This window comes from Hyla sarda, chromosome 3, assembly GCF_029499605.1.
Source record: "Hyla sarda isolate aHylSar1 chromosome 3, aHylSar1.hap1, whole genome shotgun sequence".
Classification (NCBI taxonomy): Eukaryota; Metazoa; Chordata; class Amphibia; order Anura; family Hylidae; genus Hyla; species Hyla sarda.
The window spans coordinates 42,912,525-42,984,613 of NC_079191.1; positions in this window are offsets into that span (position 1 = coordinate 42,912,525).

Below are 72,089 nucleotides of genomic sequence, written 5' to 3' on the forward strand. Positions count from 1 at the left end.
ATCACACACCTTTTTACAACTTCTTGATTCACTCTTCCGTTCCCCAGATATGAGGGTTTATAGTTTTTCTGAAAATTCAGGGAATCATTTAGTGTGCCTCCGGGAGGTGCAAACCAACAACTTCAAGCATGTAGTTTTGCAACACCCTGAGGCACACTACAAAGGAAGAGAATGTCCAGCACCAGGAGTACAATAAACATGATTCCTTTATTGGATCAGAAAAAGAATGCTTTAACCACAGAAGTAAAGCTGACGCGTTTTGAATCACGTAAGATCCTTAGTCATGTCATGACTAAGAATCTTACATGATCTGAAAAGTGTTGACATTACTTTTGATCTTTTTTTATAAAAAAAAAAGATTTTGGGATATGATGTGACCAAAAATCTGCGATTTTGGCATTCTAAATTTTTAGCATTTATGCCCCTAATTGTGCAGGATCAGGAATGTAATAATTTAATGGTCCAGACAATTATGCATGCAGTGATATTTTTTTTTTTATCGTGCTTACATATATATATATATATATATATATATATATACATATATATATATATTTATATATTTATATATATATATATATATATATATATAGAGAGAGAGAGAGAGAGAGAGAGAGAGAGAGAGAGAGACAGAGAGAGACAGAGACAGAGACAGAGAGAGAGAGAGAGAGAGAAATAGTGGATAAGCAGCACAACCAAAATGCAGTAGAATTGGGTGCAAGCGTCCAGTTGGTACCGAACCCCAAAGTGTAGAAAAGAAAGATGGTCACAGCACTCCAGGTAAGCGAAAAAAAATATGGTGGCTTTATTCCATGCAAAAACAGCAGCAACTTTGCTGCTGTTTTTGCATGGAATAAAGCCACCATATTTTTATCACTTACCTGGAGTGTTGCAACCATCTTTCTTTTCTATATGTATATATATATATATATATATATATATATATATATATATATATATATAATTTTTTTATACCTTTTTTAACACATCTGTTGGCCCCAATAGGGGCCTATTGTGAACCATTGCTCTATGCTATGGGTGCTTGATTGCTAAAGCTTGCCTAAGGCAGGCTTTAACAATTGCAGATCCATGGAAGATGTGGGACCACTAGACACCAAGGATTACCAGTTTAAAATGTTTAAATACTGTGATCAATATAGATTGTGGCATTTATCCATTTAAATGACGGACATTGGAGCAATCTCCGATGACCTCCATTACTAGCAGATGTCAGCTGCCGGTCACTCGACCCATGACATACTGTTGATGTGGCACTGGCAGGATGGTGGTCGGGTCATGTAATAGGCTCCCGAAACAAGGGCCAATCTAAGAGAGAGGGCCCATTGACCATCTAACAGAGCTCTAACACCTCTGGTGACATCTAATGACAGAGCCAGCCAGCAGGGGGAGCTGTAAGAAAATGAAGGGTCGAAATAGAGTTAAAGGGGTACTCCGGTAAAAACCTTTTTTCTTTTAAATCAACTGGTGGCAGAAAGTTAAACATATTTGTAAATTACTTCTATTAAAAAATCTTAATCCTTCCAGTCCTTTTTACCTGCTGAATGCTACAGAGGAAATTCCTTTCTTTTTGGAACACTGATGACATCACGAGCACAGTGCTCTCTGCTGACATCTCTGTCCATTTTAGCAACCATGCATAGCAGATGTATGCTAAGGGCAGCATGGTGGCTCAGTGGTTAGCACTGCTGCCTTGCAGTGCTGGGGACTTGTGTTCTAATCCCAGTAAGGACAACAATAAATAAAGTATTATTATAATAACGTCAGCAGAGAGAACTGTGCTCGTGATGTCATCAGAGAGCATTCCAAAAAGAAAAGAATTTCCTCTGTAGCATTCAGCAGCTAATAAGTACAGGAAGGATTACGATTTTTTAATAGAAGTAATTTACAAATATGTTTAACTTTCTGCCACCAGTTGATTTAAAAGAAAAAAGGTTTTCACTGGAGTACCCCTTTAAGATGTCTGGACGACATGTCAAATTTTTTTTTTTGGCAAATGATAGTAATAATTTAAAAACCTATAAAAATACCATGAACATTGGCATAATTTGGCTGTGAAAAAATGAAGAAGAATATTAAGAATTGAAATTCTAAGTATGCCGCTTCTCTACTGGAATCACCAGGACATGAAATCAATAAGAAAATAAACATATAAATAAATAAGTATAGTGTTCCCTTAGCTGGCAGGACATTGGAGCAATTTCCACATAGCACAATAAGCATCCTGCAGACTTAAAATGTTGACACATTGATCTGCAGCACCCCATTGGTGAGATATATTTGCTCAGATTAGAGACCCTGCGGATTTGTAAATTTGAAACACAAGAGTCATAGAATCCTAACACCGCTATTGATCTAGGTTCATTTTAAAATCACCGAATAACAAAACCTCAATTCCTATTAGTAACGGGCTAAAACGTAACCTTTATTATGTAAAAAAAAGAAAAAGAAAATGGCAGCAGCAGACTTGGTCAACAAAATGGAGTCTCTTAGAACACTTTTTGATCAAAACGTGTCCCCCCATCCACCACACGGAGGTGACCTCACTTAGGATGGGACCCTAACATTCACTCACCTCAGGCTGGGCGACATGCTGGATCCACTAACAACCTAAAAACCACCTCCTGTGAAATATTATGTAAGGTAAAATAATAATACAAAAATTACAAAATATCACTTCCAAAAAACTGTGCGCACACTACCATAACCACGATAAATGATAAAAGACATGCGCCACTAGGTGACGAGAAAGGGACATTTGTAAATGATGGTGGTAGTAGTGATTGTTTGCTGGGAGGGGAAATGCTGATAGAGATGTAACTGTAGAGCTGATAACACCCCTGAGATGTTGTTGCTTCAAAGATTGACAAATGTATGGAAGCAGTAATAAATGGGGGAAAGTGCACTCTAGTACTAAGCCTCCCTTCCCAGCTGTCTCTGCCTTTTGAGGGACCCACCTCCTTAACAGGGTGGCCTCAACCACGAAGATGTTCCCTCTCCTGATATAAAGTGAGGGGAGAAAACAAACAAAAAGGGTTGAGATAAATAGAGATCTTATAGATAATGTTGCTTAGTCCCATCACAATGGTGGCACAGTGTCACAACGTCAGAGCATCTAGTTGTGTGCTCTGTTTTTTATGGTCAAATATTTTGGTCACACGGTCCAACACTTTTCCCCGGTCCAATCAATCGCAGGTTCATCAGGGAACCAACAGACCAATAAATGCAAAATCATGTCTTATGTACGTGACCGTACAAAACTGATAAACATAATCAAAATGATGTTAAAAAATGTTAAAACATAGGGCTAAACTTCCCAAATGGTGTTGCGCCAAGATACCAATAGAGATGAATACCAAAAATGAAAGATGAAAAGTAATGGTATCTCTTGTACCCAGTGCATATGATAATACCCAGATCAGTCAGAACTGTATAAGTAGCACTAATGCTATAATACAATGACAGCCAGTATCTCAAAAGCCATATCTCAAAGCAAAGGATATAATGAAATTCAAATACGCAGATAAGTGTATGTAGTTTACATATGTATGATGGCACTAATGTTATGACAAAACCAACCCCAAGTACCACAACTGTGCATAGAACAGAACGATATAGTAAATGCACACAGATAAATGGTAGACTACGGAGAGCAGCGCTGACTAGGTTCTTTTTATCATGAAGTATTTGATCTTCCCTGAAAGTTTGTGTGGGTTTATTTTTTTATTTTTTTAAATACAAAATCCATTACGGACCTCTCTATTAAGATAAATCATGTTGTCATCATTATATGTCATCGTTTTTATGTATTTAATGACTTGCATAAACATCATTACCAGAGAAAATATTTTAGATAAGGACTATTGACCTACACAAGAACATAACACATTAAAGGCACCAATCTGCTCAATGGACCGAGAACATAAGGGTCACCGGCCATGAATAGAACTCAAACAGGGAAGGATAGGAAACAGGCTAGACAAAATGGAAGGGAATGTAGAAACCTCTGGTGTATTCCATGATATATTGGTCCTTGTGTAGGCAGAGCATATTCCATCATTTCTTAGCTTTTGTCTATGGGATGATCTAAAAATCCAAATTTTGTGATGCACATGGCGCCCCATTTTATGCTTGGGGATCCTAGGCAAGGGAATCCCATGCTCTGACGTAATAGTGTACATACATACAGTACACACACACACACATATATAATATTACCATATTTTTCGCCCGATAGGACGCACCGGCATATAGGACGCACCCAATTTTAAAGGTGCAAAATCTAGAAAAAAAGATTCTGCACCCAACAGTGATCTTCAACCTGTGGACCTACAGATGTTGCAATACTACAACTCCCAGCATGCCCGGACAGCCAACGGCTGTCCGGGCATGCTGGGAGTTGTAGTTTTGCAACATCTGGAGGTCGGCAGGTTGAAGACCACTGGATAGGAGGTAATACTCACGTGTCCCCGCCGCTCCGGACCTGTCACCGCTGACCTGAATGTCGCTCCATCGCTGTCGCCGCGTCCCCGGGGTGTCCCCGACGCTCCGGACGTCTTCTTCCCCGGGATCCACGCTCTCCGTCGCCACCATCACGTTGCCGTCATCACGTCGCTACGCACGCCGCTCCTATTGGATGACGGGACGACATGCGTGATGACGTTGAAAGAGAGCGCCGCCATGCAGGGGATCCCCACACGGAGCAGACACCGAGGAGGCAGGTAAGGGCCCACCCGGTGTCCTGTAAGCTGTTCGGGACACCACGATTTCACCGCGGTGGTTACTGTCACTTTCGCTTCAGACGCTTTGATCGCCGCTGATTTCAGTCAGCTTTGATCGCCGTGTCTGAAGGGTTAATACAGGCATCACCGTGATCGGTGATGTCCTGTATTAGCCGCGGTTCCCGGCCGTTGATCGCAGCAGGGACCGACCTGATAGGTGTGTATTCGCCGTATAAGACGCACCGACTTTTCCCCCCCAGTTTTGGGGAAGAAAAAGTGTGTCTTATACGGCGAAAAATACGGTATATTACATTATTACAGGACCATGTGTGTATTGTATGAAGTTAATTACAAGGGGCGATGATCAGCCAAACAGACAGATCTCACCCTATGTATTAAGGCATAGCAATCAGCCATTGGTTGACCACATTATTTTGATATGTCAAAAAAATCTTTGTTCTTCGACTGCACAATGCCCCATATGGAATGAGCTGGCAACGAATTCTGAAATCAAAAGGCCGCAACAATGACCCAGTGATTATTGATTAGGGCCTGGCAGGATGATGATCGGGTCATGTAATGGGCTCCCTAAACAAGCGCCAATCTAAGAGAGTGCCCATCGACCATCTAAAAGAGCACTAACACCTCTGGTGATATTGAATGACAGAGGCAGCCAGTAGGGGGAGGTGTAAGAAAAATAAAGCGCTGCAAAGCAATTACCAGAATATTTATTGTGACTCTGTTGCTTGCTGTGACTGTGACTTCATTTGTTAGCCTCAGTTTACTATCTAACCCTACTTTACTGTTGTCTCTGTATCTTCCCCCTGTCTCCAAAGCAACTTGTAGATAACGGTTCACACCACGATTTTACTATACGGTTTCGGCTTACGGCTTCATAAAAAAAAAAACGTATTCAACCGTACATAAAACCGTGCCCATAGACTTCCCATTCAAAACCATAATGTATACGGTTGTCTCCGTTTTTCAAACCATACGGTTTTTTACTTTTTTTTTTCCGGGCAGAAAACCGTGGCCTACCATGGTTTTTGGTCCGAGTGAAAAACTGTATTAAACCGTATAGGTTGTTTTTTTTAACACGGGAGTCAATGGGAACCATACAGAACTGTATGTGCGTACAGTTTCATACGGTTTTTGGCTTCTCTCAGTTTTTTTTCTTGGAATTTCAAACAAGTAAAACGTTATTGATAATGGAGTGAAAAGTAAAAAATGTATCCGTTTTTTTCTTAAAAAACGGATGCAACCGGACATAATTTTTCAAACGGTATACAGATAAAAAATTTGTACACACGTTTTGATACAGTTTAATCAGGTTTTGAGGAATCCGTTTTTTTTAAATCAAAAACCTGATACAAAACTGTATTGCAAAAACGTGGTGTGACCCCACCCTTACAGATGTCAGCCCAGTTTTCCAAGGGCCAAAACATCTTTTTCCACACTATTTATCTGCCCAAACTCATGTCACCTCTCTGGTGTAACATGTAGTATAGATTATATTTTGCTACATATTTCACCTAATGTCCATGCCGTAAACCTGTTCTCTAAAGTCATTTTAAAGGGTTTGTCTGCGATTAACTATGTTTTTGTAAAGGGAATGTCAGCAGAATCCAACACACTAATCTTTTTATACATGGTAATAGTGAGGGTGATGCCGAATTTAATACACTTTACCTTGTTTAGGTAACTAGCAGTGGATTTTCCGCTGCGGTAAATCCGCTTCGAGTTACGCTACCATTCATTTGAATGGGTCCGCGGACAGTCTGCAAATCTGACACTATTGCTGACTGTCTGTGGACTCATTTTAATCAATGGTAGCGTAACTCTCAGCGGATTTCCCACAGCGAAAAATCCGCTGCTAGTTACTAGCGTGTGAACGCACCCTCAAATATTGTTCCCAAGGAACATAGATAAATCCAAACATGCAAATGTTGGTCTTGGTGCATGGGGTGGGGGGTGTCCCAACCCTTTGGTGTACCATTCTGCCCACCTGTCTGGTCCCTGTAATCAAGCCCCTTCCTTAATATTTATTTTCTACTCTCCAGCACAGCACCATTACATTACAGTGCTCTCTGCTTCCACCTCTGTCCGTGTCAGGAACTGTCCAGAGTGGGAGCAAATCCCCATAGCAAACCTCTCCTGCTCTGGACAGTTCCTGACATGGGCAGAGGTGGCAGCAGAAAGCACTGTGGTCAGACTAGAAAGAACTACTCAACTTCCTCTGGAGCATACAGCAGCTGATAAGAAATGGAAGGATTAGCTTTCTGGCTCCAGTTGATTTGAAAAAATATTTTTTTTCCTCTGGAGTACTCCTTCAAAGAAACCTGAAAATACAAGGCATAAACATGTATATATATATATATATATATATATATATATATATATATATATATATATATTACACTGCTCAAAAAAAAAAGGTGATCACTGAGATAACACATCCTAGATCTGAGTGAATGAACTATTCGTATGAAATACTTTCGTCTTTACATAGTTGAATGTGCTGACAACAAAATCACACAAAAATTATCAATGGAAATCAAATTCATCAACCCATGGAGGTCTGGATATGGAGTCACACTCAAAATCAAAGTGGAAAACCACACTACAGGCTGATCCAACTTTGATGTAATGTTCTTCAAACAAGTCAAAATGAGGCTCAGTAGTGTTTGTGGCCTCCACGTGCCCGTATGACCTCCCTATAATGCCTGGGCATGCTCCTGATGAGGTGGTGGATGATCTCCTGAGGGATGCCCTACCAGACCTGGACTAAAGCATCCGCCAACTCCTGGACAGTCTGTGGTGGATGGAGCAAGACATGATGTCCCAGATGTGCTCAATCCGATTCAGGTCTGGGGAACAGGTGGGCCAGTCCATAGCATCAATGCCTTCCTCTTGCAGGAACTGCTGACACACTCCAGCCACAGGAGGTCTAGCATTGTCTTGCATTAGGAGGAACCCAGGGCCAACCGCACCAGCATATGGTCTCACAAGGGGTCTGAGGTTCTCATCTCGGTACCTAATGGCTGTGCGGCTCCCCAAAGAAATGCCACCCCACACCATTACTGACCCACCGCCAAACCGGTCATGCTGAAGGATGTTGCAGGCTGCAGAACGTTCTCCACGGAGTCTCCAGGGACTCTGTCACGTCTGTCACATGTGCTCAGTATGAACCTGCTTTCATCTGTGAAGAGCACAGGGCGCCAGTGGCAAATTTGCAAATCATGGTGTTCTCTGGCAAATGCCAAACGTCCTGCACGGTGTTGGGCTGTGAGCACTACCCCCAACTGTGGATGTCGGGCCCTCATACCACCCTCATGGAGTCTGTTTCTGACTGTTTGAGTGGACACATGCACATTTGTGGCCTACTGGAGGTCATTTTGCAGGGCTCTGGCAGTGCTCCTCCTTCTCCTCCTTGCACAAAGGCAGAGGTAGCTGTCCTGCTGCTGTTTTGGTGCCCTCCTACGGCCTCCTCCATGCCTCCTGATTTACTTGCTTGTCTCCTGGTAGCCCCTCCATTCTCTGGACACTACGCTAACAGACACAGCAAACCTTCTTGCCACAGCTCGCATTGATGTGCCATCCTGTATGAGCTGCACTACCTGAGCCGCTTGTGTTGGTTGTAGACTCCATCTCATGCTACCACTAGAGTGAAAGCAACGCCAGCATTCAAAAGTGACCAAAACATTAGTCAGGAAGCATAAGAACTGAGAAATGGTCCGAGGTCACCACCTGCAGAACCACTCCTTTATTGGGGGTGTCTTGCCTATAATTTCCACCTGTTGTCTGTTCCATTTGCACAACAGCATGTGAAATTGATTGGAGATATACATTGTGTTGTTTAAAGGGGTACTCCGCACCCCTAGACATCTTATCCCCTATCCAAAGGATAGGGGATAGGATGTCAGATCGCAAGGGTCCCTCTGCTGGGGACCCCCGGGATCTCGGCAGCAGCATCCACCTGTACGGCTTCCACCTCACACCGGCAACGCTGGAGGCTTCGGATCCCGACCACAATGGCGGACCCGACTCAGGTAATTGTGCCACCGGGGATGGGGGGAGGCAACGGGTGCCGCTGCCCCTTCTCTCCTCCTGGCTGTCGGCGCCGCTTCTCTCCCCCTGGCTATCGGCGCCGGCACCGATAGTCAGGGGGACAGAACGGGCAGCGCCGCCGATAACCAGGGGGTGAAAAGGGCCGACAGCAGCGCTCTAGACCCCAGGAAAGGCAGGGGGAGAGAAGCGGGCAGCGACGGCCTCTCTCCCCCTGCCTTTCCTGGGGGGGTATCGGCGTATAACACGCACACAGACTTTAGGCTAAAAATTTTAGCCTAAAAAGTGCGTGTTATACGCCGATAAATACGGTATATATATATATATATATATTTTTTTTTAATTAAAATAAAAAAAAGAAAAGATTATACAAAACAGTCTCTACATTTAGTTGCATGATTCAACCACTATCCATCTAGCAGCCCCTGTAAGGAGAGCCCAGACTTTCCAGGCATTGCATTTTTTAATATGGAAGATCAGGTGTGGAAGGCCATACACCAATACAAATGGCATTTCCACTGCTGGAGGCCCATCTTGATACTGCTGTAAAATGACCCTCAACCTGTCTCCCTCTTTCTGAATATCCACCAGGCATTCACTGTTGGTTGAGACCTAAGAACAGATTTGGGAACTAGTGATCTTAATTTGTCATAGCCCCGGGGCAACTCAAGTGGAAGCCTCCCGGGCCATTAATCACAGGGTGTCAGCCGGCGGAGCAATCACTTTGATTAATTGTGGATGTTCAGGAATCATGGGGATGTTATGGGCCCTCCGGGCCCGGAGTTGTGTCGTCTTGGCTCTTACTGGTAAATATAGCTGTGAGTAATGTAAATGCGCATTCAGCTAATCAGATCTGATACTGACTGTCAATGCCATGTCACACGCCCTGCATCAGAGTGCAAATTCTTCTTCCCTTCGCTCTAATGATATAGATGACAGTCAAAACATTGCTTGATCTCGATGAATGTCTTTTATCTTAAATCTGCTTAATCTTCATCTTTTAGGACAGTGTTTCCAAACCAGTGTGCCTCCAGCTGTTGCATAACGACAACTTCCAGCATGCCTGGACAGCCGAAGGCCAAAGGCTGTCCGGGCATGCTGGGAGTTGTCGTTTTGCAACAGCTGGAGGCTCTCTGGTTGGGAAACACAGTACTAGGAGCTAAAACGGAAGTTTTAATTTACCAAAAAGTTTGTTAATTTTTACTATGACATATAATTATATTCATAACAAAATGTAAAACTATAAAAAGTGTAGATTGTAAAAAAAAATTGAAAATAAATTAGCAATAACTTTTTTAAGATTGTTTCAGATTTGATTTAATTTAATGTATTATGATTTTAAATAATAATAATTACGATTATTAATAACCATGACAATAATAATAACAATAATATTTATAACAGTAGTAAAAATAATAACAATAATAATAATAATTATTATTATTTTTATTACTTTTAATATTAATTTATTCTTTTTATATTATTTATTTTATTTAGCGGATTATGGAAAAACGTAATTTCTTTTCTTTTTTGTGCCCCATTTTTTTAAAGTTATCAGCGTAAAGCCTTACAAAAAAATAAAATAAAAATAAATTATATATATATATATATATATATATATATATATATATATATATATATAAAACACCAAGGATGCAGCACTCCAAAAAAAATGTAAAGTGGTTTATTTTCTCATCTTCAGTGAAGCAACGTTTCTGCTCCTATGGAGCCATTTTCAAGCTTAGTGATACACACATATTATGGGGTATGTATACCCAGGTAAATGAAATTACAAACAATTGTGGTAGCCTTCGGGGGGTGTATGGTAGTTGGGATGTTGTGGTAGATAAGGGGTTAATGTTAACCCTATAGTTCGTGACGCCAGGCTGAGGGCTAGTATGCTGAGGTAATCCTCCGGCCTATCGCCGCCCTTCCCAGAAACGACAGGTGCATCTAATGAAATGACTGAAGGTCCACAATGTACTTGAACTTGGGTAACTTTACTTAAGTGCTTGCGGTACATCCAATGAACAATGACAGTCTCCGGAATACAGTCTTTATATAGGTCAATGACTGACAATTGTTGCGGACCTTGAAATAAATTAAAGTCTCTGAATTTAGGGTAATTATTGCAGATCCGTCCGGATTTAGGGGATAGATAAGGTCCGGTGATCTTGCAGAGTGCGTGGGGATTGATACACTCAGAATTTAGAAGTTATCGGCCGTCGCCGCAAGGTTCAGGCCTAGACTCACAGATCTCAGCAGCGCAGATGCTTCTTGCTTGCTTGCACAGGAACAAGAGAGATCCTTACTGCTTGGCTGTGCAGGAACAAGAGAGCGAGAACATGGCCGCCGCTCCCTTATATGGGCAGGGGGTGGGGCTAATCTGATTGGTCCGAACATCCGTCATTCACTGTTACAATGAGTGATGGGATTGACTACGTCACAAGGACATCCAAAGGTCCTCACCTAACCACGTGACCCGCAGGTCCTGTTACGCTATGGGACAGGTAATTAACTATTTATAGAGCTTTTATATAATATTTACATGCTTCCTAAGTAAGTTATTGGTGCAATAACCATCTGGATGAGAGGTGACTAGGGGTGGACAGGACAACAGGAACCCCAACGTCCTAGGGACTCTGGCTATGGGGACCAACAATAAAAAGGTACCGGATAGGATACGGTACCGGGACACCACACAATCAAATCACATATCTAATTAAACATCCAATTAAAAAATAGTGCTATAAATATTACATTGTACGGTGTAATACTTTAATAAATATCAGTGACCAATTTCATAATTAAGTTCTGATCAAGTGCCAAAAATATTAAAAGCAATGCTTGAAACATAACTCGCATATTATCCAGTAAACAGTTAATATCCAATTAATACATCACACATGTAATACATAAAAAATCATTAAAACCGCTGCCGCTCTCGCGATAACCCTGCTGGGGAACAGGAGAGCCCCGGCCACGTGACTCAACCCCGAGCCACATGATCCGGTAACCAAGCAACCACTGACGCTCATCACCACTGCAAAAGATTAGCATTGGTTGAGCCATTCACCCCATTACAGGACTGTAAAAAGGGTCTAGACTGGTGATCGGGGGGGGGGGGGGGGGGAGAGATTGTGACTAAGAAAGCAAAAAACGCAACCCCTCTACTATTCAAGAGTCTATGTGAAAACAAGTGTATAATGTTTATATAAAAGTAAATAATTGTTAGTTGTGTAGTGGCAAAAAAAAATTTGGGGGAAAAGAAGAAAAATTAGAAAGAAAAGAAAAAATAAATAAAGAAATATGAAAAAATTGCATCACGCTAGTGGCGCCATGTTTGAATATACAGAGCAGGTAATCGATGTTCTCCTCCGATTTGTATATGTTATTAATGATTTTTTATGTATTACATGTGTGATGTATTAATTGGATATTAACTGTTTACTGGGTAATATGCGAGTTATGTTTCAAGCATTGCTTTTAATATTTTTGGCACTTTATCAGCACTTTATTATGAAATCGGTCACTGATATTTATTAAAGTATGACACTGTACAATGTAATATTTATAGCACTATTTTTTAATTGGATGTTTAATTAGACATGTGATTTGATTGTTTGTAATTTCACTTACCTGGGTATATATACCCCTTGAAAATGGCTCCATAGGAGCAGAAACATTGCTTCACTGAAGATGAGAAAATAAATCACTTTATATTTTTTTGGAGTGCTGCATCCTTGGCGTTTTTTCTATCTGAATGGACTTTAATCAGGTTTGGGTGCTGGCACCACAGACAATATTTTTAAGAGTGCTGCTATTATTTTCTATTTTGTATTATATAAATTTCATTAAAAATTTGTTTATGGTGTGTGACTGAACATACGCCTACAATAATAGGGAATATTTATGCATCCAGTGTGCCAGTTTTCAGGAACAACTACATGGGAAAGAATGATGGGCACCATATTTATTAAATGTACCGTAGTCTATCAGCTTATTTTTGCATGTTACACTATGGGCAGTGTTGGACAGCTGATGCCAACTGCATTTTAAACATAGCCTTGCTGATGTCGTTCATATACTGTTACTGTAGATGGGGTTTGGCTCACTCTTAAAATCAAGTTTTATTTATGGCTGCAAGTGTCCTGGAGGCGTGGCCAAGCCACTCAAGTGCTGCGGTCTTACTGGCCTGATCCCATAACTACCTACAGCAACAAGGCTGTGTTTAAAATGCATGTGCCAGCATTGATCCAACACAGCCTGTACTTTAACATGAACTTTAACATGCAAAAACTAAAGCCTCCATTTAAAGGGGTACTATGCCGGAAAACATCTTATCCCCCATCCAAAGAATAGGGGGATAAGAAATTGCGGGGGTCCACAGCTGCGGCACCCCAGTCATCCGGTGAACTCCGCTCCGTGCTGGATGACTGGTGACTACTAGTTGTCACGCCCACTCCCATAGACATGAATGGAGGGGGTGTGACGTTACGAACACAGAAGCTCCAGGCTTCCATGTTCCAGACGCCTCTGCTGCCGGCCTGGAGATCGCGGGGGGTCCCCAGCGGCAGGACCCCCATGATCAGACATCTTATCCCCTATCCAAAGGATAGAATGTTTTCTGGTGGAGTACCCCTGTAAGCCCTGAACTCTTTTTCCAACATTTACATTGTGCATGTAAAAGGGTAATGGCTTACAGTTGCAGTGGGCAGCTAGGGCTAAGGGTATACAAAGTCGCCACTTCCAGCTTTTTTTGTACAGATAATTTTTTTTTTACATTGCACTTTGTCTTAAGTCTCCCAAGACTGCATGACTCTGAATGCTAGGGTCCCACCATGTCACAATACGTCATGCAGAACATGTCACCAGCACAAAGGGTGTTGGAAACCTGCTGGGGTGACCTGGTGGGGATTTCCCTTTCCAGGTCGACTATTATGAAGTGCAGAGTCATCTGTAAATAAGCTTAACATTTATTTTAAAATCAAGCCCACTTTCTTTTAAACCAGTGTCTGCCATTTCAACAGACGATAAATGTAACATGTTGGAGGATTTGGGTACTTGGGTTTGGAACAAATAATCCCACAGACAAGCATTGAGCCAAATATAGAAAAAAGAACAGGAGAGAAGGCATTTTCTAGTGCTGTAACCCTTAAACCAGAAGGAAATGAGAGAACATGTAAAGAATAAGTTGCTCCCCTTATTGTTTTGCTCTACAGGAAAAACACTGCTAATCGCATGTAGATAGACAAGATATTTTTCTTTAAAGGGGTACTGCAGTACTTATCAGCTGCTGTATGCTCCACAGGAAGTTCTTTTCTTTTTGAATTTATTTTCTGTCTGACCACAGTGCTCTCTGCTGACACCGCTGTCCATGTCAGGAACTGTCCAGAGAGATTTGCTATGGGGATTTGCTCTTACTGTGGACAGTTCCTGATGTGGACAGATGTGTCAGCAGAGAGCACTGTGGTCTGACAGGAAAATAAATTTAAAAAGACTTCCTCTGGAGCACACAGCAGCTGATAAGTACTGGAAGGATTCAGATTTTTAAATAGAAGTCATTTACTGTTTAACTTTCTGAAGCCAGTTGATATGAAAAAATAGTTTTTCACCAGAGTACCCCTTTAGGCCAGGAGCAGCCTGTATCTGATACTGGATCCGTGGTACAGAAGAAGACAAGACTGGAAGTTCTGAAGAACCATTAATCTGTCCATTTTAGGAACTGTCCAGAGTAGGAGCAAATCCCCATAGCAAACCTCTCTCTTATTAAAAATGTACAATGCATTTCCAGGCCATTTTGGCCCCTTTGTTGGGTGCCCTATAGAAGGGGCCAAAACTTCTTGGATACAGGTTGTGTATTTTTAATAAATTTTCATGAATCACATCGGACCATGGCAGTACCCATTATTCTCAGATTGAGGAGGTCTTTGGTAGATTGCTCTTTTGCCACCCTTTTGCGGTGAGATGGTAAAAACGTTTTGGCAAAATGATGTGCTAAGAACTTCTATTTTTTTTTCAGATTAAAATATTTCATATTATACATATAGTTTAGCACTAGCTGTCTATTGTCATTTTTTGATTTTTTGTTGGTGCATTTTCTATTTCTTATAACATTTATAATAGTTGTGTTTGGCTGTGTTGACCAATTTTATTTTTAGAATTTTTGACATGTTACAACTTACATAAAATTGTTTATTCAGGACAGGTTTCTATCTATCTACAAATTGATAAACCTTACTACAGCACAGAGGAAACACTTACAAAAGCAGAACACCTAACACATTACTGACTCCTCCCAAAATCTGGATATAATTAATGAAAATGTATTAAAAATGTACAACGCGTTTCTGGGCTGTTCTGACCCCTTTCTCAGATACCCTGAATAAGGGACTGGAACTGCCCAAAAACACATCATACAGTTATTACATTTTTACTTTTCATATCGGTCTTTGGGAGATTGTTCTTTTGCCACCTTATCACCGTGGGATGGTACATTTTATTTGGCCAGATGGTATGCTAAGACCCTCTCTCTTTTTTCAGTTAAAATTTTTTCATATTACACATAAATTTTAGCGCTAGCAGTGTGCTGCTGTCATTTTTTTGGTTGCATTTTATTTACTTATAACATTTATAATAATTGTGTTTGGATGTGCTAACCACTTTTTGGTTTGGGAATTCTTGACTTGTCGCACCTTACGTTAAATTGTTCAATCTCCATACCATCTGATAAGCCTTACTACCACATCATGGAAACACTTACAGTAAGGCCAAAACGAAGCGGGTGACTGTTGCCATCCATTTTAACTTTTCTCTGGCCAGTAGGCATTTTAATGGTCAAATAAAAGTCACGTTTTAAAGTACAGGTGAGTGCTCATGATGATTTTTTCTCTTTTTGGTTTGTTGATTTTTGTAGCTTGACTAAGCTTTATTTCATGATGCACCCCTATGCGCTACTTCATAGGTTCTGAGCAGGTCCAGTAAATTTTGCACATTTCTTGTATAACTGCAGTGGTGCCGCCTGTTATTCTTCTTGGCCTGTAGTACTTACAGAAATGCGTTACTCAAGTCCCCCAAAAATCTGGATATGGATAATTGCCCGTCATACATTTTTTATACATTTTATTAAAATTTCCTTATCCATATCGGACTGTGTCAGCACCCATTATTCCCAAACTGAGGTGGTCTTTGGAAGATTGCATTTTTTGTCGCACCTTACAATCTGATAAGCCCTACTACCATACTGTGGAAGCACTTACAAAAACAGAACACCTTAAACGTTACCAAGACCTCCCAAAATCTGTTGTGTGTTGTCACTGCTCAAAATGTGATGACCGATTTTTGGTTTCAAATTTTTTACACATCACACCTTCCAAAAAATTCTATCTACAGTACTTACAATCTGTTACGCCTTACTACCGTACTATTGAAACACTTACAAAAACAGAACACCTTAAACATTAAAGGGGTACTCTGGTGGAAAACTTTTTTTTTAAATGAACTGGTGCCAGAAAGTTAAACAGATTTGTAAATTACTTCTATTTAAAAATCTTAATCCTTTCAGTACTTATTAGCAGCTGTATGCTACAGAGGAAATGATTTTCTTTTTGAATTTCTTTTTTGTCTTGTCCACAGTGCTCTTTGCTGACACCTCTGTCCGTGTCAGGAACTGTCCAGAGCAGCATAGGTTTGCTATGGGGACTTTCTCCTGCTCTGGACAATTCCTGATACGGGCATCAGATGTCAGCAGAGAGCACTGTGGACAAGACAAAAAATAAATTAAAAAAGAAAAGAATTTCCTCTGTAGCATACAGCTACTAATAAATACTGGAAGGGTAATACATTTATTAATAGAAGTAATTTACAAATCTGATTAACTTTCTGGCACCAGTTGATTTAAAAAAATAAAATAAAATCCACCGGAGTACCCCTTTAAGCAAGTCCTCCCGAAATGCCCAAAATGTGATGACCAATTTTTGGTTTCGAATTTTTGCCACCTCACACCTTCCGAAAAATTCTATCTACTTACAATCTGATAAGCCTTACTACCGTACCATGGAAACACACACACAAAAAAAAAACGCCTAACACCTTACGCAAGTCCTCCCGAAATCTGTGGTGTGTTGTCACTGCTCAAAATCATTCATGTAGGTTGTAATTCTTGCTGGTATGAGATAGGGACGCCGTGTGATTTAGGTTGTAATGTCAATGACTGTATCTGCATTCTCAGCCTCTGTTCAATGTGCCATGACAACTAGGTGAGACAGCAGAGGTTATCAGAACAGCTGCTTCCTAAGCTGAAAATTCCAGGCATTGAGAACCATCTGTCTATACGTTGGCGAATGTATATAAGGTCAATCTATCAGGCTGCGGCACCACAGCTGCCAGTCCATCAGGCATGCTTTCTTTCTCCACTCGGAACAAAAAGAGCCAGCTCTTCACTTTGTGTCAGACAGAATGGCTGATTTGATTAAGTCCCCAACTCTCATTATGCTAGGTAGGGGTGTAGAATTTCAATGATAATCCATAATGCATGACCAGTTTCTCACCATAGCAACATAAATTCAAGGTTACCGGCTCAGACACATAATTGGGTGTGCACAGAGAGCTGGATAAAGGCTGTTAAAATTCTTGTCATAGGGAGAAAAAAAAAGTAGCATCCATCATTCTGTCTGGAGGGAACCAAAACTAGTAATCAGCCTCGGCAAAGAAAAAAAAAAAAAGACTGAAAGGAAATATTAGTACAGTGCACCCCGTAGTCTCACAACCTCGCCGCGCAGTAGCGGAAGGCAGAATATTGTGTTTTCTTCCTGTAAAAGTAGATTTTATGGTAGGGAACTACAGGGTACAGTAAAGGAGAAGTAGACTGTAGGTTGGGGCAAAGTCAACAGCAGTTGTCCTGTACTCTTCCCGGAGACCTGTGGTCTCCAAACTGTGGACCTCCAGATGTGGCAAAACGAAAATTCCCGGGAGTTGTCGTTTTGCCACATCTGGAGGTCCACAGTTTAGAGAACACTATCATAGACAGTGCAATATTAAGGTGGCCATGATTTTTTATCATACCATTGGTCTTCCAGTAGCAGTGATGCAGCATGGCCCTGATTCTTTTGTATCCCAGAAACTGTTCTACTAGATTGGGGCAAGGACAACAGCAGTCCAGTAGACCCGTACCCTTTCCAGATTGCAGTGGACTGTGGACCTCCAGGTGTGGCAAAACGACAACGACTGTCCGGGCATGCAGGGAGTTGTCGTTTTGCCATATCTGGAGGTCCACAGTCTCCAGACCACTTCCATAGACTGTATCATAAATGGATGTCTGACCAAGCATGCTGGGAGTTGTCGTTTTACAACATCTGAAGGTGTTTCTTTCTTTTTTTCTTTTTTTTTTTTTCTTTTGGTCTTCCAGTAGCAGAGATGCTATTCTTTTTCTTGTACATATATATCTCAATTGTATAGGTCGCAAATAATCAATATGATGCTGATGAAACATAACAATAATAAATATGACTTTCCATACCTTGACAAATGACATTGAAATCCAACCCACCTAAATGTAAATGATCAGTGTTTGATCATGACTTGTCTCTGTGTGTGTGAGTGTGAGTGTGAGTGTGTGTGTGAGTGTATGTCTGTGTGTTTCTTTGCGTATATCTGTGTATGTATCTATTTATTCTACTGTGAGCATTTTACCTGTGTGAGTTTGTTTGTCTGCATGTTTGTGCACATGTGTATGACTGTAGGTATACATGTGTGGTGGCCCAGTAGGGAGTTGTTACCCCATACCCTTGCAGGCAGCCTCCCTGCAGTGTCCCCTGGGCCCCCCTGCATCTGTCCTAATGTAATTGTATATTATCCCCTATGTTATGTATATAAGAATGTTTTATCTTTAAGAAAGATTAATATGTGATCACCAGTTGTCATGTGAGTTGTCATGTGATTGTTACCCAGGAGGTATCAGTGACCAGGTGACTTAAGGGTGACCAATGGGACCCACCAGAGTCTCCCATAAAAGCCCTGGGAGGAGTCTCTCCTCTCTCTTAGTCCCTGAGTCTTTGCTGAGGTGCAGTCGAGTCTACAAGTAAGATAAAGTCACAGCTTAGTCTGTCTCCAGTCAAGTCAAGTCAGTCACTGTCATCTATTGTCAAGTCACCTTCACTAAATTGTTCAAAAACCACTGCAAGTCCCAGCAAGCCCTTAAGGTATGTGAAGTCACTGGTCACCTCCGTGGGGCTGGCTACACTGTATAGACTGTACCATCTGTCACTCAGTTAAGCTACCGTTGTATGTAACTTGGTGTCAGAGTCAGTGTGTGAGACTGCCGGACGGAAATTTGCATATGCGAAAAGTAGCATATGCTAATTTTCGCATATGCGAATTTTCGCGTATGCTAATTTTGTATATGCTAATTTTCGCATATGTTAATTTTCGCATACGCGAATGTTCGCATATGCGGAAATAAAACGAGAATATTCCGAATATGCGAATATTCGCAAATATATGACGAATATTCGTCCATATATTCGCGAATATTCGCGAATTCGAATATGGCCTATGCCGCTCAACACTAGTGTGTTTGTGTCTGTGTGAGTATGTATGTGTGCGTCTGTGTGTACTTGTTTGTAGATGTATATGTGATACATGACTTGTGTTATGTGTGTGTTTATATGTGTGTGCGTATATTTGTGTATCTTTGTATGTGTGAGTGCGAGTGCATGTACTGTATGTGTAGGTGTGCCTGTGGTCATGTGTATGTTTTGTTATATGTGTATGCATGTGTTTATGTATATGTGTGTATTTATGTGTGTGTGTACTATATGTGTTTCAGTGTTATACAATGAGTGGAAATGTGTCTGTGTAGATTTGACTGTGTGTGACTGTTTCTGTTTATTTATGTTAGTACATGTTTATGTGATGCATGACATGCTATATATATATATATATATATATATATATATATATATATATATGCGCTTGTGAATGTGTGTGTGTATTTGTGTGTGAGTAACAGTGCATGTATGAATATGATGATGTATGACTGTGGGTGTTTGTGTCTCTGTATGTGTATTTATGTGAATGAATGTATATGTGACACATGTCTTAGTGGATATGTGTGTGTTGTGGTGTGTGTGTGTGTGTATGTGCTTGTGTCTATTTGTGTATGTATATGATGTGCTAATTCATTTGAGTGTATGTATACAGTATGATAACAGTGAAGAAATTGAAGGTCCAGCGCAGGATGACGTGCAAATAACATGAAGATTTATTTCAATTCAAGCCATAGGACAGCAGGACACAAAGTGTTACTTCGTGTCCTGCTGTCCTATGGCTTGCAGTAAAATAAATCTTCATTTTATTTGCACGTCATCCTGCGCTGGACCTTCAATTTCTTCACTGCTATCTTGGTGCTGGTTCACACGGTGCCGTGCGTCAGGCGTCTGGCTAAGAAGGTGAGCTGGATATCCTCCCTTTCTCCTATACAGTATGATGTATGGCTGAGTATGTTCTGTTGTGTGTATTTATGTGTTTGTGTCTATGAGGGACATTTATCAATGTTGGTGTGAGCTAATGGAGATTTTACCCATGTTTGCTTGGTGTATTTTTTGCGCAGCTGCTCAAAATTTACCAAAATGGCGCACGGGACATGATACATTTTGCACAATTATAAAAACCAGTGAACTACAGAACAAGGTTCAACCCCTTCACGACGAGCGACGTACATGTACGGCGCCGCAAAGTGTCACTTGGCGTGCGGTGACATACATGTACGTCGCGGGGTTCCGGGAGCGCCGCGTCACCGGTAGCGGTGATCGGGCCGGAATGACTGCTGTTATCTAATGAGACCCCCCCATGACCGCGATGCGCGCAAATCGCAGGTCAATTCAGACCTGCGATCTGCGCAATTCCGGGTCATACGGGTCACTGGTGACCCGGTGACTCGGAAAATAAGAGGGATCGGGGGTGTCGGAGACACCCTCGATCCCCCTGAAGGGATAGGAGTTTGGTGGCAGGGGTGCCACCCCTCCTATCCCTGCTATTGGTCGGCCGAGCGACCAACCGATAGCAGACCGGGGGAGGGGGGGTTAAAGTTCGTTTCCCCCGCTTTGCCCACCTATCGGTGTCCGGGCAAAACGGGGGAACCGTCAGGGTAAGGTCGGCGCCGAAGGTCCCTTACCTGGATCCCGGATCCCCGAGCGCGATCCTCCCCCCACGTGCGGCGGCGGCGGCATCAGCAATACTTCCGGGTCCTGCTAGGTGAGTTGTTGCCTAGCAACATCCGAGGGCCACAGTTTACAGTGGTCTCTAAACCGTGGCCCTCCAGATGTTGCAAAACTACAACTCCCAGCATGCCCAGACAGCTGTTTGCTGTGTGGGCATGCTGGGACTTGTAGTTTTGCAATATTTAGAGGGGTTCAGGTTGTAGATCACTAAGTGGTCTCAAACTGTAGCCCTCCAGATGTTGCAAAACTACAACTCTCAGCATGCCCAGACAGCAGTTTGCTGTCTGGGCATGCTGCGAGTTGCAGTTTTGCAACATCAGGAGGGCCACAGTCTGAGACCACTGGACAGTGATTTACAACCAGAACCCCTCTAAATCTTGCAAAGCTTCAACTCCCCGCTTTCAGAAACAGCATAAGGCTGTCTTGGCATGCTAGGAGTTGTACTTGCGTGCCTCCAGCAATTGCATAACTACATCTCCCAGCATGCCCTTCCGCAATCAGTACATGCTGGGAGTTGTAGTTTTGCAACAGCTGGAGGCACACTGGTTGGAAAATACTGAGTTAGGTCATAGAACCTAACTCAAGGTTTTTCAGCCAGTGTGCCTCCAGCTGTTGCAAAACTACAACTCCCAGCATGCATGGTCTGTCAGTGCATGCTGGGAGTTGTAGTTTTGACCCCCCTCCCATGTGAATGTACAGGCTACATTCACACTGGCGGCAGATTACAGTGAGTTCCCCACTACAAATTTGAGCTGCGGCAAATTTTCCGCCGCAGCTCAAACTCCTAGCGGGAGACTCAGTGTAATCTGCCGCCAGTGTGACTGTAACCTAAAAACACTACGCTACACCAACATAAAATAAAGAGTAAAACACTACATATACACACGTACACTGCCAAATAGGACTCCTTCTCTTCTGAGCATTGTAGTTCGCCCATAATGCACTTAAGGTCCACTTATGGGGTACCTCCATACTCAGAAGAGATGGGGTTACACATTTTGGGGGGTCTTTTCTGCTATTAACCCTTGCAAAAATTTTAAATTTGGGGGGAAACCCACATTTTAGTGAAAAAATATATATATTTTTTTACATATGCAAAATTTGTGAAACACCTGTGGGGTATCAAGACTCACTTTATCCCTTGTTACGTTCCTCAAGGGGTCTAGTTTCCAAAATGGTATGCCATGTGTTTTTTTTTTTTGCTGTCCTGGCACCATAGGGGCTTCCTAAATGCAACATGCCCCCCGAGCAAAATTTGCTCTCAAAAAGCCAAATATGACTCCTTCTCTTCTGAGCATTGTAGTTCGTCCGCAGTGAACTTCATGTCCACTTATGGGGTACCTCCATACTCAGAAGAGATGGGGTTACAAATTTTGGGGGGTCTTTTCTGCTATTAACCCTTTAAAAAATGTGAAATTTGGGGGAAAACCAACATTTTTGTGAAAAAAAATAAAACATTTTTTACATATGCAAAAGTCGTGAAACACCTGTGGGGTATTAAGGCTCACTTTATTCCTTGTTATGTTCCTCAAGGGGTCTAGTTTCCAAAATGGTATGCCATGTGTTTTTTTTTTTTGCTGTTCTGGCACCATAGGGGCTTCCTAAATGCGACATGCCCACAAAAACCATTTCAGAAAAACGTACTCTCTAAAATCCCCTTGTCGCTCCTTTGCTTCTGAGCCCTCTACTGCGCCCGCCAAACTATTTACATAGACATATGAGGTATGTGCTTACTCGAGAGAAATTGGGCCACAAATATAAGTATACATTTTCTCCTTTTACCCCTTGTAAAAATTCAAAAATTGGGTCTACAAGAACATGCGAGTGTAAAAAATGAAGATTTTGAATTTTCTCCTTCACTTTGCTGCTTTTCCTGTGAAACACCTAAAGGGTTAAAACATTTACTGAATGTCATTTTGAATACTTTGGGGGTGCAGTTTTTATAATGGGGTCATTTATGGGGTATTTCTAATATGAAGACCCTTCAAATCCACTTCAAACCTGAATTGGTCCATGAAAAATTGTGAGTTTGAAAATTTTGTGAAAAATTGGAAAATTGCTGCTGAACTTTGAAGCCCTCTGGTGTCTTTCAAAAGTAAAAACACATCAATTTTATGATGCAAACATAAAGTAGACATATTGCATATGTGAATCCAAAAAAAAAAATATTTGGAATATCCATTTTCCTTACAAGCAGAGAGCTTCAAAGTTAGAAAAATGCTAAATTTTTTCATCAAATTTGGGGATTTTTCACAAAGAAAGGATGCAAGTTACCACAAAAATGGACCACTATGTTAAAGTAGATTATGTCACGAAAAAACAATCTCAGAATCAGAATGATAAGTAAAAGCATTCCAGAGTTATTAATGTTTAAAGTGACAGTGGTGAGATTTGCAAAAAAGGGCTTCGTCCTAGAGGTGAAAATGGGCTCCTTCCTTAAACCCTCAAGGACGCAGGACGTAAATGTACGTCCTGGTGAGGCTGTACTTAACGCACCAGGATGTACATTTACGTCCTGTGCATAACCGCGGGCATTGGAGCGATGCCCGTGTCATGCGCGGCTGATCCCGGCTGCTGATCGCAGCCAGGGACCCGCCGGCAATGGCCGAAGCCCGCGATCTCGCGGGCATCCGCCATTAACCCCTCAGGTGCCGGGATCAATACATATCCCGGCATCTGCAGCAGTGCGCGATTTCAATGAATGATCGGATCGCCCGCAGCGCTGCTGCGGGGATCCGATCATTCAGAACGCCGCACGGAGGTCCCCTCTCCTTCCTCCGTCCGGCTCCCGGCGTCTCCTGCTCTGGTCTGTGATCGAGCAGACCAGAGCAGAAGATCGCCGATAACACTGATCTGTTCTATGTCCTATACATAGAACAGATCAGTATTAGCAATAATGGTATTGCTAGGAATAGTCCCCTATGGGGACTATTCAAGTGTAAAAAAAAATGTTAAAAAATGTAAAAGTAAAAAAAAAAGTGAAAAATCCCCTCCCCCAATAAAAAAGTAAAACGTCCGTTTTTGCCTATTTTACCCCCAAAAAGCGTAAAAATATATTTAATAGACATATTTGGTATCACAGCGTGCGTAAATGTCCGAACTATTAAAATAAAATGTTAATGATCCCTTACGGTGAACGGTGTGAACGAAAAAAAAAAAGTCCAAAATTGCTACTTTTTTAATACATTTTATTTAAAAAAATTATAAAAAATGTATTAAAAGTTTTTTATATGCAAATGTGGTATAAAAAAAAATTACAGATCATGGCGCAAAAAAATGAGCCCCCATATTGCCGCTTATACGGAAAAATAAAAAAGTTAGAGGTCATCAAAATAAAGGGATTATAAACGTACTAATTTGGTTAAAAAGTTTGTGATTTTTTTTAAGCACAACAATAATATAAAAGTATGCAATAATGGGTATCATTTTAATCGTATTGACCCTCAGAATAAAGAACACACGTCATTTTTACCATGAATTGTACAGCATGAAAATGAAACCTTCCAAAATTAGCAAAATTGCGTTTTTCTTTTTAATTTCCCCACAAAAATAGTGTTTTTTGGTTGCACCATACATTTTATGATATAATGAGTTATGTCATTACAAAGGACAACTGGTCGCGCAAAAAACAAGCCCTCATACTAGTCTGTGGATGAAAATATAAAAGAGTTATGATTTCTAGAAGGCGAGGAGGAAAAAATCTAAACGTAAAAATTAAATTGTCTGAGTCCTTAACCCCTTCAGGACCAAGCCCATTTTGGCCTTAAGGACCAGAGCGTTTTTTGCACATCTGACCACTGTCACTTTAAACATTAATAAGTCTGGAATGCTTTAAGTTATCATTCTGATTCCGAGATTGTTTTTTCGTGACATATTCTACTTTAACATGGTGGTAAATTTTTGTGGTAACTTGCATCATTTCCTTGTGAAAAATCCTAAAATTTGATGAAAAATTTGAAAATTTTGCATTTTTCTAACTTTGAAGCTCTCTGCTTGTAAGGAAAATGTATATTACAAATAAAAAAAATTTTTATTCACATATACAATATATCTACTTTATGTCTGCACCATAAAAGTGACGAGTTTTTACTTTTGGAAGACACCAGAGGGCTTCAAAGTTCAGCAGCAATTTTCCAATTTTTCACAAAATTTTCAAACTCACTATTTTTCAGGGACCAGTTCAGGTTTGAAGTGGATTTGAAGGGTCTTCTTATTAGAAATACCCCACAAAAGACCCCATTATAAAAACTGCACCCCCCAAAGTATTCAAAATGACATTCAGTCATCATTTTAACCCTTTAGGTGTTTCACAGGAATAGAAGCAAAGTGAAGGAGAAAATTCACAATCTTCATTTTTTTCACTCGCATGTTCTTGTAGACCCAATTTTTAAATTTTTACAAGGGGTAAAAGGAGAAAATGTATACTTATATTTGTAGCCCAATTTCTCTCGAGTAAGCACATACCTCATATGTCTATGTAAAGTGTTCGGCGGGCGCAGTAGAGGGCTCAGAAGGGAAAGAGCGATAAGGGGATTTTGGAGAGTACGTTTTTCTGAAATGGTTTTTGGGGGGCATGTTGCATTTAGGAAGCCCTTATGGTGCCAGAACAGCAAAAAAACCCTCACATGGCATACCATTTTGGAAACTAGACCCCTTTAGGAACATAACAAGGAATAAAGTGAGCCTTAATACCCCACAGGTGTTTCACGACTGTTGCATATGTAAAAAAAAAAAAAAAAATTTCACTAAAATGTGTGTTTCCCCCCAAATTTCACATTTTTCCAAGGGTTAATAGCAGGAAATACCCCCCAATATTTGTAACCCCTTCTCTTCTGAGTATGGAGGTACCCCATAAGTTGACCTGAAGTGCACTATGGGCGAACTACAATGCTCAGAAGAGAAGGAGTCATATTTGGCTTTTTGAGAGCAAATTTTGCTCGGGGGGCATGTCACATTTAGGAAGTCCCTATGGTGCCATAACAGCAAAAAAAAACACATGGCATACCATTTTGGAAACTAGACCCCTTGAGGAATGTAATAAGGAATAAAGTGAGCCTTATTACCCCACAGGTGTTTCACGACTTTTGCATATGTAAAAAAAATAAAAATAAATTTCCACTAAAATGTGTGTTTCCCCCCTAATTTCACCTTTTTGCAAGGGTTAATAGCAGAAAATACCCCCCAAAATTTGTAACCCCATCTCTTCTGAGTATGGAGGTACCCCATAAGTTGACCTGAAGTGCACTATGGGCGAACTACAATGCTCAGAAGAGAAGGAGTCATATTTGGCTTTTTGAGAGCAAATTTTGCTCGGGGAGCATGTCGCATTTAGGAAGCCCCTAAGGTGCCAAAACAGCAAAAAAAAACACACATGGCATACCATTTTGGAAACTAGACCCCTTGAGGAACGTAACAAGGGGTACAGTGAGCATTTGCCCCCCACTGGTGTCTGACAGATCTTTGGAACAGTGGGCTGTACAAGTTTTCATTTTCATGGACCACTGTTCCAAAGATCCGTCAGACACCTGTGGGGGGTAAATTCTCACTGCACCCCTCATTACATTCCGTGAGGGGTGTCGTTTCCGAAATGGGGTCACATGTGGGTTTTGTTTTTTTTGCGTTGGTCAAAACCGCTGTAACAATCAGCCACCCCTGTGCAAATCACCTCAAATGTACATGGTGCGCTCTCCCTTCTGGGCCTTGTTGTGCGCCCCCAGAGCACTTTGCGCTCGCATATGGGGTATCTCTGTAGTCGGGAGAAATTGCGTTACAAATTTTGGGGGGCTTTTTCCCTTTTACCTCTTGTGAAAATGTAAAGTATAGGGCAACATCAGCATGTTAGTGTAAAAAATAAAAAAAATTTACACTAACATTCTGGTGTAGACCCCAACATTTCCTTTTCATGAAGGGTTAAAGAAGAAAAAGCCCCCCAAACCTTGTAACGCAATTTCTCCCGAGTACGGCGATACCCCATATGTCGCCCTAAACTGTTGCCCTGAAATACGACAGGGCTCCAAAGTGAGAGCGCCATGTGCATTTGAGGCCTAAATTAGGGATTTGCATAGGGGTGGACATAGGGGTATTCTATGCCAGTGATTCCCAAACAGGGTGCCTCCAGCTGTTGCAAAACTCCCAGCATGCAGACACACAGGTTAGGAAACACTGAGTTAGAAACAATGTTTCCCAACCAGTGTGTCTCCAGCTGTTGCAAAACTACAACTCCCAGCATGCCCAGACAGCTGAAGGGCATGCTGGGAGTTGTAGTTCGGCAACATCTGAAGGGCCGGATGTTGCTTAACTAAAACTCCCAGCATGCCTGGACAGTCAGTGCATGCTGGGAGTTGTAGTTTTGCAACAGCTGGTAGAGCACAGATTGGAGACCATTATACAATGGTCTCCAAACTGGGGCCCTCCAGATGTTGCAAAACTACAACTCCCAGCATGCCCAGACAGCCAAAGGCTGTCTAGGCATGCTGGGAGTTGTAGTGTTCAGACTCCTAGAAGCAGCAGTGAAGATCTTCACTGCTGCCTCTGAGGACTACATACTTACCTGCTGGTCCCGTCGCTGCTCGCCCACGTGGCTGGTCCTGCCGCTGCTCCTCGGTCCTGCCGCTGCTCCAGGTAAGTCCGCCGGTCCCCACGTGTTCCCCCCGTGTGCCGCAGGTCCCCGCGAGCCCCTGCAGCCTTCGTCCCCCGTTCTGCCCGACTTCCAGGGGCGGGCAGTGCGGGGGATCTGAACTTTCACCCCAGATCACTGTGATTGGTCCACAGGGACCAATCACAGTGATCGCTGACCAGGACCATCAATGGATGGTCCTGGGGGTGAAGCAGAAGTTGTCCCCTGCTGGAAACAGCGGGACTTCTGCCAGTTAACCCGTGCGATGCTGCGCATCGCTGGGTTAACTGAATGTCATTTATAAACGCCGGGATGCGCGAACGCACTGCACAACCCGGCGTAAGGCCAAAATGGGCTGAGTCCTTAAGGGGTTAAGGGGTTAAAAGGGTACTCCCATGGAAAACTTTTTATTTTTAAATCAACTGGTGCCAGAAAGTTAAACAAACAGATTTGTAAATTACTTCTATGAAAACTTTTTAATCCTTCCAGTACTTTTCGGTGGCTGTACACTACAGAGGAAATGCTTTTCTTTTTGGATTTCTATTATGTCACGACCACAGTGCTCTCTGCTGACCTCTGCTGTCCATTTTAGGAACTGTCCAGAGCAGCATATGTTTTCTATGGGGATTTTCTCCTGCTCTGGACAGTTCATAAAATGGATAGAGATGTCAGCAGAGAGCACTGTGGTCGTGACATAATAGAAATCCAAAAAGAACAGCATTTCCCCTGTAGTGTATAGCCCCTAAAAAGTACTAGAACAATTAAGAATTTTTAATAGAAGTAATTTACAAATCTGTTTAACTTTCTGGCACCAATTGGTTTGAAAACAAAAGTTTTCCACGGGAGTACCCCTTTAAGCATTGTGCTCTGGCATGTGACACATGCGTACGTGTCCTATTAGGTAGTGTAGGTTTGCAAAAAAAAGTTGTGCACAAAAAAACTATTTGCCGCACATGATAACTTTATGCCCACTGCATAAAGGGCTCCACAGTGATGAATGATTCCACGGCTCAAGTCCTGCAGGAACGCGTGGGAACGGAGTTCCTGCACTTTTTCCACAGCAGGAACACAGTTCCCACTAGTAGGAGTTCTGCAGGACCAGCCCTTGAGTGGAAATCTTGGGTGAGTTCCGGCACTTTTTATCCCCAGGACTTGACCCCTGAGTGATTCCCTAGCAGGGTGCCTCCAGCTGTTGCAAAACTACAACTCCCAGCATGCCCGGACAGCCGATGGCTGTCCGGGCATGCTGGGAGTAGTAGTTTTGCAACAGCTGGAGGCACCCTGCTTGGGAAACACTGTATTAAAGCATCAACAATGATTGAGCATCTAGATTTATTCATTCCTTCCACCTGCAAAACCTTTATGTGTAAGTTTATTTAAAAAGAACCGAGCACAGTGCTGCACACTCATGATGCCAAAAGGTCAAGGCTTTGCATAATTGCATTGCTAACAATCATATAAATATAACAATATATTGTTGACTAACGTAGCTATGGAAACAACATACCCCTATCGTGTAGTCGAGCGACACAGCGGGACATCACACATACGGCCTGGCTTACCAGATTTTGTCCTCAGCTGTACTTTTACTCCCCCCCCCCATAGTTCCTGCTCCCAGTGGCACCAAGTTCCCTTCTCTCTCCATTTCCATAGACAGCTTGAGGTTTATGACCTCTGACATTAACAAATAATGGCAGGTGCAGCACATCTACTGCTCGGTTGTATGGAAAGGACCGGAGGCAATTCGGAATACTTAAAGAGTCCCAACCATCTTACACTCTTTACCTTATTGACTGACTGACAGCTGAAAAGGTGTAATATATATATATATATATATATATATATATATATATATATATATATATGTATATATATATATATATATATATATATATATATATATAGACAAAGAATTGTGTGCTGCTGCATTCTTCTGTTGCTGTATATATATATATATATATATATATATATATATATATATATATATTAATAATAATTGAAAATAAAAACAATAGACACAGCCATTCCACATAAAAATCTCTAAGCTGTCCCAGCTTCTTCTCCAGTGTACTCCTAGTCAGTACAGGACAGTAGGGGGACTGCCCATCAGGGCCGGACTGGCTTAGCGGGATACCGGAAAATTCCAGGTGGGCCGCTCAACCTGGGACCGGCAATATATAAAAACGGGTCAGTCTGATGGTGCCTGAGCAATTCAGGCACCATCAGACTGACCCGTTTTTATATATTCAGCGCGGCTGCGGCGCAGTGCGGACGGGCCGCGGCGGCCGCCCATGCACACTACACTACACTACACTAGCATACAAGGGCCTGATTCTAGTATCAGGCCCTTGTATGCAGAGCAGCAGCGGCCGCATAATGAAGGAGCTATAAGCTCTGGCTAGCATGGTGGAGCGGGAGCTGTCAGCTGTCCCGCTCCACCACTCCGTCACCTTTCTCACACGCTGCGGGCTGCAGCTGATCCGTTCTTGAAGTGTCAGTGACAGCCGCAGTGACGCCATCCACGGCAGGCCGGCGCGATGACATCACACCATCCCGCCGCCGCCCGGAAATCACGTCCCCGCGGCTGTTATGACACTTCAAGAACGGAGCAGCCGCAGCCCGTAGCGTGTGAGAAAGGTGACGGGTGTGAGAAGGGGGGAAGCAAATGATAAGTGAGGGGCACATGTCAGGGGGGGCATTATATATGAGGGGCACATGGCATAGGGGCATTATATGTGGGGGCAAATGACAGGACCCCCCCCTGTCATGTGCCAATATAATGCCCCCCTGTCATGTGCCCCTTATATATAATGCCCCCCTGACATGTGCCCCTTATATATAATACCCCATGTCCTGTGCCCCTCACAATATAATGCCCCCCTGACATGTGCCCCTCACTTATAATGCCCACTGTCATGTGCCCCCACATATAATGCCCCCTGACATGTGCCCCTCACATATAATGCCCCCCTGTCATGTGCCCCTCAGGGTGCATTATATGCGAGGGGCACAGGACATGGGGCATTATATGTGAGGGGCACAGGACAGAGGGCATTATATGTGAGGGGCACAGGACAGAGGGCATTATATGTGAGGGGCACAGGACAGGGTGCATTATATGTGAGGGGCACAGGACAGGATGCATTATATGTGAGGGGCACAGGACAGGGTGCATTATATGTGAAGGGCACAGGACAGGGTGCATTATATGTGAGGGGCACAGGACAGAGGGCATTAAATGTGAGGGGCACAGGACAGGGTGCATTAAATGTGAGGGGCACAGGACAGGGGGCATTATATGTGAGGGGCACAGGACAGGGTGCATTATATGTGAGGGGCACAGGACAGGGTGCATTATATGTGAGGGGCACAAGACAGTGTGCATTATATGTGAGGGGCACAGGACAGGGTGCATTGTATGTGAGGGGCACAGGACAGAGGGCATTATATGTGAGGGGCACAAGACAGGGTGCATTATATGTGAGGGGTACAGGACAGGGTGCATTATATGTGAGGGGCACAGGACAGGGTGGATTATATGTGAGGGGCACAGGACAGGGTGCATTATATGTGAGGGTTACAGGACAGGGTGCATTTTATGTGGGGGGCACAGGACAGGGTGCATTATATGTGAGGGGCACAGAGTGTTTTGCATTTCAGAGGTATAGGCCGGCATTTACCATTGTACGTGTAAGTTAAGTATTTTTCTGTGTAGGAGCACATTTTCTGAAATTTCTCTCTTCACATACACCAAAAAGCTAAGTCTGGGCTGGTGTAGTTTTAGAGACTTTTCACAAAAAGACGCAGTTCATAAAACCCGTCCATATCATGTGTATTGCCAAAATCAGTGGATTACAACTCAAGCGGAAAAAAGGCACAAATAAACCTTGCTTGCGCCTTTTTTGCACCATTTTTAGACACAAAAAAACAGTCTAAAGACAATTATACATGTCGGCTATAGTGTTTATTATAAGGAATTTTTGGGGTAGTATAGTTTTTATGGGCCACAATACATTACGGTATTGTATTCAGAGGGTGCATGGCAAAGTTATATTCAGAGAGCACAGTACGTGGTAGTATTATATTCAGAGGGTTCAGTGTGTTGTAGTAATATACTGTATTCAGAGGTTACGGTGTGTGACGGTTTTATATACAGAGGATATGGTGTGTGGCGGTTTTATATTCAGAGGTTACGGTGTGTGGCGGTTTTATATACAGAGGGTACGGCGTGTGGCGGTTTTATATACAGAGGGTACGGTGTGTGGCGGTTTTTAGAGATGAGCGATTTTACAGTAAATTCGATTCATCACAAACTTCTCGGCAGTTGATGCTTTTCCTGCATAAATTAGTTCAGCTTTCAGGTGCTCTGGTGGGCTGGAAAAGGTAGATACAGTCCTAGGAGACTCTTTCCTAGGAATGTATACACCTTTTCCAGCCCACCGGAGCACCTGAAAGCTGAACTAATTCACGCATCAACTGCCGAGCCGAGAAGTTTGTGATAAATAGAATTTACTGTAAGTTCGCTCATCTGTAGCGGTTTTATATACAGAGGGTACGGTGTGTGGCGGTTTTATATACAGAGGGCACGGTGTGTGGCGGTTTTATATACAGAGGGTACGGTGTGTGGCGGCATTATATTCAGAGGGTACAGTGTGTAGTAGTATCATATTCAGAGGGTACGGTGTGTGGCGGTTTTATATACAGAGGGTACGGTGTGTGGCGGTTTTATATACAGAGGGTATGATGTGTGGCGGTTTTATATTCAGAGGGTACGGTGTGTGGGGGTTTTGTATACAGAGGGTACAGTGTGTAGTAGTATCATATTCAGAGGGTACGGTGTGTGCCAGTATTATATTCAAAGGATACAGTGTTTGGCAGTATTATAATGATTATTGTTTTCATATAGAGGATCAGAATCCGCTGACATAGTGAGGAGCCATCTGGGCGTCAAGTTCTGCTGAGTGAACATTTAGCTGGACCCAGCGGTATGTACCATCTGAATTAGATAAGGAAAGACTATAGAGAAGACATCACCTATAGTCACTGATATCATTGTGTATTCTCCTCACTATAGAGAAGACGTCACCTGTAGTCACTGATATTATTGTACATTCTCCTCACTATAGAGAAGACGTCACCTGTAGTCACTGATATCATTGTACATTCTCGTCACTATAGAGAAGACGTCACCTGTAATCACTGATATCATTGTGTATTCTCCTCACTATAGAGAAAACGTCACCTGTAGTCACTGATATTATTGTACATTCTCCTCACTATAGAGAAGACGTCACCTGTAGTCACTGATATTATTGTGTATTCTCCTCACTATAGAGAAGACGTCACCTGTAGTCACTGATATCATTGTACATTCTCCTCATTATAGAGAAGACGTCACCTGTAGTCACTGATATCATTGTGTATTCTCCTCACTATAGAGAAGACGTCACCTATAGTCACTGATATCATTGTACATTCTCTTTTCTATGTCCTGTCAGAGCTGGAGTCACTTGTAAGTTCTACAGTTATGATGAGTGATACTACAACTCCCAGCATAACCTTACCACTGCTTAAAGGGGTACTCTGCTGAAAAAAAAATGTTTTAACTGGTGCCAGAAAGTTAAACAGATTTGTAAATTACTTCTATTTGAAAATCCTTTCAGTACTTATCAGCTGCTGTATGCTCCACAGGAAGTTCTTTTCTTTTTGAATTTCGTTCTGTCTGACCCCAGTTCTCTCTGCTGACAACTCTGTCCATTTTAGGAACTGTCCAGAGTAGGAGCAAATCCCCATAGCAAACCTCTCCTGCTTTGGACAGTTCCTGACATGGACAGAGGTGTCAGCAGAGAGCACTGTGGTCAGACAGAAGGGAAATTCAAAAAGAAAAGGACTTTCTGATGAGCATATAGCAGCTGATAAGTACTGGAAGGATTAAGATTTGTAAATAGAAGTAATTTACAAATCTGTTTAACTTTCTGGTACCAGTTTATTTGAAAGAAAATGTTTTCCACCGGAGTACCCCTTTAAGTCATTCTGGGAGCTGTAGTTTTAAATGGTGAAGACTTCTTTGCGCTTTCCCATTCTATGGCAATTGGCATATTTGATTATTATACTGGATTTTTTCACAATGCGCCACACCAGTGGCGTCTGTCACAACTGGCGTGTAGGTATGTGGTGACACTATTTTCTACCGCGCCGGGTGACACCAACCCTAGCAATACCACTGGCTGTATTCTATGGGTGACATTATATTTATATATATATTAATGAACAAATTAATATAGATGTGTGTGTGTGTGTGTATATACTGAGAGAGGGAGAGAGAGAGGGAGAGAGAGAGAGAGAGAGAGGGAGAGAGAGAGAGAGAGAGAGAGAGAGAGAGAGAGAGAGAGAGAGAGAGAGAGAGAGAGTGAGAGAGAGAATCACTGCAGCACATCTGTGTTTCTTGTAAAAATAAAAAGTGGGTTTTATTCCAACATATGTAGAGTTGCAGGCAACATTTCTGCTGCTCACCCAGACATTGGGGGAGATTTATCAAAATCTGTCCTGTGGAAAAGTTGCCTAGTTGCCCACAGCAGCCAATCAGATCACTTCTTTCATTTTTAAAAGGGCCTTTGCAAAATAAAAGAAGCGTTCTGATTGGCTGCTGTGGGCAACTAGGCAACTTTTCCACAGGACAGATTTTGATAAATCTCCCCCAATGTCTGGGTGAGCAGCAGAAACGTTGCCTGTAACTCTACACATGTTGGAATAAAACCCACTTTTTTTCTTCATAAAATTTGTTGTGGATTTGTGACCAGGATTCCTAAACTTGCCTGCACTCTTCAATGCATTCAGGTGCTGTTTTCTTGAAAAAACTATATATATATATATATATATATATATATATGCCTGCCGGCCGGCTGTTGGCTGGCACAATGACACAGTGCTGTGGGGCTGGTATGCAATCATTTCCAGGGCTGGTTTTTGTCCCCAGTCCGGCCCTGCTGCTCATGGTTTCCTATGGCTAAGTTTTTTTCTGGCAGTTTTTGGATATCTGCCACTGCAGTTTTTGAGCCAAAGTCAGAAGTGGATCCATAAGGGAGGAGAAGTATAAGTCCTTCCTTTATTTGTCCTATTCATTTTGAATACACTTCCGGCTTTGGCTCAAAAACTGCAGTGGCAGAAATCCACAAACTACCAGAAAAAAAAACAAGTGGAATCCAAGCCTAAAAGTCTGAAATATTCACTACTCTTCTAAGCAAACATTGATATTTATAAAAAATTAAAAATAATTAAATAAATAATATACCTAGAATTGTTTCTTATTACATTTAAATTCAAGGACTCCAAAAGTCTTTAAAAAATGTAGAAAAAATAAAAAACATTTTATGAGTCTAGGCTAAAAAAAAATAAAAAAGAATGTTGTAACAGTGTCTATTTGTAGAAAGATGTCCTGTCTGTGGATCATGAGCAAACTGGCTCACCACAGTAACAAAAAAGAAACCTGACACCCATAATGTGGTGGTGCACCATCTTGCTGGAAAAACTCAGGGAACGTGCCAGGTCCGAGCATTCCTAGATGAACAGTTTCCTGGACAGTGGATTGATCGTCGTGGGCCAGTTGAATGGCCCCCAAGGTCTCCCGATCTGACCCCCTTAGACTTTTATCTTTGGGGTCATCTGAAGGCAATTGTCTATGCTGTGAAGATACGAAATGTGCAGCACCTGAAACTACGCATACTGGAAGCCCGTGCTAGCATTTCTCCTGCGGTGTATATAGTAGTATATAGCAGTGTATACGGATACTGGAAGCCTGTGCTAGCATTTCTCCTGCAGTGTTGCTATCAGTGTGTGAAGAGTGGGAGAAGAGGGTTGCATTGACAATCCAACACAATGGGCAGCACATTGAACACATTTTATATTGGTCAGAAACTTGTAAATAACTCATGAAAGAAAAAAAAAGTTATGTTAAAACCAAGCACATCATTGTTTTTCTTGTGAAATTCCCAATAAGTTTGATGTGTCACATGACCCTCTTCCTATTAAAAAAAACTAAAGTTGGGTTCAAAATGACGGACTTCAAAATGGCCGCCATGGTCACCACCCATCTTGAAAAGTTTCCCCCCTCACATATACTAATGTGCCACAAACAGGAAGTTAATATCACCAACCATTCCCATTTTATTAAGGTGTATCCATATAAATGGCCCAACCTGTAGTAGTTGTTGTAGTAGTAGTTGTTGTAGTAGTAGTAGTAGTAGTTGTAATAGTTGTTGTAGTAGTAGTTGTAGTAGTAGTCATAGTTGTTGTAGTAGTAGTAGTAGCAGCAGCAGCAGTGCAGTGTGTAATATAATAGACAAGGCAGAAGATGCACAGCTGTGTAGGGGTAGTAGTTGTAGTAGTAGTAGTGGTGGTGGTGGTAGTAGTGGTGGTGGTGGTAGTAGTAGTGGTGGTGGTAGTAGTAGTAGTGGTGGTGGTAGTAGTAGTTATAGTAGAAGTAGTAGTAGTTATAGTAGCGGTAGTAGTAGTTATAGTAGAAATAATTGTAGTTATAGTGGAAGCAGTAGTGGTAGTAGTAGTCCTAGTAGTAGTTATAGTAGAAATAGTAGCAGTTATAGTAGAAGTAGTAGTGGTAGTAGTAGTAGTAGTAGTAGTGGTAGAAATATTAGTTGTAGTAGTGTTGGTAGAAATAGTTATAGTAGTAGTAGTAGTAGTAGTAGTAGCAGCAGTACAGTATGTAACATGATGGACAAGGCAGGAGATGTGCGGCTGTGTATGGCTAGAAATAGTAGTTTTAGTAGTAGTAGTTGTTGTAGTAGTAGTTGAAACAGTAGTAGTTGTTGTAGTAGTAGTAGTCATAGTTGTAGTAGTAGTAGTAGTAGCAGCAGCAGTACAGTGTGTAACATAATAGACAAGGCAGAAGATGCACGGCTGTGTAGGGGTAGTAGTAGCAGTACAGTGTGGAACATAATAGACAAGCAGGAGATGTATGGCTGTGTAGTAGTTGTAGTAGTAGTAGTAGTAGTGGCACAGTATAGAACATGATGGACTAGGCAGGAGATGTGTGACTGTGTATGGCTAGTAACAGTAGTAGTAATACTAGAAGTAGTAATAAGCAGTACAGTATAGAAAATCATGGACAAGTCAGGAGATGTGTGACTGTGTAAGGCTAGTAATAGTAGTAGTAATAGTTGTAGTAGTAGTAGTAGTAGTAATAGTAGTAGTAGCAGCATTAATAAGCAGTACAGTATAGAACATGATGGACAAGGCAGGAGATGTGCAGCTGTGTAGGGATAGAAGTAGAAGTAGCGGTAGTAGAAGTGGTACCAGTGGTAGTAGTAGAAGCAGCAATGGCAGCAGCAGTAGTAACATATGAAACATAATTAATATGTGGCTCTATAGTAAATGTTAGTAGACAGCAGGAGCAGCAGTACAGTATGGAACTTGAAATTTCCGGCAATGGCTGGCTATGTGGAGCTAGTAGCAACACTCTATCAGAACAAAGATTTACGTTTTAAGAAAGGTTTTAAACATTTCCATTAAGATGACAATTTTAATACATTTATTTAAAAAAATAGATGAGGGAAGATTAGATTGCTAATAATTTGGCAATTACTGTACAGCAATATGAAATGTGTTAATGTTCTATAAATAAACAAATTATTATTTAAATTGTATTCAAATTAATTTTTAAAAAATAAAAAAGATTTAAATAAAAAAAAAAAAAATTATTGCAGGGAAGATTAAATTGATAAATTGACAATCCCTGCACTGTGTTGTGGATTTTGTTGGCATTATATTTTTTATATTTTATTAAACTTTCAAAAAACATAAAAAAAGATAAAAATTAGAAGAAAAAAAATTAAAGGAATTTTAATGTAGGCTAAAGTTTAATGGTGCTGTATGTAACAATATAATTTCACTGGCAGCAATTTAGATGATAAATGGATAGGGGATAAGAAGTCTCTGGGTGGAGAACCCCTTTAAGTGGTAGTAACTCACACTTTAACAAAAAAATAAAAAATAAAAAAAACACTGACAAACATGCAAAACAAAATTGTCAGGTAGGGGACCTAAAAGACTTGAGATGGTCTCATTGATAGGCAATGTCGATTTTTTCCATTATTGCTTAACATTTGTTGGGTCTTTATTGTAAACCTTGTTTTGTCAGTAGTTGCAGGTACTTTTCCATGTTAGGGGCTTGTCATATTTGATGAAATAACTGGTCAATATATTGTATATAGTTTCCAATTTAAAACCCTAAAGCCTTAAGACACTTCAATTGTCAACTGAGCCGGCCAATTCATTACTAATCCAAAAAGCTGTGACTTTGTGCTACAATGCACTTATCTGTAGTAGATTGCACATTAAAAAAGGTCATTCATGGGAGTATTTCATTTTCGTATTTTACAATTTCTCTCTTTGCAGGGTTGTAAATGTTAGTAATACAATTTTCCAAACGTGCTATTGGAAGATGAGTTGAGTTATATAGCTGATAAGTCAGTTTCTATCTCAATGGAAAAGGCTTTATGCCTTATATCAATTACCAACTTTCTCTCATCCTCCTTCATTTTAGGATAGGTTTGCTAGAACTGTTTCCTCAGCTATCCAGATGTGCATCCCCCTAGCTCATACTCTAAGCCTCACAGTACAATTCTACAGTTCACTACAATTAGTTATCTAACTAAAAATGTGCAGATAATAATCACATTTAAGAGGTAGTCAGACAAATAATATAGATGGTGCCATGTCTGATTATGGGAGTCCACCACTGATACCCCAATGAATGAGGCTACTGCTAGATCAGTAGCATAAGCCCTGTGCTGCAGTGTTTCAATATATGCTGCTGTTCCTTTAACCCCTTAAGGACTCAGCATTTTTATGTTTTTGCATTTTCGTTTTTTCCTCCTTACCTTTAAAAAATCCTAACTCTTTCAATTTTGCACCTAAAAATCCATATGCTGGCTTATTTTTTACGCTACCAATTCTACTTTGTAATTACATCAGTCATTTTACCCAAAAATCTATGGTGAAACGAAAAAAAAATCATTGTGAGACAAAATTGAAAAAAAAAAACACCATTTTGTAACTTTTGGGGGCTTCCGTTTCTACGTAGTACATTTTTCGGAAAAAATGACACCTTATCTTTAATCTGTAGGTCCATATGATTAAAATGATACCCTACTTTTATAGGTTTAATTTTGTTCTGCAAAAAATCATAACTACATGCAGGAAAATGTATACGTTTAAAATTGTCCTCTTCTGACCCTTATAACTTTTTTATTTTTCTGCGTATGGGGCGGTATGAGGGTTAATTTTTTGTGCCGTGATCTGAAGTTTTTAGCGGTACCATTTTTGCATTGATAGGACTTATTGATCACTTTTTATTCATTTTTTCTTGATATTAAAAGTGACCAAAAATGCACTATTTTGGACTTTGGCATTTTTTTGCGCACACGCCATTGACCGTGAGGTTTAATTAACGATACATTTTTATAATTCGGACATTTCCACATGCGGCAATACCACATATGTTTATTTTTATTTTTATTTACATAGTTTTTTTTTATGGGAAAAGGGGGGTGATTCAAACTTTTAATAGGGGAGGGGTTAAATGATCTTTATTCACTTTTTTTTTTGCAATGTTATAGCTCCCATATGGACCTAAAACACTGCACACACTGATCTTTTACATTGATCACTGGTTTCTCATAGGAAACCAGTGATCAATGATTCTGCCGCTTGACTGCTCATGCCTGGATCTCAGGCACTGAGCAATCATTCGGCGATCGGACAGCGAGGAGGCAGGTAGGGACCCTCTGGCTGTCCTGTAAGCTGTTCGGGATGCCGCGATTTCACCGCGGCTATCCCGAACAGCTCCCTGAGCTAACCGGCATGCTTTCACTTTCACTTTAGATGCGGCGTTCAACTTTGAACGCTGCGTCTAAAGGGTTAATAGCACGCGGCAGCGCGATCAATGCCGCGCGCTATTAGCCACGGATCCCGGCCGTTGTTAGAGGCCGGGCCCGACCCACCGTGGCCCCGCGTTATAGATCGGGAGCGGACTCATGACGTACCGGTACATCATGAGTCCCTAAGGGGTTAATGTAGGCATTGGTGGTGGTCCCAGAGGTTCACGTGAGGAGCATGAGTGTCATTTTGATCAGGAAGAGGGTTATTGCATGCGCTAGAAGGCATTTGGCTTAGTAGCACCACAGATATCCTAGCACATCTAGACTGCAGGCAGCATTATGCCTGCAGCCACAAGTGGCCAGGAACATCTCTACAGGAGAAAGCAGGGAAGGAGGTCCCGGGGGCCGAACCCCCTCAAACCACCCTGCTGCCCAGCAGTCAGTTATTAATCACACATCCTATTAATTAAAATAGGACCATGTGTACAATACTTGCCAGGTGTTGGATGGGCGCTACTGCAGCTCTGCGGCCTGACATGCATATCCAGTGAAGCAACACTGCATAAACCCTTCAGGCCCATTATCATTACTGTGCGCCTATATGTGTATATGTAAATTAAGAAAAGAATCAGTGATAAACCGTACAACCATCCTGTATGATCATGCCAAAAATTATCAATAATGGTAAATCCCGCTCATGCTGACATTTCCATTTCCAAAACCCCATTTAAGCAGGGTATCAGCTGTATAATACTGCTGGCACCTGCAAAATATGGCGCATGCAAAGTTTCTGCTTCCACACTGCACTGTAATAGTATAGCAGTGAGCAGGAACAATCCCTTTACTGCAAGGAACTATTACAGTTCTGGGATGAAGGGTTTTAAACGTACCTGTGATAAAAAAAATAAAAAAAAAGTGTTTCCTGATATGTCGTAGAGATCTGACAAAGTTTTTTTTTTTTGTCAGGTCGGTTCCAGTGCAACACCACTATTTACGAATTAGATACTGTGCCAGTGCCTTCCCATATAGATAAGATACTGTGCGCCCTCACCGCCCATATCATATAGAGGGGGTGCACAGTATCTAATATCCATTATAAGACAGTATAAAATTCATAGGGGTGGGGGGGGAGCATGGTCACTGGCACAGTATCTATTCCACATTATGGATTTAATACTGTGCCTGTGTTTGCCCTGTAAGGGTGCGTTCACACGGCCGTTTGCCCCCGTTTTTTTATCCCCGTTTCAGTTCCGTTTTTGCAGACTGTAAACGGATTAAAAACAGTTTTAAAAAAAATCCCATTCACGTCAATGGGAATTTTTTACAATCCGTTTACATCCATGTGCACCCGATTGCACCCGTCTGCACTTATTTGCGTTTTTTTCATGGAAGAAAAAAAACGGCACATGCAGTATTTTTTCTTCCGTGAAAAAAACGGAAGAAAACACGGACATCATCATTTTAACATTGAAGTCTATGGCAAACGGATGAACCTTTAATGTCATCCGTTTGCACCCGGGTTTAAAATATCCGCAATTACATCTGAGCATGCTCAGAAGAGGTGACATCAGCAGACTCCTACAGTGTTGTGGGACTACTACTACCCTCATCATGGAAACAAGTCTGTTCCATGATGGGAGTAGTAATTTCCCAGCTGCGGGAGTCTGCCGGTGGCTGGGGGGACTGCATTAGTGTTTGTACTACTATCCCCATCATGGAACAGACTCTGTTCCATGATGGGGGTAGTAGTACAGGGACTGAGGAATTGATCGCATCGGGTCTCACTTCTGAGACCCGATCCGATCAGAAGTTATTAAGCAGGGGAGCGGGCGGCATGCTCCGCAACCCTGCGATCACCAATGTATATTACTTTCTACTGTTTTACTATTTTACTATTTTGCCTATAGGCAGAGCCGGACCTGCCGGTAATTGCAGCTGTATATAATTTGTGCGGTGGCCATATCAGTTTGGTGCCCACCACTGGCTGCCGGTCTGCCTCTGCAAAGCTAAACATGAAAAAAATTCACCTGCCTAGTACCCAGAACCTGGGGAACGGGCAATACAAATTATTTGATAACTTTTGCCGCTAATAGACACAGGCAATGTTATTGGCACGCCATAGCACCTGAATTGGCTGTATGTGACAGCATTGTTGGTACAATATTTTTGTATTTGGGACCCCACTTTTTATTATGCCCAGGGACACACTTTTGCGTAAAAGTGGCAATAGGTATTGTGCATTCTAATTATTTGGTAGGGGTGCCCTGGGGAAGAAAATGATGGAAAACACTAATAGGTTTGATTTACAGTGCTAAGCTTTATAAGACAACCTCTTAAAATTGTAGCAATTGTGTTATTTGTTCAATGATATTTTTTATATATGACTTTTATACTTGGCTTATACAATAATAATATTTTTCTATAATTTAAAGTACTCTAGTACATCATGGGTTAACAACAGTAAAGTAAATAAAGGGAACTGCACTAAATGTACTAAGGTAACGATGAAATATCAGATCAGATTGTGAACCTACGATGACTTTTGATCCAGCAACTTATGTATATAAATGTATATGTGGCCAGGTCCATAAATAATGTTTCTAAGGGTTAACACCGGGTCACATATGGTATTAAAAGTCTGAGAATTAAACGCTAAGCTTCAGTGGCTCTTTTATATTACATGCTTCCCTTTACCATTCTACGGCAAATAGGATTCACATCATCACCTTATCTATAATAACAAATCATTTACCCGCCTTTTACCTTTAAAGCATAGATCAAGAACCATAAAGAAAGAAGAGCAATCAAAATTAATGATGTCATTTGTAAAATGCTAGAAAAACATAATAAAAAAAGATAACACAATATTAATGTAAATAAATTGTTCCAATTGTCTGCCTTCATCTTTTCCAGATTGAAATCCATTGTTGTATTCTGTATGTCCTTCAATGTAGAGAAGTCTGTGTCGCATAAATGTCACCCAGAAGGAAATCGTGTACACTTCTATAAAAATTGATCTAAGGAATAATATAGCAATAAAAAAATATGATAAATAGACACAAAATAAGTGTCTTATCATGGGGGGGTCCGACCTCTGGGACCCCTTGCAATCTCTTGCACAGCACCCCGACTATCCTTGTGCACAGAGCATGGTCCACATGCCCCCTCCATGCATCTAGATACACACATACAGCTCTCGTGTATCTCTGGCTCTCCCATAGTGATGAATGGAGGAGGGGATGTGAAGGTGGGAGCCAGGGTGTCATGCAGGAAACCAGACACTTTTTTGTCCACTTTTGCAGTAGTAGTGTGAAAAGGATACATTTATTAAAGCCAAACATAGCCATACAATATATGCAAGGGATACAGTAAAATTGTAAACCAGAACAGCAACAAATGTGAACATCAAAAGGTGTCAACCACCACTCATATATGAAGGGGGGGGGGAGGGGACACATGTTGGAGAAGGAGTGGATAATTTGCTGCTTAACATAGACTAAAGGGCACGGAAATAACCCTTATCAAAGAGAACAAGTATCGTTGTCAAGCAATAGGAAAAAACGATGGATAAACAATTCACAAAGAGAGGTAATATGTCATATCAGGGGCATGGGAAGAGGAAGTCCATGGATCCAAGACCTTACTAAACAAATCCATTGTATCAGCTCAGATGCCATTTAACTTTTCCAATAGAATAATGGTATTAATCCGAGAGATAACAGCAGTAAGAGATAGATCTGGGAAGTGTCATTTAGATGACACATGTATCCTAGTTGCTAGGAGAATAAACTGGATCAAACAAAATAATGCAAATGGCACTCCATCAGGCCTTCGGCACAGCAGACAAACTGCCAGATCCAAAGGGCACCGCCTGGATGTCACGGAGGAAATCCGATCCATCACTTCCCGACAGAAGGCCGCTACCATAGAGCACAACCACCAGGGGTGGAGCATGGATCCCACATCCGAACACCCCCTTTAAGCAGAGCGGAGAGATGGAAGGATAGATGACATGTAGTCTGGCAGGAACATAATAGGAGTGATGTAGAATTTTTAAAGCAGTTTCAGTGAGTGCCAGCTCCCTATACTGAACTGAGCACAGCAGCCATGCCATGTAGAAATAGGCAAAGTGATCTGGAGATCCTCTTCCCATTGCAACATAAACTTAATTTTCTCGTCTTTCAGGGGGGCATTAAATGAAGAATGGAGAATAGACAGGGAACCTGGATGTAACGGGGAGTACAGGGCCATAGTTTCAAAGGATGTGGAACTTAGGACAGTATCCTGGGGAGCTAAGGAGCAAAGGAAAGAGAACACTTGGGAGACTCTAAAGGATGCTTCAGGAGGAGGGTCATAATTAGAGGAGAAAGCCCCAGTGGACATCAATTTCTTCCTCACCAAAAATCTGTGGAAAGTTGTCAAGTTGTGCCTGGTCCACCATGAGAAATCTGATTGTCGGAGGCCTGGGGGGAACAATGGGTTAGCAAAGAGAGGGGTAGCAGGGGAGACAGAAGATTGCAGAGAGAGCTTAAAACTTACAGACCATCACAAAATCAGAGCATAAAGAGAGACAGTAGCTCGAGAAGGAACAAAAGAAGCAACAGGCCCAGAGAGCCACATCAGAGAATGGAGAGAATAAGGATAGAGAAAATAATTTTCCAGCGAAACCCACCGAGGAAAAGAAGATGGAGCATTGCAGAGAAAAAGCTGGGCAAGTCTAGCAGCATGATAGTAGAGTAAACAGTTAGGGGTTGAGAGTTTCCTCACCCTCTTATGATAAGACATAATGGACTTAGGTATATGTGGCTGGAGTCCTCTCCAAATCAGATTATAGTTTCCGGACGTCTGCTACCCAAATTGGAACGAGGAGCATCCAAAAGGGATACAACAATTTTGTAAGTATCACCATTTTCACAGTGTGGAGACAGCCCAACCAAGAGATATGTGGTAGATTCCACCGAGCTAAGTCCTCTCTAATAGCTTTGAAGAGAGGGGTGTAATTTAATTTATAAACTTCACAGAGGGTGGTAGGAATGGAAACACCTAGATAGGGGAGGAAAGTGGAGGAGGCAAAGTTAAGAGAAATAAGATCACAGACAGACTTAGGAGTATTACATTGCAGAACTTCTGACTTAGACCTACTCAACCATGCCTGAGATGGTTGAAAAGCGGTTCAGGACTGCAAATAGGTTAGGGAGGGTAATAAGTGGTTTAGTAAGGGTAAGTAAGAGGTCATCCACGAACAGATTCACCTTATACACGGACTGCCCGATAGTTACCCCCGCAATGTCAGGGTTATCACGGAGCGTTGTCACCAGGGGCTCCATAGCTAAAGCGAACAAATCTGGAGACAACGAACACCCCTGGCGAGTCCCCAGCTCAATCCTAATTGGGGAGGGAGAAAGGTAGGGGAGTTTTAGGTAAGCTAATGGGCAGGAGTACAAGCGTGTACATATGGGCCTGAGAATCCCATAACTCGTAGAATCCCAAAACGATAGGGCCATGAAACCGCGTTGAAAGCTTTTTCGATGTCAAGCCCTAATAAAGTGACTGGGGTTGAGGGGGTAGAGGCCCAAATGAAAATATTTAGAACCTTGCGGATATTATCTGGGGCCTGCCTATTTCTAATGAATCCAACGTGATCATTATGGGTTAGATCAGGGAGAATGGCATTTAGTCTATTGGCCAGGATGGATGTAAATAATTTCGTATCCAGATTTATTAAAGAAATAGGGCAATAATTGGAAGGAAGGAGGGGATTTTTACTGGGCTTGGGGATGACTATAATGGAAGCATTTAGAAATTAAGGGGGCATAGGGGAACCAGCTAATAGTTTATTACAGAAAGCAACAATATGAGAGGAGAGAATGGGACCAAATTTTTGGTAATATAAGGCCATCAGGACCTGGTGCTTTACCCTGTTTCAAGTTGGAAATAGCACCAGAGACCTCCTCAGGAGAGACTGGAGCATTAAGGGCATCCCTAGTAGAAGGGGAGATTGTGGGGAGAGAAAGAGTGCGGAGAAAGGCAGCAATAGATAGATCAGAGGGCGGAGTGGCGGTCTCCTTGTACAAAGAGGAATAGAAAGAGAGAAAGACATCATATATGCGGGATGGATCTGACGTGGGCACCCCTGGCTTAAGTTGTATGCTATGGACCCTATTTTGTTTCTGTTTCTTTTTGAGCATGGAGGCCAACAGGCGGTCTGGCTTATTAGCCCATTTTATGGTAAATGCATCTTTAAAAAGAACAATTGGTTACACAAAAAGCAAGCCCTGATATGCAGGACCGGTGGGCTGGTGCTACCATACGGCAGCAACGGAAGCTGTCTTAGGGTGGCGGCTGCGGAGACAGAAAAATCTGAATTACCAGCCACTGGCAGGGGATTCGAATCAGAGGTGGAACCCCCCTCCCCAAGAAGGTAAAATAAGTGGTGATGCATACAACATACGTCACCAGTACTGTACAGAAGCAGGGTACATTAATTCATGCTCTTGTACTGTAAACAGGCGGCGCTCTGCTTACCGTGCACGTCGTGCGCAATAAGAGGATGTCATCATGTACAGCATTCAGAATAGGCAGAGCAGGGCTGGCTCTGCCTATAGGCAAAATAGGCAACCGACTAGACCACCCTCTTGAGGGGGCGCTGCTCTGTCTGCCGCAACTTAGCCAGACAGTATCAGAACCCCATACTCACAGCCAGCACCACTCCCACCAAAGCCCTCAGCGTTTGTCGCAGTGTGTCACCCCAGTTGTAAGAAGAGTACATAAAGAAGGGGTTTGGTATAGTGTTTGATCCCTGTAGAAAGGTGATTACATGAGGAGGAGGTTTGTTACAGTGTGTCACCCCAGTAGTAAGGGGGTGAGTGTTAAGGTGGAGACAATGGGCGGTGTCAAGGGGGTGGAAAAACTTAGCTTTCACTTATAAAGGGAACACTAAGATAACACATCCTAGATCTGAATTAATGAACTAATCGTATGAAATACTTTCATCTTTACATGGTTGAATGTGCTGACAACAAAATGACACAAAAATGATCAATGGAAATCAAATTTATCAACCCATGGAGGTCTGGATATGGAATCACCCTCAAAATCAAAATGGGAAACCACACTACAGGCTGATCCAACTTTGATGTAATGTCCTTAAAACAAGTCAAAATGAGGCTCAGTAGTGTGTGTCGCCTCCACGTGCCCGCATGACCTCCCTACAATGCTTGGGCATGCTCCTGATGAGAAGGTCTCCTGAGGGATGTCCTCCCAGACCTGGACTAAAGCATCCTCCAACTCCTGGGCAGTCTGTGGCGCAACGTGGCATTGGTGGATGGAGCGAGACATGATGTCCCAGATGTGCTCAATCGGACTCAGGTCTGGGGAACAGGTGGGCCAGTCCATAGCATCAATGCCTTCCTCTTGCAGGAACTGCTGACAAACTCCAACCACATGAGATCTAGCATTGTCTTGCATTTGGAGGAACCCAGAGCCAACCGCACGAGCCTATGGTCTCACAAGCGGTCTGAGGATCTCATCGCGGTACTTAACGGCAGTCAGGCCACCTCTGGCAAGCACATGGAAAGCTGTGCGGCCCCCAAAGAAATACCACCCCACTCCATTACTGACCCACCGCCAAACTAGTCATACTGGAGGATGTTGCAGGCAGCAGAACGTTCTCCGCACCGTCTCCAGACTCTGTCACGTCTGTCACATGTGCTTAGTGTGAACCTGCTTTCATCTGTGAAGAGCACAGGGCGCCAGTGGCAAATTTGCCAAATCTTGGTGTTCTGTGGCACATGCCAAACGTCCTGCACGATGTTAGGCTGAAGGCACAACCCCCGCTTGTGGACGTCGGCCCTCATACCACCCTCATGGAGTCGGTTTCTGACCTTTAGAGTGGACACATGCACATTTGTGGCCTGCTGGACGTCATTTTGCAGTGCTCCTCCTGCTCCTCCTGCTCCTCCTTGCACAAAGTCGGAGGTAGCGGTCCTGCTGCTAGGTTGTTGCTCTCCTACGGCCTCCTCCACCTCTCCTGATGTACTGGCCTGTCTTCTGGTAGCACCTCCATGCTCTGGACAGAACGTTGACAGACACAGCAAACCTTCTTGCCACAGCTCGCATTGATGTGCCATCCTGGATGACCTGCACTACCTGAGTCACTTGTGTGGGTTCTATACTTAGAGTGAAAGCACTGCCAGCATTCAAAAGTCACCAAAACATCTGCCAGGAATCATAAGAACTGAGAAGTGGTCTGTGGTCACCACCTGCAGAACCACTCCTTTTTGGGGGTGTTTGCTAATTTCCTTTAATTCATACCTGTGTCTGTTCCATTTGCACAACAGCATGTGAAATTGATTGTCCATCAGTGCTGTTTCCTGAGTGGACAGTGTGATTTCACAGAAGTGTGATTGACTTGGAGTTACATTGTGTTGTTTAAGTGTTCTTTATTTTATTTGAGCAGTGTATCTACCTCCCTACCTGCCTGCACACCTACCTATCTTCCTTTTTGCACTGTTTACCTACCTACCTACCTGCACTATCTACCTACTATCTTTCTATCTACCTTCCTGCACTATCTACCTACCAGGGAGTATTAACTACCTCTCGGGGGCCATTATCTATCTACCAGGACCATTGCCTACCTACCAGGGGGATTATCTAATATCTACTATCAGGATCCCTAACTATCTACTGCTGGCATCTACCTAATGGAAGGGGGGGAGATTAGCTATCTACTAGGGGAATTAACAACTAAGATACCTGCTGGGGAAAGGTATCTACCTACCTACTGTGGGCATCTACGTAATTGGGCAAATGATCTATCCACCACCACCCAATCCCACTACCCTCCCCAAAAAACATTCACCTACTCATTCTTTGATGACAAGTCATGGCTGGAAGAAAACTTCATGGCGGTCTTAGCAAAATAGAGAAGAAAAGAAGGTGAAATACTCTACAAAAATTACCCCTGTGAGTCACTAGATGTAACTGCATTGTAATCTATTATATAATAGGGTCACCATTATATGGTCACTGTATGGGAGATAGTAGTCTGTGTACAGTGGTTTTTATTAGTATGGTGGTATTATCCAGTCACTATGTGGGGGGCTGGGATCCAAATGCTCCTTCACCTGTGTGGACATAAATCCTTGCACCGGTCTTGCTTATAATATAGCTACAGTGGGGATCAAAAGTTTGGGCACCTCAGGTAAAAATTTTGATTAATGTGCATAAAGAAGCCAAGGAAACATGGGAAAATCTCCAAAAGGCATCAAATTACAGATTAGACATTCTTATAATATGTCAACAAAAGTTAGATTTTATTTCCATCATTTACACTTTCAAAAGAACAGAAAACAAAAAAATGGCGTCTGCAAAAGTTTGGGCACCCTGCAGAGTTAATATCTTGTACTACCCCCTTTGGCAAGTATCACAGCTTGTAAACACTTTTTTTTAGCCAGGCAAGAGTCTTTCAATTTTTGTTTGAGGTATCTTTGCCCATTCTTCCTTACAAAAGTCTTCCAGTTCTTTGAGATTTCTGGCCTGTCTGTAACGCACTGCTCTTTTAAGGTCTATCCATAGATTTTCAATTATGTTGAGGTCAGGAGATTGTGAAGGCCATGGCAAAACCTTCAGTTTACGCCTCTTGATGTAATCCCCCGTGGATTTCGAGGTGTGTTTAGGATCATTATTCATTTGTAGCAGCCATCCTCTCTTTAACTTTTTTTTTCACAGATGGCATCAAGTTAGCATCCAAAATTTGCTGAAATTTTATTGAATCCATTTTTCCTTCTACTCGTGAGATGTTCCCTGTGCCACTGGCTGCAATACAACCCCAAAGCATGATTGATCCACCCCCATGCTTAACAGTTGGATAGAGGTTCTTTTCATTCAATTCTGTTCCCCTTCTTCTCCAAACGTACTTTTGCTCATTCCAGCCAAAAAGTTCAATTTTAACCTCATCGGTCTACAGAACTTGTTTCCAAAATGCATCAGGCTTGTCTATATGATCATTTGCAAAGTTCAAAGCTGATTTTTGTCGGGACGTAGAAGAGGTGTTCTTCTGATGACTCTTCCATGAAGACCATATTTGTACAAGTACAGTATGTGTATGAAGAAATAAAAAAAAAACTATGGCTTTTAGAAGGCAAGGAGTTGCAAATGCACAAAACATAACATATATCTAAGCAAACATGCATTTGTTTACAATAGCAAGAGGGAAAGGCAATTATGATATAGCTATATAAAATGGTCCCATAGTGAACACAAGGCTGAGGACCAGCCATTCCCATTGTGCACAATTACAGTAACTCTACGGACAGAAAACATATGATCCTGTACAGAGCATTACTATAAACATCATGTATTCTTCTTAAATCCTTTACATAATTTTTACTATATGTTGTACTTAAGCTAATGCTGAGGGCAGCCTTAAAAGTGAGAAATGGCACATACACATTTCAGCAGTATCGTTCCTACCTTTCATCCCCTTTACAGCTTTGTTGATCTCCTCTTGTGTCATTAGAGCATGAGCTCCGCTGTTAATTGCGAAATGTGAAATTATGGGGACATTTATAATTTGCACTTCAGCGGATTCCGTCTTAAGATGGTGATGTTTGCGTTAATGAAGTAACATTGTCATTATGTATTCTGAATGGGGCACTTTCTTACATGAAGTATGTTTAACAACTGGATTTCTCCTCACATGACATGAAAACATTTCCATTCTAGCAATTATTTATGGCAGCATTGATGACATTGAATTAAAAACACAATAAAACACTAATAGATCTACTAAAAAAACAAAATTGTGGCTTGTATCCAAGGTAACCCATTGTACATTGAATGTCTTGCGGCCTTCAGTTCAATGGGGCTCGGTAAGTACTATGCCTTCTTCTCATCATAATTCCTGTTATAACAATTGTTATAATTTTTTTCCTGACAGGTTTTATTTTATTTATTTTTGTCTCTTCTTTACTTACTCATGGACTATACTATTTGTTAGCAATTCTTATAATGTAACATAATATAAATAAATATATATATATATCTATATATATATATATATATATATACACTCAATGTAGCAGGTGTAAAAGAAAAAAATATATATTTTTTTTCATACCTGATACATTGATTCTAGAGATGAGCAAAAATTTGTTTCGGACGATTTGCCGAATTTTCCCAAAAAATTCAGTTTGGTCCAAATTTATTAGTGGTAAATCTGTATTAAAAATGGCTATTTCTGACCTACAGAGAGCCTCAATAGGGGTGTAGAACAGTTTGCTTTGTTTTAACACGCATAGGAAGTGTGCTGTGTTAGTGAAATAATACTGTTATTCAGTACGATATGCAGATTACAGGCAATGTTGTTAGAATCACTGCGGCAGAGCATCTGAATGTGGCAGAAGGGAGACCACATGGCGTTAAAATTGAAGAGAGTAAATCGATTTTTTCATGTAATTTTTATTTAACTTAATTTGAATTTATTTACATTTTTTGAGTACCCATTCTGGTGAGCATCGAGCTGGCGGTTAACCACGAGGCGAGTTACCATCTGTTACTGCCCATGACTCTCACCACCTGAAAGGTACAGCCTGGAGTTGGCTGAAGCATGAGGAGACCATATAGTGGCTGAATGACACAGCCTGGAGTTGGTGGCATCATGAGGAGATTACATAGTGGCTGAATGATAGCTAGTTCTATCGTGAAAATTTGTAGGTAATTTCCCAGGCCCAGCAGCATCAGTGTAACACTCACGTTTCGGAAGACAGGAGCTCCAGTGGATGTGGATCTGCTTGACCTGTGTGGCAGACGACTCGGACAGTACCAGGGAGCGGAGTGTAAGGTGCAGCTGGTTTTCACAAGAGCCCGCCGCAAAGCGGGATGGACTTTCTGCGGCAGGCGGCACCCAGGTCGCCCCCCTGGCACGGCTCGACCACACAGGCAGCTGAGGAGATGCGAGGCACAGGAGGGATAAGGCAGCTCATAGTCAGGATAGCAGAAGGTCAAGGCAGGCGGCAAAGTAGCGTAGTCAGGAGATAGTAAGAGGTCAGTAGGCATGCAGCAGAGGAGCAAGGTCAAGTCACAGAGAAAAGGATCAGATACACGGTAAGGCAACTCTCAGGAATGCTTTCTCGCAGGCATAAGGCAACAAAGATCTGGCAGGGAAGTGAGGAGGGTGGAGGAATATATCAACTAGCCACAGGTGAATTACACTAATGAGTGCACTGGCCCTTTAAATCTTAAAGATCCGGCGCGCATGCGCCCTAGGGGACGTGGAAATGCACGGCGGAGTAGAGTGACAGACGCTGGGGCAGGAGAAGCACCAGGTGAGTGACGGACTGGGGCTCGCATGGGGGCTCGTCCTGCGATGTAAGTCTCAGCTCCACCAGCAGCAGCAGGTAACGGGACCATGCGCTCACGGCCAGCGTGTGCGGCCGGAGCGCATAACGTAACAGTACCCCCCTTTGGTCTCCCCCTCCTTTAAGAGTCAGAAAACTCCTGAGAAGGTCATGGTCCAGGATGTTCTCCTCAGGCTCCCAAGGTCTCTCCTCAGGACTGTAACCCTCCCAGTTGACCAAAAATTTTTTTTTACCTCTCACAGTTTTTGTAGCAAGAATCTCTTTATCCTTGAAGATGTCAGAAGAGCCGGAGACAGGTGTGGGGATGAGATTCTTCTGAGAAAACCAGTTTATGACAAGAGGCTTGAGGAGAAAGACTTGGAAGGAATTGGGAATACGTAATGTAACCGGTAGACAGAGTTTGTAGGAGACAGGGTTGATTTTTTGTAGAATTTGGAAGGCACCAAGGTAGCGAGGACTGAGTTTGTAACAGCAGATCTTGAAGTGGATGTACTTGGAGGAAAGCCACACCATGTCACCAGGAGAGAAGGATGGAGGAGGTCTTCTACTTTTATCCGCTTGCACCTTCATGCATGAAGAAGCCTGAGATAACGACTGTCGGGTCTGTTGCAAGATGTAGAGAATGAACTACACGTAGATAAATAAAGTCATAAGCTGACTAATAATCAAAACCTACCGGTGTCAGAAAAGACAAAGAACTAAGTAGGTACCTTAAAACATAACTTTTAATTAATAGATAAAAGATCCACACCAAATAATCAGGAGTAAGGTGTATGTGTCAATATAAGATCCCACAAGTGGGAAACAACTGAAAACGGAGGGGACAAACAATTCACTTCCCCGGTTATCGCATGACAATTCTGTTACTGTACACCAATAACTATTATATCAGAGAGACCCCTTTAAATACCCAACACATTTCTGTTCTCAAAAGAACTTCATCAGGGGTAAATCAAAATAAGAGGTAACAAAAAGGCACAAAAAGATGGTATGTATAGGTGTCAGAACTAGTAAAATACTTGCAGCACAAAGCCCCATCAATTTACATAACGTATATTTAAAGATATTGTAGCAGCTATGTGATACTTAATACAAAACCCTGGCAGGAATGATAACCTGCTAATGGACAATGCCAGTTATACAGGGAATAAGAACAAGAGACCCCTATCCACAGCACATGACGTATCACAGGGGTAGGGGATCACACCTGAAAAGGAAAAACAAGGCTGTACTACATGCTGCATAGGGGCTGATACAAGGCTGCCTATAAACAGAAAACCAAGCAATATAGATATAGTGGGTCAATAATAGACCAAAGACGCAGACCGCTAGAATTAAAAGATATAGAACGGTACTTACAAGGTCGGAGTGGGGTGCCACACAAACCTCTGCAGTGGCAGAGCGCCTGTATGATGCAGGGGAGCGCACACTAAGAGAGCGCTGGCGTCTCTTAAATAGTACAGCACTTCCGTGTTTGATCATGTGGGTGGCTCTCACGTGACGCCCTTAGTGGGAGCGGCCCAGGCATTCGGAGCCAAACGGCTCTGGAATGAGCCGATGCGTGACCACCCGTGCTGTCTATCAGTAAAGACTAGCAGAAACTGGTTTCATGGCAGGAGTGTGACAGGTAACAGGTCAGATAATGATACAGCGGAAGGAAAAGGCAAATGGGACACATTAAATTTAATGTGTCCCGTTTTCCTTTTCCTTCCGCTGTATCATTATCATTCCTGCCAGGGTTTTGTATTAAGTATCACATAGCTGCTACTATCTTTAACCCCTTCATGATGAGCGACGTACATGTACGGCGCCGCGAAGTGTCACTTGGCGCGCGGCGACGTACATGTACGTCGCGGGGTTCCGGGAGCGCCGCGTCACCGGTAGCGGTGATCGGACCGGGATGACTGCTGTTATCTAACAGCAGGCATCCCGGCACATCGCCGAGGGGGGTCCTGAGAGCCCCCCCATGACCGCGATGCGCACAAATCGCAGGTCAATTCTGACCTGCGATCTGCGCGATTCCGGGTCATACGGGTCACTGGTGACCCGGTGACCCGGAAAATAAGAGGGATCGGGGGTGTCCGAGACACCCTCGATCCCCCTAAAGGGATAGGAGTTTGGTGGCAGGGGTGCCACCCCTCCTATCCCTGCTATTGGTCGGCCGAGCGACCGACCAATAGCAGACCGGGGGAGGGGGGGTTAAAGTTTGGTTCCCCCGCTTTGCCCCCCTGTCGGTGTCCGGGCAAAATGGGGGAACTGTCCAGGAAAGGTCGGTGCCGAAGGTCCCTACCTGGAACCCGGATCCCCGTTCGCAATCCTCCCCCACGTGGGGCGGCGGCGGCAGCAATACTTCCGGGTTCTGCTAGGTGAGTTGTTGCCTAGCAACATCCGGAGGGCCACAGTTTACAGTGGTCTCTAAACCGTGGCCCTCCAGATGTTGCAAAACTACAACTCCCAGCATGCCCAGACAGCTATTTGCTGTGCGGGCATGCTGGGACTTGTAGTTTTGAAATATTTAGAGGGGTTCAGGTTGTAGATCACTAAGTGGTCTCAAACTGTAGCCCTCCAGATGTTTCAAAACTACAACTCTCAGCATGCCCAGACAGCAGTTTGCTGTCTGGGCATGCTGCGAGTTGTAGTTTTGCAACATCTGGAGGGCCACAGTTTTGAGACCACTGGACAGTGATTTACAACTTGAACCCCTCTAAATCTTGCAAAACTACAACTCCCAGCATTCAGAAACAGCATAAGGCTGTCTTGGCATGCTGGGAGTTGTACTTGCGTGCCTCCAGCCATTGCATAACTACATCTCCCAGCATGCCCTTCCGCAATCAGTACATGCTGGGAGTTGTAGTTTTGCAACAGCTGGAGGCACACTGGTTGGAAAATACTGAGTTAGGTCATAGAACCTAACTCAAGGTTTTCCAGCCAGTGCGCCTCCAGCTGTTGCAAAACTACAACTCCCAGCATGCATGGTCTGTCAGTTCATGCTGGGAGTTGTAGTTTTGACCCCCCTCCCGTGTGAATGTACAGGCTACATTCACACTGGCGGCAGATTACAGTGAGTTCCCCGCTACAAATTTGAGCTGCGGGAAATTTTTCGCTGGTGTTGCCCTATACTTTTCATTTTCACAAGAGGTAAAAGGGAAAAACACCCCCCAAAATTTGTAATGCAATTTCTCCCGAGTACGGAGATACCCCATATGTGGGCGCAAAGTGCTCTGGGGGCGCACAACAAGGCCCAGAAGGGAAAGTGCGCCATGTACATTTGAGGTGATTTGCACAGGGGTGGCCGATTGTTACAGCGGTTCTGACAAACGCAAAAAAAAAAAAACACCCACATGTGACCCCATTTTGGAAACTACACCCCTCACAGAATGTAATAAGGGGTGCAGCGAGAATTTACACCCCACAGGTGTCTGACGGATCTTTGGAACAATGGTCCGTGAAAATGAAAAATTTTGCACAGCCCACTGTTCCAAAGATCTGTCAGGCACCAGTGGGGGGTTAATGCTCACTGTACCCCTCATTACATTCTGTGAGGGGTCTAGTTTCCAAAATGGTATGCCATGTGGGGGTTATTTTGCTGTTCTGGCACCATAGGGGCTTCCAAAATGCGACATGCCCCCCGAGCAAAATTTGCTCTCAAAAAGCCAAATATGACGCCTTCTCTTCTGAGCATTGTAGTTCGCCCGCAGTGCACTTCAGGTCCACTTATGGGGTACCTCCATACTCAGAAGAGATGGGGTTACAAATTTTGGTGGGTCTTTTCTGCTATTAACCCTTGAAAAAATGTGAAATTTGGGGGAAAACCAACATTTTAGTGAATTTTTTATTTTTTTTTTTTACATATACAAAAGTCGTGAAACACCTGTGGGGTATTAAGGCTCACTTTATTCCTTGTTATGTTCCTCAAGGGGTCTAGTTTCCAAAATGGTATGCCATGTGTTTTTTTTTTTTTTTGCTGTTCTGGCACCATAGGGGCTTCCTAAATGCGACATGACCCCCAAAAACCATTTCAGAAAAACGTACTCTCTAAAATCCCCTTGTCGCTCCTTCGCTTCTGAGCCCTCTACTGCACCCGCCGAACACTTTACATAGACATATGAGGTGTGTCCTTACTCAACAGAAATTGGGCTACAAATATAAGTATACATTTTCTCCTTTTACCCCTTGTAAAAATTCAAAAATTGGGTCTACAAGAACATGCAAGTGTAAAAAATTAAGATTTTGAATTTTCTCCTTCACTTTGCTGCTTTTCCTGTGAAACACCTAAAGGGTTAAAACATTTACTGAATGTCATTTTGAATACTTTGGGGGTCGCAGTTTTTATAATGGGGTCATTTATGGGGCATTTCTAATATGAAGACCCTTCAAATCCACTTCAAACCTGAACTGGTCCCTGAAAAATTGCGAGTTTGAAAATTTTGTGAAAAATTGGAAAATTGCTGCTGAACTTTGAAGCCCTCTGGTGTCTTCCAAAAGTAAAAACTTGTCAATTTTATTATGTAAAGTAGACATATTGTATATGTGAATCCCCAAAAAAAAAATATTTGGAATATCCATTTTCCTTACAAGCAGAGAGCTTCAAAGTTCGAAAAATGCAAAATTTTACATTTTTTCATCAAATTTTGGGATTTTTCACCAAGAAAGGATGCAAGTTTCCACAAAAATTTACCACTATGTTAAAGTAGAATATGTCACGAAAAAACAATCTCAGAATCAGAATGATAATTAAAAGCATTCCAGAGTTATTCATGTTTAAAGTGACAGTGGTCAGATTTGCAAAAAAGGGCTTTGTCCTAGAGGTGAAAATGGGCTCCGTCCTTAAGGGGTTAAATATACGTCATGTAAATTGATGGGGCTTTGTGCTGCAAGTATTTCACTAGTTCTGACACCTTATTTTGATTTACCCCTGATGAAGTTCTTTTGAGAAAAGAAACGTGTTGGGTAGTTAAAGGGGTCTCTCTGATATAATAGTTATTGGTGTACAGTAACATAGAATTGTCATGCGATAACCGGGGAAGTGCATTGTTTGTCCCCTCCTTTTTCAGTTGTTACCCATTTGTGGGAGGTTATATTGACACATACACCTTACTCCTGATTATTTGGTGTGGATCTTTTATCTATTAATTAAAAGTTATGTTTTAATGTACCTATTTAGTTCTTTGCACAGATGGTAGAGAAGTCACGGACCAGCTCATCAACAGCAGGCACACCGGAGGAGACTAGGAGAGGAAGAGGAGGATGGAGAGGGAGTCCGTAGACAACAAAAAGGGGCGGCACTCAAGTCCCTTGGTGGTGCACGTGGAAATAAATAGAAAAGAATAGAAAATAAATCCCGGCACTCACTGTATCTTCTGCCAAGTGTTATGTGTTTATTAAAACACAGTGCAAGTACAAAATATTGTACTTGCACTGTTTCAATAAACACATAACACTTGACAGAAGAGTGAGTGCCAGGATTTCTTTTCTAGAATTTGATTAAACCTCTCCACCTGACCGTTGGACTGAGGGTGGTAGGCCAAGGAGAAGTCCATATTGATGTCCAGATGGTTACAAAGGGCTCGCCAGAACTTAGAGACAAACTACACACCTCGATATGCTGAGAAAGATCATGTAAACGAAAGACATGCAACAAGAAGTACTTCGCCAGCTGCGGGGCAGAAGGAAGACCTGGTAGAGGAATGAAATGAGCCATCTTGGAAATTCAATCTACAACGATCCAGATGACAGTGTTGTTATGAGATGGTGGCAAAATGAAATCCATGGCAATATGGGACCAAGGAGTCTCTGGAATGGGTAAAGGCTGTAAGAGTCCTGCAGGTCTCTATCGAAGAGTTTTGTCACGGTCACAAATTTTACAGGAGCAAACAAAATCGGATACATCCCGTTCAAGATGAGGCCACCAGTAGTGCCAGGAGATAAAGTCTTGTGTATTCCAGGATGTCCTGTTATCAAGGAAGAATGACCCCATTTCAGGACCTTGCGTCTCAATCTGGCGGGCACAAAGGCGGAACTTGCTGAATCTGGGCAGGAGCTGCAGGAATCAAACAGAATAATATGCCTAGGCATGGAGTCCAAACCAATGAAGTCAGAGGACCTGGAGAGACCATCAGTCCTGATGTTCTTGTGTGCTGGACGGAAGTGAATGAAGAAGTTGAACCTGGAAAAGAACAGTGACCACCTTGCCTGGCGGGGGTTCATATGCTGAGCAGAATGAAGGTATAGAAGATTCTTATGGTCGGAGTAGATGCTGACCGGATGAGAAGAACCTTCCAATAAATGTCGCCATTCCTCTAAAACTAGCTTGATAGCGAGGGGTTAACGATCTCCAATGGAGTAATTCCTCTCAGCAGGAGAGAAGGTCTTGGAGAAGAACCCACAAGTAACAGTCTTGCCCTTGGCATTTTTCTGAGTAATAACGGCACCCGCTCCAATAGATGAGGCATCAACCTCCAAAGCAAAGGGCCTCTCAGGATCAGGTCTTGTAAGCACGGGGGCAGAGGCAAATGCAGACTTTAAACGGGAGAAGGCCTCTTCAGCCTCTTGAGGCCAAGATTTAGGATTCCTTCTTAGTGAGAGCCACAATTGGAGCAACCAAGGATGAAAAATGTTGGATAAATTGACGATGATAGTTTGCGAATCCCAGAAAGCGTTGAATAGTACGTAGGCCCGAAGGACGAGGCCAATCCAATACTGCAGACAATTTTTATTAAGTATCACATGAGAATACAAGACAAAAAGGGCTAAAATCAATTAAAAAGCTCTGAACCGAGCAACCTCTACAACATGGGAGAGGGGCCATGAACCCCCTTCTCACCAAAGTCCCGTCCCTCTGTAATTAAATACTGTGGCTACAAAGTAGTGGTGCTAACTGAAAAATAATACACATGCCAAACATTAGCCTCTACACCAGCAATCAAGTAAGCTAACACCAAATAATATCAAAATAAGCAATGTGCAAAGGAATAAATAAATTCATATCACCAGTGCATAGAGACCACAGAACAGAAGAGCCGGAATGATAAGTGGCGGGATGGGACCCCTAAGCCCCACGTGTTCCGTCACCGTTTGTGACTTCCTCAGGGGTGTTGTAGTCTACATGCCCTTAGGGTCTTATATATCAACATAATCAACTAAATAATACCTGTCAGGTGAGTGCGTCCCGGTCATTCACGCTGTGAGTAGTGGAGCCGGCGTGGACTTCCGCCTCCGTTATCAACTTCCGCTATTGTATACAGTAGTACGTCACTTCAACGAGAAGTGCATATCATGTGATCATCTAGTGGTCACATGATCCCTTCTCCTTCTTGTTAACTGTCATGCGCAGTAGTGCCGCGCCCGGCAGTATATGCGTCCCACGTGACCAACCCGGTCACGTGAGGCGTCATGTGATTACATGCTATCAGAAACTTTATTGTACACTAGCACCCTATATATCGGCATACCAGGTAAGTACATCTCATTATAACTCATATAATTTAAACTCAATTATGCTGATTGTAATATACATGCATGACGATGGTCAATGAGTCTGTCACATGATATAAAAATATTAAAAAATAAAAAATGAAAAAACGAGTGAATGGAAAATGAATGTATAAAAAAATTATTATTATTATTTTTCAGTTAGCACTACTACTTGGTAACCACAGTATTTAATTACAGAGGGACGGGACTTTGGTGAGAAGGGGGTTCATGGCCCCTCTCCCAAGTTGTAGAAGTTGCTCGGTTCAGAGCTTTTTAATTGATTTTAGCCCTTTTTGTCTTGTATTCTCAATGTGATACTTAATAAAATGTGTTATATATATATATATATATATATATATATATATATATATATATATATATATATATTAACTTTGTGGTGTGCACTCTTTACAGTAATTCTGCCTTTTGTGTAGCAAGTTTTTTGCTTACTGAGTAGTAGCACCCACGTTATGATTTGGTGTGCCCCCCTCTTTTTATATAATTATCTAGGTTTATGACAACACAGGTGTAGAGAAGATCACGGAAGATATCATTGACAAGCGAAACTGAAGAAAGGATGGGCCGCACTTACCAGCTTACCAGAGACCAAACGGCACTACCAGATACTCATAATGTTCGTCACGAGTATTGAAGGCCGTCTTTCATTCATCTCCCTTGCGGATGCGAATGAGGTTATACGCTCCACGTAAGTCCAATTTGGAGAAGACCTTGGCACCATGTAGAGGTGGACGTTGAAACACAGGTGCCAGGCTAGAATATCTCCGTGTTCTGGCAGGTTCCCTTTCTAAGCGCAGTTCTTCCTGCCTTTCAGCAAAACACACATCAATACATGTGGTCAAGTGGATAAGTTCAGTCAAAGAAGATGGAGGATCATGTGCAGCAAGGGCATCTTTAATCCTGCTAGACAGTCTTTTTTTTATTTGACACACAAGGCCTCATCATTCCAAGCTAGTTCTGAGGCTAGAGTGTGGAATTGAACCGCGTAGTCACCAACGGAAGAATTCCCTTGACAGAGGTTCAGCAAAGCCGTCTCAGCAGAAGAGGCACGTGCGGGTTCCTCAAAGACACAACGGAATTCTGCCAGATAAGCCGTCAAGTTGGAAGCTACTGGATTCCCACAGTTCCAAAGGGGTGTAGCCCAGGCCAGGGCTTTTCCGGACAGTAGACTAATGACAAAGGCCACCTTTGCATGTTCCGTCAGAAACAGTAACGAAGCCTCTGCATGACTTGGAAACCCCATCATACTTGTAAGGTAAAGGCAGACATAGCTGGGAGCCAGAAGACACTGCGAGAGCTGGTGGTGGGAGTGGGCCAGGTTGCGGTACCTGCTGCTTTTGCAAGGCCAAAAGCTGTTGCATCATAGCTGAAAGTTGAGAAAGTTGCTACGCCTGTTGGGCCAACTCCTGTGACTGACGAACCACAACGGAGGGGAGATCCATGACTTCAGACAGGGGTCCCTCAGCGGGATCCATGGCCAGATCTTACTGTAACACTCATTTTTCAGAAGACAGGAACTCCGGTGGATGTGGATCCGCTGGACCTGTGTGGCAGATGACTCGGACCGTACAAGAGACTGGTTTTCATCAGAGCCTGCCGCAAAGCTGGATGGACTTGTTGCGGCAGGCGGCACCCATGTCGCTACCCCTGGCACGGCTTGACCACACAGGTGGCAGAGGAGATAAGCACAGGAGGGATAAGGCCGCTTGCTGTCAGTATAGCAGAAGGTCAAGGCAGGTGGCAAAGTAGCGAAGTCAGGACGTAGCAGGAGGTCAGTAGGCAGACGGCAGAGGAGCAAGGTCAAGTCACAGAGCAAAGGATCAGGTACACGGTAAGGTAACTCTTAGGAATGCTTTTTTTTCAGGCACAAGACAACAAAGATCTGTCAGGGAAGTGAGGAGGGTGGAGGAATATATCAATGAGCCATAGATGAATTACACTAATTAGCGCACTGGCCGTTTAAATGTTAAAGCTCTGGTGCCCGCGCGCCCTAGGGGACAGGGACACACACGACGGAGCAGAGAGGTAGAGGCTGGGGCAGGAGAAGCACCAGGTGAGTGATGGACTGGGGCTCGCATGAGGGTGCGTCCCGTGATGTGAGTCCCAGCCCTGCCGGCAGCAGCAGGTGACGGGACCATGCGCTCACAGCCAGCGTGTGTGGCTGGAGCGCATAACATAACAATCAGTACACCATATAGTGGCTGAATGGCACAGCCTGGAGTTGGTGGCATCATGAGGAGACTATATAGTGGCTGAATAACACAGCTTGCAGCTCGCGGCAGCATGAGGAGATCATAGGGCCTCACAATCAGTAAGATTTAAAGATTAATTTTAAAATTTAAATTGAAGATTTATGGAAGCTAGTAGTGTTGCTCGCGAATATTCGCAATGCTAATTTTATTCGCGAATATCGCGAATTCGCAAATATTCGCATATATAGCACTATATATTCGTAATTACGAATATTCGTTTATTTTTTATTTTTATTTTTATTTTTTTTTTCACAGTACACATCACAGTGATCACCCCTCTCTGCTTCCAGCTTGTGTGGTGTTAAGAAGGCTCTAATACTACTGTGTGAGACTGGCGTGCGAATTTTCGCATATGCGGAAATTTGCATATGCAAATTTTCACATATGATAACTTTTGTATTTGCTAATTTTCGCATATGATAATTTTCGCATACGTGAATATTACGAATATGCGAATTTAGCCAATATATGACGAATAGTCATCCATATATTCGCGAAATATCGCGAATTCGAATATGGCCTATGCCGCTCAACATTAGTAGCTAAGTTCTTCCATGAAAATTTGTAGGTAATGTCCCAAGCCCAGCAGAATCAGTACACCACATAGTGGCTGAATGACACAGCTTGCAGCTCGCGGCAGCATGAGGAGACCATAGGGCCTCACAATCCCTAAGATTTGAAGATGAATTTTAAAATTTAAATTGAAGATTTAGGGTAGCTAGTTCTACCATGAAAATTTGTAGGTTAATGTCCCAGGCCCAGCAGCATCAGAAAGCCATATAATGGCTGAATGGCACAGCCTGTGTTGGCGGCAGCATGAGTAAAACATATAGTGGCTGAATGGCACAGCCTGAAGTTGGCAGCATATAAGGAGATCATATAGTGGCTGAATGGCATAGCCTGGAGTTGGCGGCATATAAGGAGACCATATAGTGGCTGAATGGCATAGCCTGGAGTTGGCGGCATAAGAGGAGACCACATAGTGGCTGAATGACACAGCCTGGAGGTGGCTGAAACATGAGGAGACGATATAGTGGCTGAATGAGACAGCCTGGAGGTGGCAGCAGCAGCATTAGGAGTCCTGAAAGTGACCAGGTGGCAGAGTGGTGCGGTGGGTGGCAATACCAGTACCCAGTGACGAAGCTGGGTGAAAAAAGGTCTGATGCGGAGGAATGTTTGTAACTGGGGAGCAGTGCCTTAAACTGTTTGGCACTATCCATTTTTGTGAAGTGTTGGTGTGGCACCATGTTCAATCTACTCTGATGCATCAGGCATTGGTGGGTGAAAATCCTGGCTGATCCATGCTTGATTCATCTTCACAAAGGTCAGTCTCTCCACATTTTTCATGGACCGACAAATTCTCCTTTGGGTGACTATGGCCCCAGCCACACTAAACACCCGCTCTGATGGCACACTAATGGCGGGGCAGGACAGCTTTTTTAGGGCAAACTCTGCTAGTTTCAACCACAAATCAGGTTTGAGTGCCCTGAAGTCCAGCGGATCTTTAAGGTGTGTTGGCATGGGCACGAAAAGGTATGCCACCACCTGCTGGTTCAGGTCCTGCTCCAGGTCTACCTGCTGCTGATGAGTTGCTTCACTATGTGGGTGAAGAAAGGTACTCATCAGTGACTGCCCCTCCCCAGCAGCCATGGCAGTGGAAGGTGAGCACAGAGGGCCCCTCGAGTCAGACCTGGGAGAGGATGGATGATGGCGCCAATAGACATCGGCCAACTGATTATGTAGGATGTCTCTGTAGTAGGTCAGTTTGTCCTCCCTCTCAGTGGGTGTAAAAAAGCCCCCCATTTTGTGGGGGTAGCGAGGGTCCAATAAGGTGGAGAGTCAGAAGTCATCCCGCTGCCGAATTTGTATCTAGAAACAAGCCAACCGACACTACTGAACTGGAACAAAATTGTTGATAAATGAGCATAGTCCAGGGTTCCGTAATCAGGTTAGGGACAATAATACAAGCAGGTGTGTGGAGGTGCTAACAGTCCAGAAATACAGCGTAATATACCAGTGAAAAGAATGAAAGTTGCACTCACCACAGACACTGCAGGATGTTTTTTAGTTCAAGATTTATTTCATGTTGCAGACAAGGTTACAAATCACGCAGTGGAGGGAAGGGGGAGAAGAGACATCAGCTCCCCAGAGCTGATTTGGTGTCTATGGTGAGTACAACTTTCATTCTTTTCACTGGTATATCCCGCTGCCAAATGGTGACAATTCGGCGGTCACTACGCAAGCAAGTGAGAATGCATTGTGCCATTTGTGCAAGTGACTTGGAGGGACTCCCTGACTCCATCTCCACTGCATACTGCCAAGGTGTGTCTGGGTCCACTGTCTGGCCTTCCTCAAAACCCTCTAGCTCCTCTGGGTGTTCCTGCTCCTCCTCTTCTGTCAGATGACTAGAAAAACTGCCCATTTTGCAGAACCTAAACTGTGCTCCAATGTGCCCTTCCCCCTCCTCCTCCTCCATTTCAGCCCCCTCAGGGCTCATGTGGCCGTGAGATGTAGGCGTCACGTCTCCATTGCCATTACCAGCCATCGTTTCCAACATGTGTTGTAGGAAATGAAGCAGTGGAATGATGTCATTCATCCTGTAATCCTGGTGACTGACTAATAATGTGGCTTCCTCAAAGGGCCTGAGCAAACGGCAGGTGTCATGTATGAGCTGCCACTGGTTCACATTGAAGTTACACAGTGGAGTCCCCCTATGCGCTTGGATCATCAAGAAATCGGTGATGACTTTTCTCTGTTCGTATAGTTGGTCCAAGGTCTCCAGGAACCCCTGTTCCATTACCTCCGAGGAAGGTAGGCTGCCGCGAAGCGGGTGGTCTTCCCCGGGCACGTTTGGCTCCAGAATTTCCACTCCTGACACCATGCTGACTACCAACCATGCTAAAACCTTGCTGGCTTAGCTGCTACCTCACGGGCAACCTGTAACCCTCTTCACCTGATGATGATGAAGCCCCTTTTGCACCCAGCTCCCAATTCTGCCCTCATGAGTGCATACCACATACGTACATTTAAGTAGTGTACTATTAGATACTTGTTAATTTGTCAAGGGCCTACTTACTGTGAAAGGACAGTCAAAAGTACTCACTGGCTGGTGTTTTACCAAAATAAGTTTTTGTAAGCATGCTGTAGTGCATTTTTCTGCCCTCATAAGTGCATAACACATATGTAGATCTAAGTAGTGTACTATTTTGCACCTGTTAATCTGTCAAGGGCCTAGATACTGTGAAAGTCGAGGCAAAAATAATCACCAGCTGGTGTTGTACTCAGATACTTTTTTAAGTATACTGCTGCATTTTTCTGCCCTCATAAGTGCATAACAAATACCTACATCTAAGTAGTGTACTATTTTGTACCTGTTAATCTGTCAAGGGCCTACATTCTGTGAAAGTACAGCCAAATGTTATCACCGACTGGTGTTTTACTCCAATACATTTATTAAACGCACTGTAGCACATTTTTCTGCCCTCATAAGTGCATACCACATACCTACATCTAAGTAGTGTACTATTTTAAACCTGTTAATCTGTCAAGGGCCTAGATACTGTGATAGTCCAGGCAAAAGTACTTACTGTCTGGGGTTTTTACTCTACTTTTTTAAGTGTACTGTAACACATTTTTCTGCCCTTGTAAGTGCATACCACATACATAAGTATTGTATTTTGTACCTGTTAATCTGTTAAGGGCCTAGATACTGTGAAAGGACAGTCAAAAGTACACACCTGCTGCTCTTCTAGACAAATACTGTTTAAAGCGTATTGAAGCGTATTGTACCGCCCTCATATACGCACTAAGTATGTCAGGCAGAGAAGTTCCAGGATGTTAACAGAGGAGTGGCAGAGGCCTAAATTCATTAGGCAGAGGTCTCAGCAGACTAATGGCGAGTGAAAGCAGGAGTCGCAGTGAGAGGCCTGAGCTCCCGGTATCCTCTAAGGGTCATGTCTCAACCAGCAACTCATCTGCTGCCATCGATTGGTTAACACGGTCATCAACTTCATCACAAGTGACATCTGATACCCCCTCAGACACAACCCTCAGTTGCCATGGCCCCAGAGCAGTCCCTGTCTTCCCATTGCCTCTGTCCTATGCTGTTCCCTCCCCTAAAGAAGTATCTTATGCTGTGGGTTCAGCTCCACTATTCAGTGAGGACTATCTAATAGAGGACAGTCAGCAGCTACTGCCCAGCCAAGAAGTGGAGAAGACATCTGCCGCTTCCCCCGCTAGGCGGGCAAGTAGTGATGAGGAGAGTGACATGGGAGGCGGTGTTGCAAGGATTCAGGGTCCTGAAGCAGAAACTGTTTAGGAACCTGAGGAGGACATCAGTGACATGCAGACACTTGTTGATGATGATTAGAGATGAGCGAAAAGAACTTGACGAACCCGAATTCGTTACGAATTTCATGAAAAATTTGATTCGCAACGAATACGAATATCGCACGAATCGCTTCAGTAAACTCCATTTTACAGCAATCCAGGCTATTGTAGAGCTAAGATGGCGGATCCACATGTGAATACATGGGGCAGGGGATTATGGGAGGGCGGGAAACAGCGGCGGGAATGAAGGTAGGCGGGCTGACCCAGAACCACATTTGAGATGCAGCCTATCAGTGTTGACTCACCCCGGTGATGTCACAGCCCCTATATAAAAGGCGGCCATCTTGCCTCACTTCATTTCATCAATGCACTTAGATGGAGAGGACAGGACTGTGTGTGTGTGAATAGCTCATACCACAGCGTTACACTGCAACTGCTAGTCACATCAGCATTAGGGAAAGGCAGGAGTGCAGAGTGCTGTGCTGTTACTCTGAGAAGGATCATTGATTGCTAAACCTCCTATTCACGTTATTGAGCATTGCAGCAGAGAGGGTCAGATAGCTGTCAGCTGCCTCATACAGATCTCCAAGCTGCCTGAACTTTCTGAAGCATCTTATCTCCTAATTTTTCAGCTCTATTGAGTTTTTTTTTTTCTCCACAAATCTTCTGCTGCTCAGAATTGTGTGACAGAGTACAATTTAGGGTTTAATCCCTGGATTAATTTTTTTTTGTGGTGCTGCCCAGTTGGGTCCTGCTGCTGTTCAGAAATAAGTCATATTAGTGTGGACTTTAGTGCCTTTTTACCATTTTTCACCTGTTACTCTGTCTCTGTGCTAAATTCAGTGTTATACCACACGTTATACACCTGCCAATGTATTAAAGAAAATTTTTTTTTTCCTGAGTACAAATACGCTTAATAGTGGCCTTATCATTGCAAAGGGCCTAAATACAAGCAAATAGCGTACCTTATACTACCTTTTTTCTGTCTCTGTGCTAAATTCAGTGTTATACCACACGTTATACACCTGCCGGTGTATTAAAGAAACATTTTTTTTTCCTGAGTACAAATACGCTTTTTCAGTGGCATTATCATTGCAAAGGGCCTACATACAAGCAAATAGCGTACCATATACCACCTTTTTTTCTGTCTCTGTGCTAAATTCAGTGTTATACCACACGTTATACACCTGCCGATGTATTAAATAAAATACATTTTTTCCTGAGTACAAATACGCTTAACAGTGGCCTTATCATTGCAAAGGGCCTACATGCAAGCAAATAGCGTATCATATACTACCTTTTTTCTGTCTCTGTGCTAAATTCAGTGTTATACCACACGTTATACACCTGCCGGTGTATTAAAGAAAATAACATTTTTCCTGATTAAAAATACGCTTAACAGTGGCCTTATCATTGCAAAGGGCCTAAATACAAGCAAATAGCGTACTATTTAGTACCTGTATTTCTGTTTTATACCACACGTTATACACCTGCCGGTGTATTAAAGAAAAAAAAGGTTTTCCTGCGTAAAAATACGCTTTTTCAGTGGCCTTATAATTGCAAAGGGCCTAAATTCAAGCAAATAGCATACCATATTCCACTTTTTTTCTGTCTCTGTGCTAAATTAAGTGTTATACCACATGTTATACACCTGCCGGTGTATTAAAGAAAAAAAAAAGTTTTTCCTGGGTACAAATACGCTTAACAGTGCGCTCATCATTGCAAAGGGCATACATACAACCAAGTAGTGTACTATTTAGTACCAGCATTTCTGTCTCGGTGCTAAATTCAGTGCTATTCCACACATTAGTATACACTGGCTGGTGTATACAACAAAAAAAGAGTTTTTTTCTGTGTATAAATACGCTTAACAGTGCGCTCATCAGTGCAAAGGGCATACATACAACAAAGGAGTGTACTATTTAGTAACTGTTATTCTGTCTAGGGCCTATATACTTTGAAAGGACAGCTGTAAGTAATCGCCTGCTGCTGTTCTATACCCTCATAAACGCACTAAGTATGTCAGGCAGGGAAGTGCCAAGACGTGAACAGAGAAGGGGCAAAGGCCTACATACGTCAGGCAGAGTTGGCAGCAGACTTGGGGCGAGTGGCAGCAGGAGTCGCAGCAATAGGCCTGAGCTCCCGTTAACACCCAGCGGTCGTGTCGTTGACCCATCTCTCCTCGTCACTTGGTTTGCACACTCATCCCCATCATCACAAGCGACATCTGACAACCCCAGTCAAGAGTCGGTGGGTTCCTCAGACATAACCCTCAGTTGGAATGGCCCGGGAGCAGTCCCTGTAATCCCATTGCCTTTGTCCTATGCTGTTCCTTCTCCCAAAGATGTATCTCATGCTTTGGGTTCGGCTCCACTATTTAGCGAGGGCGATGTAATAGAGGACAGTCAGCATCTAATGGGCAGCCAAGAATGTGAGGAGACATGCGTCCCTTGCTTCGCAAGGCGGCCAAGTAGTGATGCGGAGAGTGACGTGGGAGGCGGTGTTTCAATTGCTCAGGGTCTTGAGGCAGACACTGTTGTGGAACATGAGGAGGACATCAGTGACGTTCTCACATCTTTTGATGATGATGAAATCGATCGCAATTGGGAGCCGGGTGCAGAAGCTGGGGCTTCATCATAATCAGGAGAAGAGATTTGCTCTTTGTCTATGAGGCAGCAAGGCGGTAGCATGGTTGGCAATCAGCGTGGTGGTGGCAGTAGTGGAAATTCAGGAGCCAAAGTGCCAAGGGGAGACCACCTGCTTCGCGGCAAGCTACCATTCAGGGAGGTAGTGGAACAGGGGTTCCTGGAGACGGCGCCAATAGCAGTGAAATAGTGCGAACTACGGGTGGGAAAATCAGTTACTCTGCGGTGTGGTTGTTCTTCATAAAGAATCCGGAGGACCTTAGCGTAGTCACATGCAAAATCTGTCGGCAGAAAGTGAAGCGTGGCCAGGGTCCCAATCTCGGCACCACGACCCTGCGTCAACACATGATTCGCCCCCCTAAAGCGGCCTGGGATAACCGTGGCTCCGATGTAGTGGTCCAGCCTGCCGCATCACCCAGTGGCCATCCGCTCCCTCCGTCATCCAGCCAAGGCTCCACCACCTCAGCCGAAGGGAGCATTGTGTCAAACCATCCTTCTTGCGCTCCTGCTTCCTCCGCTCATAGTCAGCCATTCCGCCAACAATCGATCGGCGAAGCCATGTCCAAGAGACAACAGTATGCGCCCACTCACCCAACGGCGCATAAGTTGAATGTGCTCCTGTCCTAGTTGCTGGTGTTGCAGTCCCTCCCTTTCCAACTGGTGGACTCTGCAGCTTTCAGGGAATTGATGGCTTGTGCCGAGCCGAGGTGAAGAGTCCCAAGCCGTCATTTCTTTGCGAAGAAGGCAGTACCAGCCCTGCATAAGTTTGTACAAGAGAAGGTGAGCCAGTCCTTGAGCCTGTCGGTGTGTTCAAAAGTGCACGGCAGCGCCGACGTGTGGAGCTGTAACTACGGGCAAGGACAATATATGTCTTTTACGGCCCACTGGGTAAATGTTGCTCCTGCACAGCCACAGCAGCAACTTGGACAGGTCACACCGCTTCCTCCTCCACGTTCTCGCTCCCAGGCAGTTGGTCCTTTTACAGTGTGCGCCTCCTCCTCCTCCTCCCCTGTGTCCTCGGCCTCCACTGCACATCCAAATTTCGGTGGCCCTTCATCGTACCACGTGTGTAGGGCACAGCGGTGTCAAGCCGTCCTTCACATGGTTTGCTTTGGCGAACGGAGTCACACAGGGGAGGAACTGCTGAAGTTCATTAGGGAAGAAATGCGAGTATGGCTTACTCCACGAAATCTGGAAATGGGAACCATGGTGACCGACAATGGGAAGAACATTGTGGACGCGCTGCGACAAGGAAGTGTGAACCATTCGCCCTGCATGGCACATGTGTTGAATCTGGTTGTCAAGACGTTCATCAAGTCTTCACCCCATTTGCAAGACTTCCTGACAATGGCAAGGAAACTGTGCATGCACTTCAGCCACTCTTACACCGCCAAGCACACTTTGCTTGAGCTGCAGCGTCAGAACGGTATCCCACAACATAGCCTCATTTGTGACGTTGCCACAGGTTGGAATTCCACCCTCCATATGTTGGACACACTATACGAACAAAGAAAAGCCATCACGGATTTTTTGATGATACAAGCAGATAGGAGTACTCCCCTGTGTAACTTCAATGTGAACGAGTGGCAGCTCATACGTGACACCTGCCGTTTGCTGAGGCCCTTTGCTGAGGAAGCCACATTTTTTGCTAGTCGCTCGAATTACGCCATGAACGACGTAATTCCACTCCTACATTTACTCCAAAAAATTATTGAAAACATGGCTGGTCACGGCAATGGAGATGTTGCGCCTACATCAGAAGGCTACAGGAGTCCTGTGGGGGATGAACTGGAGGATGATGAGGGGCAGAGCGGAGCACAGTTTACGGTGGATGAGATGGCCGGTGTTTCTGGTCATTGGACAGGAGGGGAGGAGCAGGAGCAGCCAGAGGAGCTGGAGGGTTATTTCGAGGGAGGCGAGACAGAGGACCAAGACACACCGTGGGAGTATGCAGTGGAGATGGAGGCAGGTAGTCCCAATGAGTCACTGTCACAAATGGCACGATGCATGCTGAGTTGCTTGCGTAGTGACCGTCGAATTGTCAAAACTTGTCAGGATCTCCACCTTATTAGACCCTCGCTACCAGCCCAGAATGGGGGCCTTTTTTACACCCACTGAGAGGGAGGACAAACTGACCTACTTCAGGGAGCTTCTACTTAGTCAGTTGGTCGAAGCCTATCGGCCACATGGTCCATCCACTTGCAGGTCTGACTCGGGGGGCCCTCTGCGCTCACCTTCCACTGCCATGGCTGCAGGGGAGGGGAGGGGTGGTAGGAGCAGTACCGGCTCAATCAGCAGCAGCCTGAGTCTACAGTCGCTGATGAGTAGCTTCCTTCAGCCGCATAGTGAAGCTACTCATCAGCAGCAGGTGGAAATGGAGCAGGACCTGAACCAGCAGGTGATGGCTTACCTCGACATGACCCTGCCAACAACCATTGAAGATCCGCTGGACTTCTGGGCAGCCAAACTCGATTAATGGCCGCAACTAGCGGAGTTTGCCCTGGAAAAGCTGTCCTGCCTGGCCAGTAGTGTGCCATCAGAGCGGGTGTTTAGTGCGGCCGGGGCCATAGTCACCCCAAGGCGAACTCGTCTGTCCACTAAAAATGTGGAGAGACTGACGTTTGTCAAGATGAATCAGGGATGGATCAGCCAGGATTTCCAGCCACCAATGACAGATGGGTCTGAGTAGATTGACCATGCTCCTACAGCAAAATTTTCTCTATTGTGGTTGGTTATGAAACCCTCTGGGGCAAACTTGGGGATTGTATGGCCTGCTTGACACATACGGCCCTTTGAATTGCTCTGACCGGCCCACGCTGATTGGGGGACAACTATGCTGCCTAACCTGGGGGACATCTATGCTGCCTAATCTGGGGGACAAGTATGTTCCTAATCTGGGGGACATCTATGCTGCCTAATCTGGGTGACATCTCTGCTGCCTACTCTGGGGGACAACTTTGCTCCTAATCTGGGTGACATCTATGCTGCCTAATCTGGGGGACAAGTATGCTCCTAATCTGGGGGACATCTATGCTGCCTAATCTGGGTGACATCTATGCTGCCTAATCTGGGAGCAACTATGGTCCTAATCTGGGGGACATCTATGCTGCCTAATCTGCGGGACAACTATGCTCCTAATATGGGGAAAACTGAAGCTTCTGGCTTTGGGCCTATAATTTTTTGAAGTTTAGCAGTAGCTAAATACATGCTTAATGCAAATGTCAACATTGATCTTTAAATGTAAGGGGTTATGAAACCCTCTTTGGTACTGCGAATGATTGCTCCAGACTCATTCTGTGTCTTTCACAAACTACTTGCCTCCCTGGTGCCTCAGGCCTTGGGCCTATAATTTTTTGAAGTTTAGCAGTAGCTAAATACATGCTTAATGCAAATGTAAATATTGATCTTTAAATGTAAGGGGTTATGAAAACCTCTTGGGTACTGCAAATGCATGCTCCAGACTCATTCTGTGTCTTTC